Below are 71,629 nucleotides of genomic sequence, written 5' to 3' on the forward strand. Positions count from 1 at the left end.
AAGCCACAAACTGACCAGTTACCAGATTTATGGTGGATTTATGTTTAACTAACGGGTTTATTCTGACTGGAAACGACAAGAAGAAGAAACAAAACATGATGTGACTTCCTGTTACACATGATTATGATCAATATTTTTATTATTTTTACTAAAATAACGCCATTTTTACCCTCAAATTCTTTGAGAAAAGCAGCTTTTGTATCGTCCTAATAGCAACAAATCTCAGCTCGATCATGTTGGATTTGTCTGAAATTTCCACAGCATAAAATATGAATATTTATGAAGTTATTTAGGAAATTTTAGCTTCATATGTCAAATATTTTCTGAGATATGATTTTTAAAAATCTCCCATCGACCCACTTCCATCAGGTTTATTCTCTCATTAAGTCTGTTTGAACAGCAACATCTGAGGAACTATTAAAAAACCTGAAATCTTCTGTCTCACTTCTCATCATGTCATTGATCCAGAATCTGGAATATTGGACAGTAGATCAATAATCTCTGATTATGGCTGAGATTAAATATGAAAACACAGGTTTCATGGAATTATAGACACTTTGAGTCCTTCTGGACGAGTTTTGAGTCATTTAAGGTCCATTTTCTGCCGTTTTATTCACTAATTTAGTGTCATTTTGGATCATCCCAAAAAGATGCGCAACCACAAAAAACCACTACAAAAAGACACAAAAATACAACAAATCAAAAGCACCACAAAAATTCAACATCACCAAAAAAACCCACAAAATCACCGCAAAAAGAAGTGAAATGGGCCAAAAGAGGTAAGAAACCACAAAAAGATGCAAAATGAGCACCAAAAGAAGCCAACTAACCACAAAGACACAAAATCGACACAAAAACGTGCAAAATGAGCCAAAATGATGCACATTAACAACAAAGGGGTTCAAAATCACCACAAAGACACAAATCACAAAAAAACACTAAATCACCACAAAAAGAAGTGAAATGGGCCAAAAAAGAGGCAAGAAAACCAGAAAAAAATGTAAAATGAGGATGAAAAGAAGCCAACTAACCACAAAAAGAACTTTCCTCCCAACAAGCTCAGTGCGTCTCGTCTTCCTTCACTGTTCAACAAACTTTCTGTGGATCTTCTTCACAGCCGGCAAACAGACTTTAGGTTCATTAGCGCCCCCTACTGGACTGGAGGGTTCATCAGTGTTACCGGAAAATAGGGAACTCTCCATAAATAGTCAGATTTTAGACAAAATAGACTCAAAAAAAGCTTTTATCTCAGAAAGTCTTTGATACATTAATGTAAAATTTCACCAATATCTTTATAAATGTTTATATTTTATGCTATAAAAACTTCAGAAAAATTAGTCGCAGCTGACAGAAATGTTGATTTGAAACAAAATTTAAACTGAAAAGTTGTTCAAACAGCCTTAAAAAAACCCTCATATTCATATTTTATGCTACAAAAATTTCAGACAAATCAGAGAAAACAGCCTCAGATTCTAAGGTAAAAAAAACAGAAAAAAGTGGATGAAGTAGACATAATTTTAAAAGGAAAATCAGGAAGTATTTGATGCTTTAAGCTTTAAATATCCAGAGATATGAACTCTAGAAGTAAGTTCTCATCTCTTCTTCTCCAAATATAGTGTTCTAATGCATTATATTTGGATATATTTATTAGACATGTAAAAATAAAGTTAAAATCCATCATTAACACACTCATTTATTATGTTTAATTTCTTGTTTATGTCACTTCCAGCCAGAATAAACCTGTTGGTCAAATAAAAAGTCCCCATAAATCTCATTTCTGGCCTGATTTTGGATCATCTAGTTCATAAACTCTGTTGTAAATGTTTGAGTTCAACGTTCAATTCTTCTATATGCTGTAAAAATAAAAGTTTATTTAGTTTCCTGCAGGTTGAAGCGCTGCAAAGAAAATAAACGTGGATTTATTCTGGTGCAACGTGTCTCGTTTTAGTCTTTTTCTGTCACATTTTTGTCGTTTCATGTGTCATTTTTGTCGTTTTGTGTCTCGTTTGGTTCAATTCTTCTTCATGCTATAAAAGTTTAGTTTCCTGCAGGTCGAATTGCTTCAAAGACAATAAAACTAAACGTAGATTTCTTCTGGTGCAATGAAAAACAAAACCCACGTCCGTGTTTTTGTTTTATTTCATAAATTTCTTTAGATTTTTTTTTCCATTTTACTTTTCAAATGTGAATGTTCACAGTCAACACCACACAAAAGTCAACCTTACCCGATAAAAGATTTTTTTCTTCTTGTCGATATAAAATAAAGATATATTCATCAATCTAAATTAAAAGAACAGCGTGGAGCGTGTTGTCGAGTCCCTGGTGGGTTTTCTCTCCTCACTCGCTCAAATAATCGCTTCGTTTTTTGTTTCGTTTTATAGAGAAGCTTCAGTCGTCGCTCTGCGGAGGAGAGACGATGACAGACGAGGAGACGGAGGGACGATGTCCTCTGGTCACTGTTTCTGAGCCGAGATGCAGTTTTTTATTCATCCAGGGGCTTCGGTTCTCCTCTCAGGATCATTTTAGATCAAAAAACAGGTCATTTTCAACAGATTTCAGACAACTGTTCTTATAATTTCTGGTAATTTTATGTCATTCAGGACAAATTGAGTCATTTTGGACGCTTTTTTTTTCCAATAGTTTTTCTCATTTTAGACACATTTTAAGTTTTTATTGATCCAGTAGGTTTTTCTTTCCTCTCATGATCATTCTGGCTAAAAAAAAATTATTTTGAACAGGTAAATTTGGGCAAGTTTATGTCATTTGGGGAAAACTGAGTCATTTTGTACGCATTTTTTCAGCAGTTGTTCACTAGTTTTTGTCATTTTAGACACATTGAGTTAGATTCTGAGCATTCACATTTCTACAGCCTCCAAGAACTTTTTTTGATCCAGTCGGTTTTATTTTGCTCTTGTGATTATTTTGGCTAAAAAATGTCATTTTGAACAGGTTTTAGGTCATTTTGGACACATTTTTTGGATAAATTTGGCCACTTTTGTGTCATTTTGGACAAACTGAACCATTTTGAAGACTTTTTTTTGTCATTTTGGACAAATTTTGAGTCATTTCTACAGTCTCAGTTCTTCTTGTCGTCTCTGGAAACACTGCCTGCAGTTCATCTGAAAACTAGGTCGCTTACAGATTTTTAAAAAATATTTTTGGTGCACGCTGCAGGAGGACACTGTCCCACAGTAAGAAATGAGAAGAAAAATTGTCCAAAAGGAGCCAAAATCTGTTCAAAATGACATGTTTTTAACCAAAATGATCCTGAGAGGAGAATCAAAGCTACGGGGTGAATAAATAAAGTCAGCATCGATCAGAAACAGTGAACAGAGGAACGTTGTCCCTCCATGTCCTCATCTTTCATCTCTCCTCTGCAGAGCTACGACTACTGAAGCATCTGAAACGTGATTTAAGGAGGAAAATCTGTTTCCGATCAACAAAAAGAAGTGAAAGAAGTTTGGCAGAGAAGCAGGTGACCCTCGGCTGAGATCCCAACATCACATTTTATCAACACAATTTCCAAAAAAACTGAAAATAACGGATGATTTCTTCCTTTCCTAGTCACTGAAATGAGATGACGGACAGATACAGAAACACACAAACAGAAACTTCTCCTTCGCTTCCCTTCAGGGCTTCAGGAACGAAGAAAAATGAGCTTTTGATTTTGAAACGTCGTTGCATGATTTCTCCTTGTTTATTTGTTCCCAAGAACTGGAAAGAAATAAATTAGATTAAATTAAGCTGAAAGGATCCGACCACATCGAGCCTGAAATGTTGCCGCAGGTTTTTCATCCTTCATGCAGTTTGACGGTTCAGGAGGAGGAAGAAGCCCGGCTCAGAGTCTGTGGAGTTCATTAGTGGCTTCACGGCTTCTTCCTCCGCTGGAACCTCACAGACTTACCTTCATCACAACAGGACTGAAACACAACAGGAAGTACGACACCAACAGAAGTGGATTAAAACAAAATAAATAGAATCTCTATTTCCCCCCGAAAACAACCCGCCTTGAAATGAAAGGAACTAAAATCATCTGAAATGAAATAATGCTCTCCGAGGAAAAGGAAAAGAAAGAGTTTAATTCTTCTTTAAATATCGAGACGTTCGTCTTCTGGCTGAGGGGGTGGGGGGGGGGCAGCAGGTAGACCAGGCCGACAGGTGAGCGGAGCAGGGATGTCACTTCCTCAAAGAAGAAAGGGGTTGGTGCTGGCCCCCGCCGCCCCGCCGCCGCCCACCGACCCCCCGGCCCCCATCACGCCCCCCGGTCCAGACGGCCCACCCAAAATCAGCTGAGGAGGCGGAGCTCCGGGCCCCAGGAGGGCAGGGCCTGGCGGGGCCATGGGGGAGAGCCCGCTGTAGGGCATTCCCATGGGGCTGGCCTGCATCATGCCCAGGCCCATCCCAGGGGCCCCCACGCCCATGGGGCCCATGGGACCCAGCCCCGGCTGCACCAGGCCCAGCATGGGGTTGGGGGGCACCGGGCTGGTGCGGAGGCCGCTGAGGCCCAGCGAGGAGGGCTGGGGGGAGATAGAGGTCATGGGGGGGGCCACGCCGAATGGGTTGGAGGAGGCCGGCGTCGGAGAGACGCCCCGACTGGAGATGGTGCTGCCGGGAGTCACGGCCATGCCGGGGGCTGGAGATGAACCTGGAGGACAAAAGAAGACAAGATGGTCACAACGTTCAGTCAGGAGTTAGTAGATTTAATTTATTTAACTTTAACTCCAACTCTGGAAACTCAAAAAACTATCTAGCCATCCATCCATCCATCCATCCATCCATCATCTATCCATCCATCCATCTAGCCATCCGTCCATCCATCCATCCATCCATCATCTATCCATCCATCCATCTAGCCATCCGTCCATCCATCCATCATCTATCTATCCATCCATCCATCCATCCATCCATCCATCCAGCCACCAATCTATCTAGCCATCATCCATCCATCATCCATCCATCCATTCATCCATCCATCCATTCATCTATGCAGCCATCCATCTATCTAGCCATCCATCCATCATCTATCCATCCATCCATCCATCCATCCATCATCTATCATCCATCTAGCTATCCGTCCATCCATCCATCATCTATCCATACATCCATCCATCATCTATCCATCCATCCATCTAGCCATCCGTCCATCCATCCATCATCTATCCATCCATCCATCCATCCATCCATCCATCCATCCATCTATACAGCCACCCATCTATCTAGCCATCATCCATCCATCATCCATTCATCCATCTATACAGCCATCCATCTATCTAGCCATCCATCCATCATCTATCCATCCATCTATACAGCCACCCATCTATCTAGCCATCATCCATCCATCATCCATCCATCCATTCATCCATCCATCTATACAGCCATCCATCAATCTAGCCATCCATCCATCATCTATCCATCCATCCATCCATCCATCCATCCATCATCTATCCATCCATCTAGCCATCCGTCCATCCATCCATCATCTATCCATCCATCCATCTAGCCATCCGTCCATCCATCCAAACATCCATCCAAACATCCATCCATCCATCCATCTATACAGTCATCCATCTATCTAGCTAGCCATCCATCCATCCATCCATCATCATCTATCCATCCATCCATCTAGCCATCCATCCATCCATCCATCCATCATCATCTATCCATCCATCCATCCACACATCCATCCATCCATCTATACAGCCATCCATCTATCTAGCCATCCATCCATCCATCCATCCATCCATCCATCCATCCATCCATCATCTATCCATCCATCCATCCATCCATAAATCCATCCGTTTTTAGCTTTAGCAATTCCATTCTGTAAGTAATGATGTCGTTATATATTTTTAATATCTCTCTGTGTGCTCTGCTCTCATGTTTTATTTCTGTATGTTTAACATGCTGCTAGTTTCTTGAATTAAACCATCTTTCACGATCCTGTTTTCCCACAAAGCTCCAGTTCAGAGCAGATTCAGAAGGCTGCAGGCCACCACAGGGTTAGAAGATGCAGATCAGAGGTTCTGTTTGATCAGAACCTCTGGTTAAATCTGGGTCTCAGACCTTTAATTAGATCTGCTGAGAATGGATTTTAATCACATGGTGCTCTACTGCTGGCTGCATTCTACTGAATTGAACTCAGCAGTTTGTTTCTGCAGGACAAAAATGACAAAACGAGACACAAAACAACAGAAATGAGATGCAAAATGACAAAATGAGACCCAAAATGACAAAAACGAGACAGAAAACAACAAAAATGAGACAGAAAATGACAAAAATGAGACAGAAAATGACAAAAAGAGACACAAAACAACAAAACAAGACACAAAACGACAAAAACGCTATACAAAACGACAAAAATGAGACACAAAATGACAAAAACGAGACACGAAATGACAAAAAGAGACACAAAACGACAAAACAAGACAAAACGACAAAAACGAGACAAAATGACAAAAATGACACAAAATGACAAAACAACAAAACTACAAAAATGAGACACAAAATTAAAAAAAAGGAGACACAAAGTGACAAAAACTAGACAGAAATTGACAAAAACGAGACAGGAAATGACAAAATGAGACACAAAATGAGACACAAAATGAAAAAAACGAGAATGAAAACGAGACAAAATTACAAAAACAAGACAAAGTGACAAAAACGAGACACAAATTGACAAAAGCGAAACAGAAAACGACAAAACGAGACAGAAAACGACAGGAGACAGGAAATGACAAAAAGAGACACAAAATAAGACAAAACCACAAAAACAACAATCAAAATAGACAAAATTACAAAAACAAGACCCAAACTGACAAAAACGAGACACAAAACAACAAAAAAGAGACAGAAAACGACAAAAACGAGACAGGAAACGACAAAACAAGACCCAAAATGACAAAAACGACAAAAAATGACAAAAACAAGACACAAAATGGATACAATGAGAGACAGGGAGTAAAATCAAAGCTACTGAATGAATGAATAAATGCATTGAAACAGTGAACATCCAGACTGATCTCCTGCTGTAGCTCAGCTAACATCTGACCTGTGTTCTGGAGGAAGGGGTTGTGCGCTGACGAGGAGGAGATGGAAGGAGGCGGCGGCTGTTTGGGTTTGGGTTTAGAAGACACCAGGGAGTCCAGGTCCACCAGGGCGGCGTTGGGCCCCAGGAAGGACTCTGGAGTTTTACGGACCGGAAGCGACGAGCCGAGAGACGAGAGGTTGAATGGAACCGGAGATCCTGTGCTGTCGCAGCCGGCCGCCGAAGATCCTCGCCGCTCTGGATCTCCTGGGAGGCAAACAGGAGGAATTAGTACCCAGGAGAACAATAAAGGTCTGATGGTAAAACCAGTACAGAAGTGAAAACTCACACAGAGGAGGATGAAATGTGAGACAAGACAACTGTTGTGTTCATGCAGCTCGATCTAAACATGTTAAATATGTGGATCCTTTGAACCCTCTGAGCCTCAAAATCTGCCGGCGTGTTTAAAAGGTCAAAAATCGACATTTATTAGAACCAGAAACTGAAAAAACTGAATAAACAAAAAAAAACAGTCAGAGAGCGCAGTCCTCCTCCAAGGCTGCTCATTTCCTCATATGCCAGAAATGCAGCATTTGTTTATTAGTTGTTGATGAGCAGAGAATGTGTCCATTTAGTATAGATGTACCCACAAACAAAATGATTTTGAGCTGAGCACAGGTGTGTGTCATACATGTGTACGTTATGTACGGATACTGAATCACGTGACCTAAATATGTAGCGGGCGGCAGGAATTGATGGGACTCAGAAACACCCCCACAATTTAATCAGTTGTTCCTTGGATCATTTCTGACGGATAAGTCCTGATAAGTCCTCAGTGGTGGATTTGTAGTAGGATCACAATCATGTGATTGTCAGCAGGCAGCTGATGTAGTGTTCACTTGCTGTCATGGTTACAGTGACGCTGTGCTGCTATCTGGCAATGATACAGAAATCTTTAACAAATCCGTGGATCCAGACTATAAGCTGCATCACTGCCAGAATCTAATCACTAAGTCCTTGAGTCATTACTGACCTTCCCTGAAAACAGACAGACGGACAAATAAACCAACAGCAATCATCATATAACTCCGCCGCGTTCCTTAGTGGAGTAATAAAACAGATTTTCTACTTTCTGACGGTCTGCAAACACATCACGGGAGAAAACTAACCAAGTCTGAGCTTCAAATATCTCACCAAAATCACTTTATAGATATGTGATGATCGCCGTTGGTTTGTCTGTCTGTGTGCAACATTACTCAAAAACAGCGGATTTGGATGAAATTTTCAGGGAAGGTCAGAAATGACACAAGGACCAAGTGATTAGATTTTGGCAGTGATGCAGCTTATAGTCTGGATCCACGGATTTGTTAAACATTTCTGTATCATTGTGAGATAGCATCACGGCGTCACTGTAACCATGACAACGAGTGAACACTACATCAGCTGCCTGCTGATGATCACATGATTGAGATTCTACAAATCCACCACTGAGGACTTATCAGGACTTAGCCATCAGAAATGATACAAGGAACAACTGATTAAATTGTGGGGGTGTTTCTGAGTCCCATCAATTCCCGCCACCTGTTACATATTCAGGTCACGTGATTCAGTATCCGTACATAACGCACACATGCATAACACACACCTGTGCTCAACACAAGGTCATTTTGTTTGTGGGTATATCTAGATTAAATAGTGCCATGATTTCTGATCATCAGTAACTAATAAATAAATGCTGCATTCCTGACAATGCCATATAGGGAAATGAGCAGCCTTGGAGGAGGACTACAGTCTCTGAATGCTTCTCTAGTTAGACATGCATCCATGTAAAAGTTTAGTTTACTTATTACTTATTTAATTAATTTTCCAAACATAACAACAACAAAAGTTGTCTCTAATTGCTGTCAGGAGATGCAGTTTGAATGATGGAAATCAGAAGAAAATTAACATTTCTTGGATGATTTATTTCATAAAAATGTTTTAAAAAAACCTGGACCCAACATGTCCACAGGTGTAACTGTTCTGTTTTTTAAAATGATTTCCATGTTGTTCTGCCTTCATAGAGTTAAAGGACTTTAGATTGCAGAGAAAAATGAACCAACAGGGGTAAAAATGAACCAACAGGGGTAAAAATGAAACAACAGGGGGTAAAAATGAACCAACAGGGGGTAAAAATGAACCAACTGGGTAAAAATGATCCAATAGGGGGTAAAAATGAACCAACAGGGGGCAAAAATGAACCAACGGGGGGTAAAAACATCCAGACCCTGCGGGGCTCAGAGGGTTTCAGGTGTGGTCTGTACCTGCTGTGGGTGTGTCTTTTTGTGTGGGTGTGTCTTTTTGTGTGAGTGTGTCTTTTTGTGTGTGTGTCTTTTTGTGTGGGCGTGGCTTCATGTGTGGGCGTGTCTTCCTGTGTGGGCGTGGCTTCCCGTGTGAGTGTACCTGTGCCGTTTGTGTGTTTGGCGGTGGCGCTCCAGAGGTCGGAGCTGATTGGCTCGGGGACCGGCCCGTCGCTCGCCCAGGGGTCTACTGGTCCCCCCGAGGAGGAAGTGCTGGGCGGCACTGGGGGGCCCCAGGGGTCGGAGCTGGGGGGGGTCACAGCTACAGGGGAGGGGAGCAGACGAGGGGAGGGGAGGGGGGTTAACAGAACAGCGAACCACAGTCAGGAGGGAGGCTGGGCTGGCTCAACAGCAGCGTCTCTCCTTTACCTCCCACCAGAAAGCAGTAATACAGATATAGATATAAATACAGATATAGATATAAATATAAATCTAGATAAGGGGCTGTCTGGGTAACAGCAGCAGCTCGGTGAGGTGAAGGAGAGCTTAACCCTCGTGTCGTCCTGCGGGTCATAATCGACCCGTTTTAAAGTTTGAAAATGTAGAAAAAAAATATTTTCACAGTGAAACTTCTGATGTCCACATTTTGAACATTTTTGGGAAATCTTTGAACATTTTTTGATGGAAAAAAGAAATGTTAAAATGTTTCTTAAGAACATTCACAAAAAATCAACCAAAATCCAGTGAAATTCACTGAAAATAGAAAGAAAGAAAATATTAGAAGTTTTACTGATATATATGGAATCACTTCAGATATTTTTAGGATTTTCTTGGAAGATTTTTAATCATTTTTTCAAAATATCTAAAAGAATTTTCTTGCCAAATTCGGGGGATTTTTTGAAATAAAACTTTCAAGGGAAACTTTTACGGAATTATTGGAATTTTCTTCCTGAAGGTTTTGTAAATTTTCAGAAATTTGGGGAATTTTTTTGCTGAATTTTTGGATTTTTTTCAAACAAAGAATCAATATTTTTTGGTGCCTGTAAATGAAGACAACAGGAGGGTTAAAGAAGCAGCTTTAACGTTAGCGAGGAGGAAGAGGGTGAGAGCAGACGGCTCTGGTTGACACTCAGCCTCAGTCAGTCCTGATAGAAACGAGAGGATAACGGTTCAGACGGAGGGAGGACGACTCAGGATGAAGATCAGAAATGACAGCATGAAGACAAACCAACGGGACACTCATGAAGAAATGAAGCCGGGCTGAAGAGGAGCCGCCTGATTGGCTGCAGTGCTGACATGTGGCCACCGGTGGCTCACCTGAACTCCCCCAGGGGTCCACGTTGTTCACTCTGTTGGCCGTCTCCCCCCAGGGGTCTGGGGGAGGAGCTACGGTGGGCGGGGCTCCTCCCCCCCAGGGGTCCGTGCTGGTGGGGGACGTGGGCGATGCGACTCCCCATGGGTCTGTGGGGGCCGAGTCCCAGGGGCCCGAGGCGGCGGGAGCAGGGACGGTGGGTGGAGGTGAGGGGCCAGTGGAGCCCCCAGGGGCAGCAGCAGCAGCAGGAGGGGCCCCCCAGGGGTCGACGGCACTCAGCTCCATCAGGGTGCTCTGAAGGGGAAGATAATGGGTTCATGTTTACACTCAGTCTCATAACTCAACATGGTCTGAGCTGCATAAGATGCCAACATTTGCACAAAGAATTTATCTATTTTTAACAATTTTTATTTTATCTTATTTTTATTCTATTCTATTTTATTTCATTTTATTTGTTGTTTCAGTTGTGTGAAGGGAACTCGCGAGATAAGAATTTCATTACTTAGGGTAACCACTGTGTTTCTGCTGTGTGTATGACAAGTTCTTGAATCTTGAATTTTTAAACAAGAAAAGCACTCAGTCCTCCTCCAAGGCTGCTCAGTTGTTGTATGATTTCCAATGGATAAGTTCTAAAAAGTCCTCAGTGGTGGATTTACAGTAGGATCACAATCATGTGATTGTCAGCAGGCAGCTGATGTAGTGTTCACTTGTTGTCATGGTTACAGTGACGCTGTGCTGCTATCTGGCAATGATACAGAAATCTTTAACAAATCCATGGATCCAGACTATAAGCCGCATCACTGCCAAAATCTAATCACTTGGTCCTTGTGTCATTTCTGACCTTCCCTGAAAATTTCATCCAAAACTGTTAGTCTGTTTTAGAGTAATGTTGCTAACAGACAGACAGACAGACGGACAAAGATCGTCACATAACTCTGTCACATTCCTTGGCGGAGTAATGAACTGATTTTAAACTTTCTGATGGTCTCTGAGCACTTCATGGGTGAAAACTAACCAAGTCTGTGCTTCAAATATCTCACCAAAATCACTTTATTACTTCGCCAAGGAACGCGGCGGAGTTATGTGACGATCAGCGTCTGTGCGTCTGTCTGTCTGTCTGTCTGTCTGTCTGTCTGTCTGTCTGTCTGCAACATTACTCAAAATCGGACAAACGGATTTGGATGAAATTTTCAGGGAAGGTCAGAAATGACAACAGACAAACCAACGCAGACCGTCACATAACTCTGTCGCGTTCCTTCGTGGAGTAATAAAGTTTGAATGAAAACAGCTGCAGGAGCAGAGTTTGGATGAAAAACTGTTGTCAGGAAATTGGGTTCATTTTAAGGCGATTGGAATTTTTCTACATATATCGTTTGTGAAATTAACCAAATATGAGCATACAATTAAAATCTGTAAAATGTTGTGATAAAAAAATTCCCAAAAAACAAATCATTTTCAGAAAACGCATCTTGTGATCTTTGATTCCATTGATTCTTCAGGAGTTCCAGTTAAACTGCTAAATCCAGATATTTCAAACTTACTCCTAAAAATTCACCATTAAATGTTAAAAAGAAAAAATTCTGTGCTCCTTAATGCAACCAAATAGTCATTTGTGGCCAATAGTCACATAACAAGAATTCTGATAGTTTTCAGAGAGTTTTCTCAAAGGTTTCTGTTGGGAAAATTAGGCAAATCTAAGTTTAAAATCACATCTGATTGTTCATATTCGGCCTTCATAAGTCAACATACTCTGAGTTGAAATAAAACGTATTTCACCAGACATTAATACATCTCTACAGTGGTGTGTTCATGACTAATTCAGACCAGAGCGATGGGTGTGGACACAGCTGTTGATGGAAATTCAAGATTATATTTTTTATCAGCGATTATTCATCACACGGACAAACAATCAGTTTTAAAGGCCAAGTCGTGTAGTTTATTTGATGTCTGCTCCACCTCACTGACTAATACTTTCAGAGCAGCTCAACCAAGAAGAAGGGATGCTTTCATGACTACCACTGCTATCTTTTCATGATTAAATTCTAAAGTTGGTTAGGTAAAACCATGCAGTAAGATATGAATCTACGTTTGACAGACCTCCTCTGGTTTGGGTTTCTCCCTCTTGCTCTCCTCGATGGCCATCTGCAGTCGCAGGTCGTCTCCTCGGCGAAGTCGTTCCTCCTACAGATCAGAAACTAACGTCAGAAACACAACCTCCACAAGAACAACAACCTCCAGAAGAACAACATCCTCTAGAAGAAACACAACCTCCACAAGAACAACAACCTCCAGAAGAATAACAACCTCCAGAAGAACAACAACCTCCAGAAGAACAACAACCTCCAGAAGAACAACAACCTCCAGACGAAACAAAACCTCCAGAAGAAACACACACTCAGGGTTCAGGTCTTAGAGTGAAAATCTGAACCCTGACCTGTAATCTTCATCCTGAGCCTCTTAACAAACACCTAATCCCTAAAACACACCTGAAAGCTGTAAATCTGAGTAGAGCTGTTAAACAGAATAAACCTGAGAGTCTTAGATCTGGAAGCAGCTGCTGTTCTTCGACTTCCAGACATGTTGGTTTATTCCATCTGAAATCATCAGCAACCTTCTGCTCAACAATCTCTGATTTCTATGAAATGTTAATGTAAATATTTATTCAGTGAAATTTTAGATTAATACATAAAATATTTTCCAAGATTTGTGTTTGAAAAAATGCTTGTCGACTCACTGAACATAAAGTTCATTTCAGGTTTCATGTTTGACACCCCGGATCTAGAAGAAGGACTGAGGATCAAACAGCAGAACACTGAGTTCATAGAACAAACCAGACTGGTGGTAAAGCTGGACTGAAACCACCTGAACACTGCAGGTAAACACTCAACAACAGGAAGAAGAAGGTGAACAGGTGAGAAGAGAGAATATTTCAGATCAGACAGGTGCATGCTGTCAGAGAGGAAGGAATGATCGATACTTACATGACACTCAGAGCTGAATTTAATCGATTATGGGAAGTATTTGTCATGCAAATTCTGCTCTTAAATTACAGCCGATCGGTTCTTCGTGAGGATTTGAGAAGCATCTTTTGGCCCGTTTTGTACAGAAATTATCTGGATGCAGATTTATACGTTGAGGGAAACGACAAATACGAGCATGAATGAATTTAGTTTGAGAGATTCCAGAGACAGACAGCAGACTGGACACTCTCTGCCCTGACCTTTTGGTGCATCTCTTTGCTGAGTGTGAGAGCATAGCGGAACTCTGCGTCCTCCAGGGGGTCCTTGCTAGTCTGGGGGAGGTCAGGGGTTAATGACAGGTGAGAGGGGTGCTGCAGGTACAACACGGTCAGCTGGATGAAGCTGCGCTTTACCTGCTCCGCCTCTTCTTTGCTCATGGCCAGAGCCAGCTGGAGCTGCAGGTCTTCCTCTCCGGAGCTCTGAGGCCAGGCCTGCTCAGGATCCGCCCCTCCAGAGTGGGAGCCCAGGGACAGGCTGCCCCCCAGGCTGGGAGCTGAGGGGGCCGAGGAGGCTGCAGGACGAGAAACAAACATGGATTCAAACTTTAGTAGTCTTTCAATCTGTTCTAAAGAGGTCTGGCTGTTTTAACACTTCTGGTTCCACTTCTTCTGGAATATTAGCCCTCCTGTTGTCCTCATTTACAGGCATCAAAAATATTGTTTCCTCGTCTGAATAAAATCCAAAAAATCAGCAAAAGAATTCCCCAAATTTCTGAAAATTTGCAAAACCTTCTGGAAGAAAATTCCAATAATTCCTTAAAAGTTTCCCCAAATTTGGCAAGAAAATATTTTCAAAAAATTAGTAAAAATCTTCCAAAAAATCCTAAAAATATCTAAAGTGATTCCATATACATCAGTAAAACTTCTAATATTTTCTTTAAGAACATTCACATAAAAATCAACCAAAATCCAGTGAAATTTGCTGGATTTTGGTTGATTTTTCTGTGAATGTTCTTAAGAAACATTTTTAACATTTCTTTTTTTCCCACCAGAAAATGTTCAACGATTTCCCAAAAATGTTGAAAATGTGGACATCAGAAGTTTCACTGTGAAAATACATTTTTTTTCCATATTTTCAAACTTTAAAAAGGGTCAATTTTGACCCGCAGGACAACACGAGGCTTAAGCTCTGATCTACATGGATCAGAATATCCACCGATATTTCAGTTTGTTGTCCAATATTCCAGATTCTGAATCAATGACATGATGAGAAATTAGAGGAAAATCTCAGGTTTTAATCTTTAATAGTTCCTCACATGTTGCTGAAAGTATTTGATTTATTAAGCTTAAGTTACAGAAGTATCTTTATAAATATTCAGATATTATGCTATAAAAATTTCAGTTCTTCCTTGTTTTACTTAATTTACTTGAAAATCTTCCAAAACGTCTCAGTTTCTCTAAAATTACATATAAATTGTTCACATTGACTCAAATGTATCTAAAATTGGATCAATTTTTTGCAAAACTACTCAAAATTTCTCCAGAATCTGTTAAAATAGTCCAAAATAGGATTAAAATGGTCTACAATAAAGACTAAAGAATTGTCCAAAATTAGATGAAAAATGATCCAAATTAACTTACAAATGGACCGAAATGACTCAAATAATCTAAAATAGGTATAAATTGTTTTCAATTACTCAAAAGTTCCTATAATTACCGAAAAAGTGTCCAAAATGACACTAAAATTGTGAGTAAAATGACACAAAATTTGCCTTAAATGACTCAAAACTCGTCCACAAGGACTCAAAGTTGTCTATACTTACATAAAACCCGTTTTTTCATATTTCAACTCAACAATAATCAGAGATTATTGATCTGCTGTCTAATATTCCAGATTCTGAATCAATGACACGATGAGAAATAAGAAAGAAACTTTCCGGTTTTTGTCTTTAATAGTTCCTCAGATGTTGTTCAAACAGACTCAGATTTAACGTGAGAAATGTGGGTTTCATCTGTGTTTTACCAGTTCTGGTTCCACTTATTGATTCTGGTTATTAAAGTCTCCTGATTCTGACTCTCAAAGTTGCAGGAGGTTTGAGTTACTACAACAGTAAAAATCTACTTTTACATGGATCCATGCGTAATAATAATCTACAGAGATAATATACTGTATTTAAGTACATTAAGTAAATTTGTTGTTTGTGCATAAACTACTATTCTGTTCCATCAGAACAAATCAACAAATCCAAGCCTAAAATCATGATATTCACACAAACTCACTTTGTTGTAAATGTCTCATTTAAACATTTTTACTCTAACAAGATTCTGTAAAAAAGAAAAGAATTCTGCACTCCTCTGGACAACCATGAAGCCACGACTGACTCAGCTGTGACCAACAGTTCACTGATCTAAACTCAGGGAGTTTTTGGTTGAACTGCAAGCAGTGTTTCCACAGAGCCGGAAACGAGAACGGAAACATTCAAAAATGGATGTAGAGTTCATGTGTTTGTCTAGTGTCAGTAACACCCGTGGACATGCTGGGTCCCGGTATTTCTTACATTTTTAGGAAATAAATAATCCAAGAAATGTTTATTTTGTTCTGATTTCCATCACTCTAACTGTGTCATCCTGACAGAAATTTCAGACAACTTGTTGCTCTTTTTGGAAAATAAATCAAATCTAAATTTAAAATCAGACTTTTTTGTCTCACTTCCAGAAATGTGAAAAATCTGGGATAAACAAAAAAAAAATCTGCACTCAATTGGTGCAAACTCAGAAGCCATTAGTGACAACTTTTTGCTTTTTCTTTTTTAAATTTCTGTCATTTTTTATCTTTAGTATATGGGTATTTTTTGGGAAAAATGCTGGACATGTAGATTCCAAGTTTCTTCTGTTTTTTGAAAAGTAAACAAAACTTTGCTGTCTTTTCAAGATTCGTGAAGTAGCGTAAACAATTCTTCGTCAAAATCAGTTTATTCTACAAGTCTCATTTAAAAATATTCCAAAAATTCACCATTTATACCAACTAGACTCTATAAAAAAATAAAAATTCTGCACTTCTCTGTGCAACTGTGAAGCTTTTACTGACTCAGATGAGACCAACAGTCATGTGACTAAAATTCTGAAATATTTTGGCTGAACTGCAGGCAGAGAGGAGCCAAGTATCGAAAAAAATAAAACTAACAGTTAAAGTAGTGAATTATTTTAAGTATGTAAAATCATTTTTATACCCCGGTGTTGGGAAAACTGGTGGAAAAATGTTGGAAACAAATGTTGATTTTAAGTTTTTTTGATTTTTGATGACTCATCTCTGTTTTTTGTTTTTTTTTAAATCATTTCCATCATTCTACTGGGAGAAGACATTTCTGAGTTCTCTCTCCTTCACATTGTTCTGGTTCCACAGCTGCAGGACTTCAGATTGAGTAATGAGTAAAAGCTAAACTCTGTTCTGACTCTCACCACTGGAGGTCTGTGCCATCTTCTCTTTGGTTTTGAGGGCGTGGATTCTCTCCTCTCTTAGTCTCTCCTCGTCTTTCAGCAGCGTTACCAGCTGTTTGGCTTTCTCTCTCACATTCACACCCTGGAAAAATAAAGCTCCCAGTTACTGGAATCACCGGTTCCATCACTGCATAAACAAACATAGATTAAACTATGTGATTAATGAATTTCAGATGCAGCGAAGTTCCACTGAAAACCTTTCTGTTTGTGCAACAGCCTGGAAGTTCACACAGTTTGGCTATCAACGATCAATAAAGCTTTTATGGCTTTATAGAGCTGCACAAGAGGTCAGAGACGCTTTGTGGAACAACCTTGAGTGAACTACAGGCGTCATATTTGACAGAGTGAGTCCACGTAAACGCTTCAGCTTCCTGTCCAGCTCTGAGGACAGGTGTGAGCTCCTACCTGGTCTTTGCCGTCCCGGTCTATGTACTGGAAGTCCTTGAGGGTCTGGACTGCGTAGATGTTCTCTCGGCACTGCTGGGCGACACGTTCTGAACCCGTCTTGATCAGGTACTCCATGAGAGTCATAGCCTGGACGAAGGAAAGTCACAACCAATGAGCTGTTGTACAGAAATGCTAAGAAAAGCTAAAGCAGGAAACATGTCCTCTTATGGGAGACCACTTTTTTATTTTGCACTATTGCACTACACTTTGATTTCTCTCTTTCTTTCTATCGATTATCTAAAGATGACTTTGGGAAACCAGCTCACATAACTAGATTAATTATTGACAGTTTTATCCATTAAATTCTAGTTTCGTTTGTACAATCATATTTAAATCAGCATTATTGGATGGATGGATGGATGGATGGATGGATGGATGGATGGATGAAGGATGGATGGATGAATGACGGATGGATGGATGAATGGATAATGGATGATGGATGGATGATTGGAGGATGGTTGGTTGGATGGATGGATGGATGGGTGGTTGGTTGGATGGATGACAGATGGATGGATGGATGGATGGATGGATGGATGGATGGATGGATTGGAGGATGGTTGGTTGGTTGGTTGGTTGGTTGGTTGGTTGGTTGGTTGGTTGGTTGGATGGATGGATGGGTAGTTGGTTGGTTGGTTGGTTGGATGGATGACAGATGGATGGATGGATGGATGGATGGATGAAAGGATGGACGATGGATGGGTGGATGGATGGATGAATGATGGATGGATGAAAGGATGGACAATGGATGGGTGGATGCATGGTTGGATGGATAGACAGACAGATTTTATTTCTTGTGTGTTTATATTCTTTATTGTTACTCTTATTATTGTTTCATCTGGAACAGGTGCTCACTGCATTCCACTGTGCATAATCGTGTTTCTGACATATAAAGGTCTTGAAACTTGAAAAGTAAAAACAAATCTGGAACTTTAGATTGTGTAAAACCACTAATATTAGTGCTGTGAGTGAAATCTGTCCCTAGAATCCCTGATAAAGACACACCAGTCTGTTTACAGCTTTCAGTAAATCAGGATTTCATCACTGGTTGGTTACAACACAGTTATAAAACATGATGTGTTATAAAGAACCAACCTCAGACTGTAAACACTGAACACTACCCTCCTGTTCGACTGCATAAATATTTAATAGGAACATAAAGTGGTTAAATTTTATGCTCAGAATCGTGGTGTTCAAATAAACTGAAGGAACAGGAATGATGTGGAACAAACAGGAAGTCATTTGAACATCTGATAGCTGCTGATATCTAAAATTCAATCAGTCTGACAGATAATCTCAGGTCTCACATCTTTTTTCTTCAGGAGAAATGTCGTCTATTTGGCTTTCACATGTTTCTCATCACACAAACCCACATTCACTGTGTTTATCTGCGGCTGGTTGTAATTCCACTTTCACAGTTTTACAGTTTCATTCTGACTCCTCGTTATTCTAGTTCACGTCTTTGCAAAGAACGGCATGTTTGACATAATGTTTTAACTCATCTTAGAGCAACTTCAACTAATATAGAGCAACTTAAAGTAACATAAAGTAACTTTAATTAATATAGAGCAACTTAAAGTAACATAAAGCAACTTTAACTAATATAGAGCAACTCTAAATAATATGGAGCAATTTTAACTCATCTTAGAGCAACTTCAACTAATATAGAGCAACTTAAAGTAACATAAAGTAACTTTAATTAATATAGAGCAACTTAAAGTAACATAAAGCAACTTTAACTAATATAGAGCAACTTTGACTATGACTGATTATTTTCTACAAAAATCATTAGTTGCTTGGTCTAAATATAAAAGCAAATAAACAATATTATTGCTAATTGCATAGAAACATGAAACTCTTCTACTTCTTCTACTGCTGCAGGATATTGGAAAAAAAAGTGGCATTTAAGTATAAAAAAAAAATCAGGAATTTCCATCAAATGACTCAAAGAATTAATGCAGGCTTTAGTTTCAGGATGTTATATACCATCACCTTTTGAAAAATAAGATGCTGATATTTAAAAACACAAACAGTAAGACACGTCTTATTAAATTGTTCAGGAGTTCAGAGTTTTTACAAATGTGGTCGATGAGCAGCATGGGTAAAAGTAGCTCCATTAAAATCGCCCACCTTGTAGACGTGTCTCCAGTTCTTGCCATGGTCATTGAGGCGTTTCCACACCATGCTCATGATTTCCGAGAAGGCCACGACATTGTAGGTGAGATCAGCGATCTCCGACATGAGCGAGCTGCTGGGGCCCCACGGGTCATTGGACGTCGCCTCCCGAACCTGAACAACAGCACCACGTTAATCACAATGCTATGTTTGTTCCGCTCTACAGTTAAAGAAATCTAAAAGCTTAGAAGCTTCATCAGAACCAACCAAAACAATGTTTTAACCAGAAAATTATGTCTAAAAATAGTAAAAGGGCTACATCAAGACTACACTACTGTTCAAAAGTTTGAGGTCACTTAGAAATGTCCTTATTGTTGAAATAAAATCTGTTTTTTTTCAGTGAAGATAACATTAAATGAATGATAAATCCAGTGTACGGCTGGGCGATAAATCGATTCTATCGATTAATTCGAGTGTGTTCTTAATGTCGATTTGTTTTAATGAAAATCGATTTTCTCATCAACATCCGCCACCAACGCCTTCCCGCTGGGCTCCCGTAGTTCAGAGTGCCCCCCCCTCCCCCCCGCGCTTGATACACAAACAACATCGCGGCGAGCGGTACAGATCTAAAGGTACGTGTCCACTAGATGCTATTTTCCCGCACAGCAATGCACCACATCTGAAAATCACACGGACGGCGGGTGGTCACTAGGACCACAACATGGTCACATGACAGCGCTGAGCAACAGCAGGCCGCTACGTGGTCACATGACCGAGCTTTCAGCTGGACAGTCCTGCAGACAAGTCGGATAAACACAGCGGCTCGGCCACAAACTTTACCTTTTATTTCAAAAACATGTCACTGAAAAGTATTTCTGAAAGCATTTGAGGAGAGAAATAATCTGTGCAGCAGCTGAATCTGTCCTCGTTTTAGGTCACCGACGCCTAGTTTAGAAGTTTGAGGACAGTTTCACGATGCGTGGAATCTCCGCACCCACATCCAATTTGCATAAAGTATAACAGTGGTTCTCAACCTGGGGTCCGCTTTGTCTGCTCTGAGGCTGTGATGTTATAAAAAATAGATTTTTACATTCTGGATAAAATCAGAGTAACAGACTCGCTGTGTCATCACAAGTCTACTTATAAAACATTTTAAAAACACATTTATTTGGTCTTTCTTCAGGTTGGCTCTAGTTCATCCCGATTCATTAGTTTGTGTTACAGTTAGAAAATTACTGACGGAAACGGTGTCTGAAAAACGCAAAACGGGTGAAGATTCATCAGTACCTAAAAACTCCGGCTATACTTCGAGAGTTACCTTAAATTTGGTTTTATTAAAGGACAAAACAGAATTATGTTATTTGTAGTGAAATGCTCGTAAATGACAGCATGAAACCAGCGAATTACGGCGACGTCAGGAAATAAAACAGTTCGGTAAAGTCGGAAAGATATTCACAAATTTGGACTTCCGGCATCAATAACTCATTAAATATACGTTGTCTAAACATAAACAATGCCTCTTTTCCATCGTTGTAAGGTAGACAATGTGCTACAAGCCCAGTTTAATCAAAAGTAGCTGCAGAAATAACATTGGTGTCTATGAGCAGCAGGCTGTGTGACGAGTGAACAGGAACCGTCTGCAAAATGCAAAACTGCTGCAAACAGCGAAGAGACACAAATATTCAACAAATTTACTGCTCCTGCTGGCCATACTACAACTCTTGGTTTGATATTAAATATTTTTTCTCATAATTGTAAGGATTTTTTTAGTAAAAAAAAAAAAAAAAAATCAATAACTTAACTCTTATGCGTTGTAGTGTCAACAAATTTACTGCAGCCATAAACTCTCTCCTCCTCGTCATAGTACAACTCTTGAACTCTTGGTTTGATATAAAATATTTTTTTGTAATTTTAGGGAATTTTTTATTAGTAATACAATTCAATAACGTCCCTCTTATGTTTTGTAGTGTACTTATGTGGTGGTGGTGGGTGGGTGGGGCGCTGGGGCTGGGGTGCAGCTTATAGGAGGGGCTCCAAGCCACACAGGTTGGGAACCACTGAAGTAGAAGTCAGTCAACTTTATGCAAATGAGCTGCAGCCCTCTCCAGGTAAACACACCTGATCACAGCAGGAAACGCACCGCAACCGGACCAGCATGCCACATGCAGCGCATTTCCAGCTGCGATCCGGTGTGTTTACCTGGAGAGGGCTGCAGCTTATTTGCATAGAGTAGACTGGACTCCAGGATGCTGAGAATAGGTAGGGGGTAAAAAAAAAAAATCGGATAAATCGTGAATCGGGATTTTTTGTGAAAAAATCTGAGATTTTTTTTTAGGCCATATCACCCAGCCCTAATCCAGTGTAGACATTGTTAATGTGGTAAATGACTATTCTAGCTGGAAACAGCTGATTTTTAATGGAATATCTCCATAGGGGTACAGAGGAACATTTCCAGCAACCATCACTCCTGTGTTCTAATGCTACATTGTGTTAGCTAATGGTATTGAAAGGCTCATTGATGATTAGAAAACCCTTGTGCAGTTATGTTAGCACATGGATAAAAGTGGGAGTTTTCATGGAGAACATGGAATTCTCTGGATGACTCCAAACTTTAGAACGGTTGTGTAAGTCAACTTTAACTAATATAGAGCAACTTCAACTTATATAGAGCAACTTTAACTAATGTAGAGCAACTTTTACTCATTTTTGAACATTTTTAACTAATATAGAGCAACTTTAACTCATTTTAGAGCAACTTTACTTAATATAGAGCAACTTTAATTCATGCACACTACCATTCAAAAGTTTAGGGTCACTTAGAAATGTCCTGATTTTTGAAAGATAAATGAAAAAATGTTAACACATGAATAAAAGAGGGAGTTTTCACAGAAAACATGGAATTGCCAGGGTGACTCCAAACTTTTGACCAGTAGTGTACATCAATAAAAATTGCATAAAATTTGTGATTTCAGATTCTTCAACATGAATTTTAATGTGGATTTTTTTATGAATTATCCTCATTGAACCATGATCGGAGCACCACTGCACTAAATACTGACTGACATGGAGTTAATAATGACATATAAACCGTATTTGTTGGGATTTTTTGGTTTGCTGCTCCTGAGAAACGAACCTAACGAGACATTAATTGCCCTGCATCGGAGACGGTGGAGCTGGAATGTAATCACACGAAGACTCGGTGTGATTACATTAACCGGTGGAGGAAAGAAGTGAGGAAGTTCTCCTGAGAAATATTAGATTAACAGGAAATAATGTCATCAAAGAGACAGAGAAACATGAGACACACAACCTTGATTTCAGCCTCTGAATAGTTGTGGACGATGTTCTTTACTTGTCGCCGTAGCGATGAGGTCGACATGGCAACGGTCTGGCCGTCGAGTTCTGTTGAAATCTGAACGGCAGACAGAGGAGAATGGGTTTAAAGCAGAGTCAATAAAAACGGAAGGATTTTATTAATAAATGAGACACTAAAAGAAGCAATTCAGAAGATGAAGAGTTAAAACATGATGAAAGAAAGACCTTGAGAGGAACAATCAGAGCGTGAGAGCAGGAATCGGTTATAAATCGGTGAGGGAATGAAGGCGGCATCACCTGTTACACAAGAATGACGCAGAATAAGGGTCTCTCCTCTCAGTGTCTTCTAGCTTCTCGGTCTTCTCGCCCTCTCGTTCATGGACGTCTCAGTTCGTCCCGAGGCGACATCGGGTCCCAAAAAAACAGACGGCTGGGAGACGAAAACTGTGGAGGAAGACGGAGATTAATGTTAAACAAACGGGCCAATTTATAAAATAAGGACAAAGCAGATATTCAGCAGCAGCAATCACATGATCTGCTGCTGATCCACACACAGCTGACGGAGATAAAAAGTCGAATGTCTTCAGGAGAAATCAACTGGATTTATCCTCAAAGTTCTTGAAGACGTCTTCAAGAGCCTCCAAGATGTGTTTATTATGAGAAGAATCAACTGGAATCAACTGGATTTATCTTGGAGGTTCTTAAAGACATTCTTGAAGACGCTGAAGACATTTAAGACGCTAAAGACATTGAAGACATCTTCAAGAACCTCCAAGATAAATCCAGTTGATTCTTTTCATAATAAACAAATCAACAAATCTCATAATAAACAAATCAGCTGGATTTATCTCGGAGGTTCTTGAATACGTCCTCAATGTCTTTAGCATCTTAAATATCTTCGTCTTCAAGAATGTCTTAAAGAATGTCTTCAAGAACCTCAAAGATAAATCCAGTTGATTTGTTTATTATGAGAAGAATCAACTGGATTTATCTTGGAGGTTCTTGAAGATAGTGAAGATGTTCTTGAAGACTTTGAAGATCTCTTCAAGAACCTCCAAGATAAATCCAGTTGGTTTATTATGAGAATAATCAACTCTTGGAGGTTCTTGAAGATTTTGAAGACATCTTCAAGAACATCCTCAGCGTCTTCAAGAACGTCCAAGATAAATCTAGTTGATTCTTCTCATAATAAACAAATAATCTGGATTTGTCTTGGAGGTTCTTGAAGAAGTCTTCAGAGTCTTCAAGAACATCTTCACTGTCTCCAAGAACCTCCAAGATAAATCCAGTTGAAGACATTTTGAAGAACCACCAAAAGTTGATTATTCTCATTATAAACAAATCAACTGGATTCAAGAACCTCCAAGATAAATCCAGTTGATTCTTCTTATAATAAACACAGAAACTGAAATTAAAAAGTCAGACATGATGCACTTTAGAACCTAAAAGATCCTCATTTAACTTGCAAACTTCAACTGAATGAAAATTAGTTGGTTTTTTTTGAGGACTGTTTGACGTGTATTTGCAGGAGGACTGCAACCCACCATTATTTTAAATGTTTATTCATCCGAGGATTATTTTCAGGATAAATCATTAGTTGTTTGGTCTAAAAATAAATCCAAATACACGATATTATTCTGACTGATCTTCAGTTTACTGTCATAGAGGAAAGAAATGTACATGTGTGTGTGTTTAGGACATACTTCAATTTGGGCAATATGAGTAATTTAGGACACGTTTCAAGTTTCAAATTTTACATCATTTTAGAAAAATTTTGGACAAATTTTGAAAAACTTCGGACATTTTGAGTCAGTTTACTGAGTCATTATTGAAATTTTTAAGTCATTTAGGACATATTTCAAGTTAATTGAGTTTTTTGATATTTAAAAACACAAACAGAAAGATACGTCTCAGCAAATTGTTCACGAGTTTCACAATTTCTTGGCAAAAAGGCATTTTTCTTCGCTGTGAAACTGAAACACGGAACTGATTCTTCCATCAGTTTAACTTTTGCTTTTCTGACACCAATGATTATTTCCTGGATTAATTATTATTTGTTTGAGCTCTAAAATGTTAGAAAACTATAAAACATGTGAACCCCCAAGCCCAAGAAAACAACTAGTTTTATCCTAAACCCGATGATGGTTTACTGTCACAGAGGAGGAAAGAAACCAAAAAATATTCACATTTAAGAAGCTGAAATCACAGAATTTTAATCCTAGACCGATAATTGATGATCAAAATAGTTTGTAAAAACAACTAATCGATAAATCAATGCAGCTCAAATGTCCATGCTGTTGGTATTAAAGTGTTTTTTAATAAATTTATGATATTAGTAGACATCTGGGGACGTCACAACTAATAATAATATGAGATTAGGGTGAAGGTTGATGGTGTAGGAGATGAACAGATAAGGAATATTACTGGCTGAAGTTACATAAATGGATACGTGTTATTGGCAGCAGGCTGCAGAACTCAAAGTTCACTTAGTGTTCAGTATTTATTCAGCGTTGTAGAGCTTCACCCTGACAGAAAGCTGCAACGTGGAAGCAATTTCTGACTTTATTCAAGAACCAATCACAAGCTTGAGATGCTAAAAGGGGAACTTTTCGTATTTATGAGAAGTAAAACCTGCTGCTGCTGGTTAAATTTGTCAAATGAAGTTATTTTCTGAATTATCTGGAACAATGTGTCTGTTTCCTGCTGATTCTTAACAAATTAAACAACAGTTTTTTACATTATCTGGTTCTATACATTGAAATTGCACGCTGTTGGCACTCCACATAAAACACTTGGACATCTGTACATTCTCTACATAGAACATTTTGCATTTTATATTTTTCTTATCATATTTACTGCACATTATTGCTCAATTATGTGTATTTATAGTGGTGGGAAGTGGACTCTTTCTGCTGTAAAAACTACATTTCCCCTCAGGGATTAATGAAGTATTCATATTCTATTTATTATTTCACATAAGATAAAGCATTTAACCAATGCATCTGTGGAGATTCTCAGTCATCCAGGTCGTGGTAATCGTTCAGGAGAAATCAGCTGGACTTCTTTAGGACAAATCTATTTGTTATCTTGGGAATTTACATATTTTAGAATTTTCTGACATTTTAGAGCTCAAACAAGTGATCGATTAATCCAGGAAATAATCATTATTGGTGTCAGAAACCCAAAAAGCAAAAGTTAAACTGCCAAAAACTTGTGTGTTTTTAAATATCAGCATCTTATTTTTCAAAAAGTCATGATTAATAACATCCTACAACTAAAGCCTGCATTAATTCTTTGAGTCATTTGGTGAAAATTCCTGCATTTTTTTTTATACCTAAATGTCACTTTTTTCCAATATCCTGCAGCAGTAGAAGAATCAGTTTCATGTTTCTACAAAAATAGCAATAAAATTATGTATTTGCATTTATTTTTAGACCAAACAACTAATAATTTATCCAGAAAACTGCTAACACACAAGTATTCAGTTTTATTATCAGCCTAAAAATCAGTTTACATAAGGTGGAGGTGCAGCGATTAATGGATTAATTATCAACTACTAGTAGGGCTGGGCGATAAATCGATTCTATCGATTAATTCGAGTGTGTTCTTAATGTCGATTTGTTTTAATGAAAATCGATTTTCTCATCAACATCCGCCACCAACGCCTTCCCGCTGGGCTCCCGTAGTTCAGAGTGCCCCCCCCTCCTCCCCGCGCTTGATATACAAACAACATGGCGGCGAGCGGTGCAGATCTAAAGGTACGTGTCCACTAGATGATATTTTCCTGCACGGCAACGCACCGCATCTGAAAATCACACGGACGGCGGGTGGTCACTAGCGGACCACAACATGGTCACATGACAGCGCTGAGCAACAGCAGGCCGCTACGTGGTCACATGACCGAGCTTTCAGCTGGACAGTCCTGCAGACAAGTCGGATAAACACAGCGGCTCGGCCACAAACTTCCCCTTTTATTTCAAAAACATGTCACCGAAAAGTATTTCTGAAAGCATTTGAGGCAGAAATAATCTGCAGCAGCTGAAACTGTCCTCGTTTTAGGTCACCGACGCCTAGTTTAGAAGTTTGAGGACAGTTTTACGATGTGTGGAATCTCCGCACCCACATCCAATTTGCATAAAGTAGAAGTCAGTCTACTTTATGCAAATAAGCTGCAGCCCTCTCCAGGTAAACACACCTGATCACAGCTGGAAACGCACTGCAACCAGACCAGCATGCCACATGCAGCGCATTTCCAGCTGCGATCCGGTGTGTTTACCTGGAGAGGGCTGCAGCTCATTTGCATAAAGTAGACTGAACTCTGGCGAGGAGATTAGGTAGGGGGTAAAAAAAAATCGGATAAATCGTGAATCTGGATTTTTTTGTGAAAATTTGTGAATTTTTTTTTAGGCCATATCGCCCAGCCCTAACTACTAGTTTAATTTCTAACTAATTTCATAATCAGTTAATCTGTGTGAGTAAATATTTAACAAAAACTATGTAAATTCAGTGATAGCAGCTCATTCAATGTGAATATTTTCTGGTTTCTTATGTAATAAACTGAATATATTTGGAAAAAACAAGACAATGGAGGAAACTGATCCACATTTTTCAAAAACTGATTAATTAATGCAGAGAAAATAATTATCACTTGCAGACCTTTATGGCACAACTCTGCATTTCTAATTACAGCTGCCACAAGTCACCTGTTAACTGGTTAGTTTTTAATTAATAAATAAACCTCTTGCTATTTTAAGAATTCTAATCGACTAAATAATTCAAAAAACATCAAAATTACTCAAAAGAAGTTCAGTATCACTAAAAATGCCTACAACAAAATGACTCAGAAATGTCTAAAATGACACAAAAATGGGGAAAAATGACCCAAAAAATCAAAAAGGAATACAAATTTGGTCAAAACGATATAAGAATTGTCCAAAATGACTTAAAACCTGTTCTAAATGACTCAAAACATATTTTAAACATAAATTAAAAAGTCCAAAGTGATTAAAAGAATAAATAAAAACGGCCAAATGATTTAAAACTTGCCCTAAATAAATCAAGTTGTCAAAATGACTCAATAAAAACTCTTGAAATAACTTGAAATTTGTTCTAAATGACTTAAAAAATGACGTGATAAATATCAAAATTGACTCGAAATGTCCGTTTTCCAAAATTTGTCCAAAATGATGTAAAAATTGTCTAAAGTAACTTGAAGCATGCCATGTCCTAGATGACTCTACGATGTTAAAGATATTGTTGTGGGTAAATATTTAATAAAAACTGCAAATTCTGTGATTTCAGCTCCTTAGATGTGAATATTTTTCAGTTTTTTTCCCCTCTGTGACAGTAAACTGAAGATCTTTGGACTAAACAAAACATTTGAGGAAACTCTGATCCACATTTTTCATAATTTCTGACATTTTTTAGCCCAAACAGCTGATAGATTCATCCAGAAAACCATCAACAGGTGGCAGCAGGCAGATAAACCAGACTAAGCTGAACACTATCCTTGTCGTTTCTGAGTTTCCCGTCAACAGTGTGGATCAGAAGCTAAACCGAGGTTACTGTTTAGAGAGTCCACGGCCTCGGCTCTAACAGATGAGGAAAAATTATTTACTCGCAGACGTCCTGTACTCGGCCTTGGCTTATCTTATGTAAGGTCGTCGACGGACTCACGGCGGCACTTTGGCCGACGGTCCAAACACCAGAGACTAAAATTCCCTCAGAGGTCAGAGCTGTTTGAGCTAAAAGGAAAAAGGTGAAGATGAAGAACTACAGTTGAAGAATTAAACGATTTCAGATTGAAATTTGAAATAAACGAATTCAGAAAAACGCAAAAGCTGCAATCTGGGACATTCAATAAGGGTTTATTTTTATATTTATCTTAATCACAGAATATGAATCATTCAGCTGCTGCTCCTGAGACATAAATAACTGATTAAACATAAGATTCTGTTGACAGAAAGGTCCTATTATTAGTTTCTATTTCCTGGAATGATTTTAGTTTTATTACATTATTTATTTAACTTAAACCATTCACAGCTTTTAATCGAACTGTTCTCCAGCGACCAGTAAAACCACAGCATAATAACCTAGAAATAACCACAACTCCAAATATTTCCTTTGTTTTGTGCAAAAATGTTCACATTTAAGGAATTATCTTTGTACAAAACATTATGAACAACCTGAAATTTACATAGAAAAATAATTTCAAAGTCAACAACGACAAAAGTCGGACAAAAAAAAGACAAAAAGCAACAAAAACAAGACAAAATATTACAAAAATGAGACAAAACAATAAAAACGAGACAAAAAGTGACAAAAAGTGAGACAAACGACAAAAACGAGACAAAAAAATACAAGCGAGACAAAAAGGAAACAAAACGACAAAAACCAGAAACAAAACCATAAAAACATGAGGCGAACGACAAGTCAGACAAAAAAACGACAAAAAACAAAAACAAGACAAAATATTACAAAAATTAGACACAAAAGAACAATAAAGAATCTAGTATTTTACTTCTAGAAATAGTCTAGAAATGATTTTAAATTTATAGTTTTACTAATTTACAATCTGCAGTTAATGTCTTCTCTGGAATTTTTACACTTTGTGGGCCGGATTGGACCCTCTGGAGGGCCGCTTTTGGCCCGCGGGCCGCATGTTGGACATTTCTTTACACATTACTAAATAATAAACAATTGTTATTTTATTATTATTATTATTATTATTATTATTATTATTATTTACTTAAGTAGTACTTATTTACACTTTAGTAGATAATAAATATGTTATTATTATTATTATTATTATTACAAAAATTTTTATTATTTACTTAAATAGTATTTATTTACACATTATTAAATAATAAACATTTATTATTTTATTATTATTAGAATTATTATTTACTTAAGTAGTATTTAATTACACATTACTCATAGATATTTATTATTTTGTTATAATTATTAGGATTATTATTTACCTATGTAGTATTTATTTATACATTATTAAATAATAAATATTTGCTTCATTATTATTAGAATTTGTTATTTACTTAAGTAATATTTATTTACACATTACTAAATAATAAATATTTGTTATTTTATTATTATTATGAAAATTATTAGCATTTATTTAAGTAGTATTTAATCAAGCATTACTAAGTAAGAAATATTTGTTACTTTATTATTATTATTATTATTATTATTATTAGAATTACAGTCATTTACTTATGTAGTATTTATTTACACATTACTAAATAATACTTATATTATTATTATTATTTACTTAAGTAGTATTTATTTACACATTACTAAATAATAAATATTTATTATCTATATTTAAATAGCACTTGTGTATATATTTATTTAAATTAAATCTTCTAATTCTCATCTGGTTAATATGAAGATCTATCATGTTTTAAATTTATCACACGATAAATACTGAACTGGAACGTGAAAAAAAATCAAGTTGCATTTTACATGTTTTCCCCAAATCATTCCGTCAATTTCAGTTTAAACAACCGTCGAGCCCTGATTTAACTGGCTAAACGTAACGATATTAACAGGAAGTTGGGTGTGAAAAGAGCAGATTATTAGTGAAACTCTGATGACTGGCGGGTGGGGAAACCCTGCTGTGGTGAAATAACGCTGGTTTCCGTTTCTGCCACAAACACGATGACTGCTGGCGGCTGGTCGGCATGCAGAGGATGATTTAGTGCAACAACGCTGCAACAACGCTACAGCCGATCCCTCAGCACTTCCTGATTGTTTCTGTTTGATCACTTACACAGCAGGCTGGACGCTGCTGCTGACCAGTAGCATCCTTTCACTTCCACAATCTGCATTTTATCACCAAACAGATGCTGCATCAAACCTCCCAACGGGGAAGGAAAATCTAAACTTTCACCTGCAGACTGAACATTTACAAGTTATTCCTCAGAAACACTTTTAAAAGCTTCTGTCATTATTCTGCCTCCTAATAAAGCAAAGATTCACCACGTCAGATGTGAAAAAAATGAACTTTGGATCAAGTTCAACAAAGCTAAAAAACATCATCTTCAAACAAAGTGCTCAGCCTCTCCTTAACCCTGTAGAGCCCAGTGTAGCTACGATTGCATCTTCAGATTTGATTGGCGACAGATTTGAAACCAGATCAGACAGATCAATCGTTCTTTTTGCATATAAAATCTGGGGAGTTCCACGAACATTTCACACATCCATCAGGTCTCAGAGCACTTTTTGGTTGCAGTGATGGGTTTGTAAAAAAAACACAAAGCGTCAAAAACCTCTATAAACGAGACCATGGGATATTGTGCAATTTTTTTTTTGTTTTTTACAGATTTGAGGGATACAGCTAAGAAACTTCTGTATTTTGAAATACTTGTGGAAAAAACTAAAATAATTTTCATTCTTTTAGGTTTATTGCACTTTGAAGTAGAGCTGAAACAATTCCTAGAGTTATTCCAGGAATTCGATTACTAAAATTACTTGAGGCAAAAGACTTTCTAAAAACTAAACCCTATGTCAGAGTGAACAGGTATTTACGTGGTTTTCAACTTTCTTTATTAAGTCAGACCTTCTGCTTCAAACTCGTCACATAAAAGGTGCTTTTCCACTAGCACCTGCTCGGCTCGGCTCAGGTCGTTTTCCATTGCAATTGAGCACCACCTCATCGTAGGTGGAGTTGTCACAGCACGGCGGCCCGGAAGTCCCTTAACGTCATTTGGGTGCGACACAAACACAACACATAAAGGTTCGACCTCTTCATTCGCCCACGGTGCAGGTCTGGCTGCAATATTCAAATTTTGCCACTTTCTGGGAAAGGCAATGCACACCGTCACTGTTGTCAGTTTTTTTTTTTTTTAAAAAAGGGCAGGTTTGGTTTTCATGAAGGAGTCGCTCTTGTGTGTCGTCACTCCCTAAGCAGGAGCGTTTTTAGACACAGAAACAGACATCTACTCATTCCCACAGCTGGAGGGAATTCGGGTGGAAAAGTATCATGAGGTTCTTGATTACTCCTGCACAAAAGAGACATCAAGGTGTTGGTACATATTGCTGGAGGTTGTGTGGTTCAACTGCAGCCAATCATTACCACATATTCTGGGATTGCCCGAAACTCACATCTTTTTGGCAAGAAGTTCATAAATGTTTGGAAACTGTATTTCAAATAATTATCCCATTTGAGGTTTTCACGCTGTATTTGGGAGCTGCAGTACTGCACATTCAATCTGCAGCAGACAAATACCTAATGAGAGTATTACTTGTGGGAGGGAAGAAGGCCTTGACTAAGAAATGCTTATAACCAGATGCTCCAACATTAGATGATTGGTATAAAATTAAACATGACATTTACATTATGGAAAGACTGATAGATGGTGGACAAAATGGGTCGGATACATGGGTCCACAGCGACCAGACTTACTGTAACTACCCTTCTATAAGATACTGATTTTGCAGGATCACCAAAAGATTGTGTCGTGAGTATATCTTCATGAGTAGAAGAGTGAGAATGACAGCTTCTTTGTTCATTTGGTTTTTTTTGTTCAAGAATGTATACATTTGTCTAAAATGTAATTAGAAATGGTAGGGAGAGCAGCAGCTGAAAGGTTAATGTCATTGAAACGTGTCTTAGACTATTGATTGATATTATGCATGGCATATATATGGATATGTTTAACATTTGAATGACTTGAACTTGACATGAATGTTGGACTATGTATGATCTCCCCAATACAAAAAAGAAAAAAAAAAAGAAACAGACACTTTCACTAAAGTCAGCTGCCAGACGTAGCTGGAAGTTAAAGTTATATTCCTGATTAATCAGTCGGAGTCAATCTGCCTTCAAGTTGCATTTTTCTCTGTTTTCATAGAAACAAAGGTTAAAAAAAGGTGTAGCATCTTGTAGCTTATTACTGTTGTTTTACTGTTTATAACTTTGCTGTTTTTGTGAATTATCGCCACACTCGCCAACAGTATTTATTTTAAAAAGCTGACGGTTAAAGGAAAATAAACTTTGCAACTGATAATTATTTTCTCTATTAGTTGTTTGGTCTGTAAAATGTCAGAAAAAGGTGGTAAAATGCAAATCAGGGTTTCCCAACACCCTAAAACATGCCAAAATATTCAGTTTAATGTCACAGAGGAGGAAGACACACCTGTTGTGCACATTTAAAGCATTTATAGTCCATTTGACACATATATGAAGCTTAGACTTGTAGGTCAGACAAACCTGTTGCTTAACAGAACATCAGGCAATCATTGCAAAAGTCGAGCCTCCTGAAGCTCCGTACCAAAGTTCAGACACGCCAACTAATCTTTGATAAGGGGCAGAACATACCTGTAGTATGTCGGGTTCTTCCACGGTGAGAAAATCATCGGTTTTATTGCTGTGAAACAACAGCGCTCACGTAATCAGTCCATCATCTCCAAGACATAAAGACGCCTTAAAGAGACTAAAAACAAAAATGACACGTCGTAATGACTAAGCATCAGTAAATTTACACCTAGCTGCTCTATGCTAACGGACACTGAAATCAGGTTGAATCATAAAGAGAAACTTCATAGATGTTCTCACACTAAATGATCAGAAAATAACATGTCAGATTCTGGTGTCAGACGGAGCAGAGCAGCACCTCTCTGAGCTCAGGAGGGAAACAGACGGAAACTAAACGGAGACGTGGTGTGAAAACTTAGTAATGGTTTACAGTGAAGCGAGGAAAAGCAGAAACAAATCTGGGGTATGAGGTGAGTTTGTTCCTCAGTGAGAAACCTATGACCCCAATCAGCGATAACACATATCATGATGGTCATCGGCTGTTAAGCTTCTGCACAAAATGGACCTATCAGGTGCAGCCTACTTCAGATCAGGTTGTTATACTTGATCCTTGTGTCATTTCTGACCTTCCTTGAAAATTTCACCTAAATCTGTTAGTCTGTTTTTGAGTAATGTTGAGAACAGACAGACAGACGGACAAACCAGCGCCAAACATCACATAACTCTGCCATGTTCCTTAGCGGAGTAATAAAATGACCAAAACCAGACACACAACAACACAAAACTAGAAAAACGTGACACAAAACAACCAAAATGAGATACAAAGTGACACAAACAAGGTGGAAAACGACCAAAAAAAGAGACAAAACAGCCTCAAACACAAATAAAACAACCAGAATCAGACATGAAACGAGAAAAAAAGAGACCCAAAATGAGACAAACAAGATGTAAGACAACAAAAAAGAGACAAAACTGCCTCAAACACAAATGAAATGAGAACCAGGCAGAAAATGACGAAAACTAGAAAAACACAACACAAAACACAATAAAAGAGACCCAAAATGATCATGATGTGTTCAGACACCATTGGAAAGTTGAAAATCTGTTTATTTATTCTGTTTTTTTTTCAGGTTTTTTCAGTTTCTTGTTCTAATAAATGGGGACTTTTGACCTTTTAAACCTGTAATTACACCGCTGCGTTCCTTGGTGGAGAAGTAACAGATCATAATGGTAATCAGCTGCACCAAATGGACCAATCAGGTGCAGCCTATGAAAGATTGGGTCGTTATAACGCAAAGCTATTAAGAGACGGCAAAAGCATTGCTAATGCAAATGATGCAGTAGAGGAAGGTTGGTAAAATAACTAAGGCTACTAAACTTATTTCCCCACTCACTGACTCTCAATGCTTCTGATTATTTCTAACGTAGAGCTGTACAATCTAGATCTAAAACTTAATTCATTTAAATATGTTTAAAGTTGACTTCATGTGCAACAGCTGTGGGCATTAAGTGCCCTGATGCAGATGCTCTTACTATGTTCTTTTACTACGTTCTTAATCTACTTTCAGCTTATTCTCCATTTGTTTTTTACATAAGTATGAGTGCAGGTGTGTGTAGAGTTGCTTTAAGGTGTTGCATATGCAAACCTCATTGTACTAAATTAACAAAATGACAATAAAGATTTCTGATTCTTAATGGCACAAGTGCACTATTCATGGTCAAATGCAACATTTATGTTTAATTATAATATTTAGGGTGGTTTATTTTTCATATCTCTGGTCCATATTTGCTCTTTTGTATATATTTCAGTTGTATATATATTTTAATCTGTGTTTAATATATTGCTAATAATATTGCTTTATATAATTTGTCTTTTATTGCTGCTAATACAGTGTCAAATCGATTTTCATCTTTTTTTTTTTTACAATAAAAACCTATTCTATTCTGTCCTTAAATCTGACATGTTCCCATAATGAAAGATATGTACTTTAGATTTTACCCAAATTAAAGGCAAAATTAATTTTAATGACTGAATATTCTCTGGAATAAATGCCAATAAATAAACTGCTTTTCTAGTGTGTGTTCAGCTTCATTCAACATAAAGCTCAACAGTTTTGCAGATAAAACTTCGGCTGAGAATGTGTATCGATCAGAGAGAAAATAACCAATGAAACGAGCCAGAGCAGCATCAGTTACCATGGTAACCTGACAGGTGAAAGACCTTCATGACCGCTAAAACTCTGACTTAAGGCTCAACATACCTGTTAATTCATTAATCTGACTTCATATTACAGTCGGTAGCTTTGAAATGAGGTAAACCTGTCACATGTAGTCTGCAACCAGCTTCAGCTTTAAGGGAAACTCGTGGCTTTGTTGGTAACTGTGTAGCTAGCTAAAATTAGCTTATGACAGGCTCTAATTATCTATCAGCCCAACGGTCAGAGCAGAAGTAATGTGAGTAATGTGTGCCGGGCTTTGGTAATATCAAACATGGCTGATATTTACCAGTTAAAATCTTAACAATCGCCAGGCAACACTACACATTCCCCCCAATAGAAGCTAACATTAGCTACAAATATTAAACTTTATGGTTAAAATCTCACCTCCAGTTCTTACGAACCAACAGACAAACAGCCTCCCAACTATTTTCTCAGGCAGACATGTTTCTGCTTTTGTTCTTCACACTGCAAACTATTATTAAGCAAGTTGTTGCGCCAGAGTCTCCGTTTTGTTTCCATCCGTTTCCCCACGAAGTCGTGTCGCTTTGCTCCGTCCGACACCATAATATATATTAGACGTATTACCATATAACATAATATTATCCTCCAGTGTGAGATGCTAAATTAATTCCAGATCTTTAACTGTGAGCATGGGAAGAATATCTGAAGTTTCTGTTTACGCTACAACCTGATTTCAGAATCCGTCAGGGTGCTAAAACTCCTAAGCTAGCATGCTATCTCTGGGCTCCAGCTGAACACCCTCCCTGGAGAAGCTGCCTCCACCCAGCCAGCCTGCACCGAGATAAGGTGAACAACCAGGCGGATAAATGCAGCTTTTCCTCTTGTCACACCTCCCCAGTAGCGAGCAAACACTCAGTTAGCATCAAAGCTAGCCGAGCAGCAAACTCAGTCAGGTGTCACACAAGCAGCAGCGACAAAACGAGCCCCAAAAGTCTGTAAGTTTGAGTGCAATTAAAGACTAATTAGTCAATTGACGGTAGGTGTTAGCCACGGGGGCTCAGAAGTCTACCGTTCCGACCCCGAACTCAGCAAACAGTTGGCGAACAGTTTGGCAGCAGGGTCTAGGGTAAAGTCTGGTGAAGTATAAACAGGGAAGACAGGAGGGTTTAGCTGGCCGAGAACAAACGGTCAAACTGCCGCCAGACAGAGCGAGTAGGTCTGGTTCCGGCACCGAAACAGACCGGAGCGGAGCCGAAGGTGAAGGTTACCTACAGTTTGACTGATAAAACAAATCACTTGCTGCTGCTGCTAGGACACATTAGCGGCTAGCTCTGTTAGCTCCGTTAGCTGCTAGGACACATTAGCGGCTAGCTCTGTTAGCTCCGTTAGCTGCTAGGACACATTAGCCGCTAGCTGTGTTAGCTACCAGTGCTACTGCTAGGACACATTACATTAGCTGCTAGCTCCGTTAGCATGCTAGCTCCGTTAGCCTGCTAGCTGCGGCTAATTGAGGCAGCACCATGAGCTCCGGACCAGACACCTCCCGCCTCAGCACCGTGTTCTAAACACATATTCGCGTGTCAAAGTGTGGAGAAATGCGGCTCACACAGCGTGATAAAACAGCCATAATGAAGTGGTACTGACCTGCTGGAGCCTGGAGCCTGGCTGGACGAGGAGATGGCCGAGTTTCCGCTTCCGTCCTCGCCTACGGGACAGACCGCGCCCCCCTGGTACAGAGACCGCACCTCCCTGTAGACAGACCGCACCCCGGCCAGAAAGACCGCTCCTCCCGGTGGACAGACCGCGCCCCGGTTCGCTGTGTGTCCCTCCTGTGGTGGTAGTACATGCAGGGAGAATTAACTCAAGTTTTAAATGACAAAAATGACACGAAAAGACGCGCAAAATGACGGTTTATCACGAATCCGTGATTGGGTCCGTGTATTTATCTAGCAATTGTATTTTCCCTTCTGAAACGGTGTTGAAAATCAAAAAAGGAGTGGTTATTTGATTTTCGTTTTAAAATACAAAAATTAAAATTGAAATACAAGGCTTTTTTCCTTTTCATGATCAAAAAGGGATATACGATTTTTTAAAATGCGTTGATTTTCGTTTTATATTTAGGATAACAAGAAAGTAAAATCAGTAAGAGACAGAAACGAAAAAAGGTCCGTTTTTTCATTTTCTGAGACCGGAAGTGGTCATCAGCAAGTGTAGAGCCAAACAGAGTACGGTGCATAGACTGGATATATTTTTTTTCGTTAGTTTTCATGGTCAAAATGAGAGATCAGGTGGCCGATCTTAAAATAAATCAATAAGGACTTTTTTATAGAGCGTTAAAGTTTTGCGAAGCCAGGGGGCGGGACTACTTGACTGACAGTCTGGTCTGGAATGATTGACAGGTCCTATGGAGGAGGCAGCAGAGACTCTGCTCTCCTCGTTTGGATTAATTCTGATATAATAACTGTTGGTTTATTTATCGGTGGAGCAGCAGAACATTTTCCACAGATAGTTTTCCTGCCTGTTGGCTTGTTTTAACCAGTTTTCTGCCTTCAGCTGATTCTACCAGCAGACACTGAAAGGACTCTGATAGTTCGGTAAGTTAATGTTTATTTTCGTATTGGTGCCGCTTTTGATGCACTTTATATGCAGCTTTAGTGTCAGATATAATGTGTACCATGCACTCCAGATGTTGGTGGAGTTTGTTTCTGTGTGTGTTGACCAGAGAAGAGAGTTAGCATCCAGTGAATGTTATCTTTAATGTGAATTAGCGATGCTAACCGAGCTAGCTGAGCAGTCCTGATTAGCAGCTAAATGTAGCATCAAGCTAACGATGTTTGTGTTGTTTCATGTCAGCAGCTGAAATGTGTTGTGTTCCTGTAATGTGGTTCATTAAGTTCATAAAACTGGGGCTGGTTGACGTTAATGTAATGTTCAGGAAGCTTAAATGTGATTAAAACAGTAACGTTAATGTTCTAGTTGTCAGTAATCAGCTTTAATTTGACACTAAAACAGACTGATAGTTTTAAATGACATCAGTTTCATGAATTTGTTGAAAATTGTCTCATTTGTTGTTGTGATGTTGCTGCCTATTCATTAAAACCAGATGATCCGTGTTGAAGACACATTTAGTTCTATTATCAGAAGTACAAGAAGTAAAATTGAAGTTTAGTTCTGCTACGTCAAAGATTTCAGGAATAAAATAACTAAATGAGTCTTTATGCCTCAAACTGTATTTTACAATAATGAAATAATCACAGATACTAAAAATATAAATAGCAGAGAAAACCTGAGAGAATAATTTCCTGAAAAGTCTGTGAAGGAAAAGCAGGTTTTTATCCTGAAAGATCAGAATCAGCTCCAACATCTGCATCTGACAGCATCAAGTCAACCAGAAAGAAAAGAAAATGACTTCTTTCTGATCACATCTGTTCCGCTGCTCACAGGCTGCTGCTGCTCACATTCTTCACATTTATTGTCCACTTTTAAAAGTCCAGCAGACAGGTGCCCTGCTTTGGAGTGTGACGATGTCGTCAGTGATGTGGAGAGTGAAGTTTCTGTTTCACCCACAGCGTGCTTTAGGACAGCTGGGTCGGACTTGATGTTTGAAATACTGACCAACAGCTCAGATTTAACTGTCTGTAGTTCCGTTTTGATGGAAGTTAAATTTTCACTCAAAGCCGCCAGGAGCTGGGTCTTTAATATAACCGCCGTCTCGTTACAGAGTGAAAGTAGCAGTTCCTCCTGAAGGTCAGAGATTGCAGCATCTGAGGGCCTCTTCAAAAGAAGACGTAGTTGATGAAGGCGTTCTGGAGCAGGACCAGAAAGACCACGACCAAGCAGCCTTGAGATCTTAGGCAGCTTCTCCCTCAGGTGGGTGTCAACGGTGTTCACGGTCAGGTCTGTGGTAATCCCATCAAAAAACAAAACAGAAAATAATCTAGATTATAAATCAACATGTAACCAAAGCACTCTGTGTATAACGCCATAGTATAGGATGTAGTTCAGCAAATGTCAAAGTATAGTAAACTTTTCAAGAATAGCACAGTATGGCCTGTAGTTCATAGTATAGCATGTCGGCAAAAACCCCCCAACAATTCAAAGGTCCCTCTCCATCTCCCCACACATCCACCAACCACTGGAACACATCTCCAAAGTTCTGCTGGACCAGCTCAGCTTCCCCTCAGAAGAAGTGGCGCCACCTGCCAGATGAAGGAGCCTTTTGAGAGGCAGCTGGCATCGTGATTGGACTGTACTTTGGTCTGTTCCAATCCAGCTTCAGCTCCAGAGACGGCAGGCGGGATGAGTCAACGGAGGCCGGATGGACGAAGGCATGCAGCTGAGTACAATCCAGAAAACAATAGAGGAGGAGTGCAGCGGCCAGAACAACCAGAGTAGCATCGTATGTCTGTTAGAAAACATCGTAGTAGAGCCTTTGGTATGAAAAAACACCATCATATACATCATAGATTGTACAAATAACAAGTCAAAGGAAAGAGACATACATTGTAGAATTGTAGTAATTGTGGGCTGACTGATTTACTGATTATCAGTATTTTATTTTTGACTGATTTACAGTAATAAATACATTTAAAAATGGCGCTACTTTGGCTCTGAACCTTTGTCTACCTGTGGTCGCTCTGTCTTCTGGAGTGATTTGATTGGTTATACGTCACGAATAAAACTCCTTTCACTTAACATCTGTAAACAAAACAAAAAGGTATCAACAAAGTTTTCTGTTAGAGTTTGCGTTCTTCTAAGTTTGACTTCAAGATTTTAAATACTTTCATTTACTGCAAATAAATATCTACTCCAAATGTTTCACTAATAAACATTATCAGCCTTAAAAACCCACAAAACACCCCTCTATACTGGACCACACTTAGTACAGTCCGGTTCCCCCTTCTATAAATCTACTTGGAATCTTCCACTTCCTGTTTGTCAAAGTGGCCTTCTACCTGGACAGGTTTTGTTGGAGCTCATGCAACAAACATTTTGGGTAACTGCACTTTAATATGGATGAATGACACTGAATTAGAGTCTGTTTTAATGAGACTGAGTTAAGATGTGTAGTTCTGTCTGTCATTAAATAGGAAATTATTTCTCAGAATTCACAGAGAAAAGTCTGAAATGTTTGCTAGGTTAGCGTCCCACATGTTCTTTGGCTCAGCTAAAGCTAACTCTCTCCAACTTCTGGATCTCTTGAGTTGTTTGTTGTTAAAATATCTTGCTAGAGGTGCTGAAGCTCAGAAAGTCTGAGATGTTTGTTCAAAATCAGCTCATTCTCAAGTCTTATCTGAACTGTCCTCTTTTGTTTGAACTTTCCCTGAACTTAGGAGTTAATGACAGAGCAGCACATCCAGACTCAGTCTCATTTATGTAGAGATTAAACTTCAGTGTCATTCATTGATGTTAAAGTGCAGTTTTTCAAATGTTTGTTGCACATGCTCCCGACCAAACCAGTCCAGGTGGAAGACGATGTGAAGAGAAAGCTCCAGAGGATGAATATCACACATTTACGTTGGAAATAAATGTCCTTTAATTAGACATTATCATGCAAAAGTTGGATTTCCTTTTAATGATGTTCAAATCTTTGTTGAGTGTTTTGTTGATGTTGGTTTCTAAATGTTTTTTGACACTCGGCCCCAAAGATTAAAACCTTTTACTGCTCACAAGCTGCAACAATTCACACATTATCAACTATCTTTCTGACTAAACTAAGATAAAAAGTGAAAAACAGCCTGATTCCTGCATCATGAATGTAAATCTCTTTGGTTTTTCTGACAGTAAACTGAATATATTTGGGTTTGACATTTTATAAACCAAAACAAGAAATGAATTAGTGGAGAAAACAATCAACAGATTAATGGACAAAGAAAATGTTTTTTCCAACATAGATGGTTGAATTACTCCAACATTACAAGATACATCCAAATTTAATTCAATTTTATTTATATAACGTCAATTACAGGTCAAATTGTCTCAAGACGCTTTATTTTTAGATTTTTTTGTCATATTTAAAATATGACAAAGTAAGAAATTTAAAGCTCTTGACTAATCCAATTTATTATTTGGTTTTTAAGAGACTAATGGACAATTAAAATAAGTTTCTCCACTAAAACTAATAAACATGAGGTCAAATAGAAGGAAGAGTTATAAATACTGCAGTCTCACGATGACAAGAATAAAGTTTGTCAACAAAAACTAAATCTGCTGGTGGATTCCATTAAAGTCCTAATAAATGATAGTAAAGTGTGATACTAAAGGTTTGTGGTGCTAAAAATGTCCAAGTAAAGATATGAAGTTGAACATCTGGATGGAGGTTGATAAAAGTTGACCTCCCTTCATTTCTCTGGAGTGACTCCATGGATTTTATGGATGGTGGTTAAAGACCTGCTCTTCTAGTGGTCTTCCTTCTAGTTGCTGTAAAAAGTCAGTCCATCCTGGCCGACTTCAACACCTCTTCATGACAACTTGTTCTGCCTCGGACCTGGTGGAAACTCCAGAAACTGGGGAAAACCTGTGGAGACTCGAAGAACTCGTCGGGCGGGGGAAGGTGTGGTGGGTGGTGGGGGGAGGTGAGGGAGTAGAGGGGGGATGCCGCCACCCACCTCCCCGCCTACTCTCCGCCCTGACTCCACCCAGACTCCGCCTTGGCTCTGCCCATGTGGTCACTTCAGGAACTACGATGTCAAAGGGACGACGAAATTATCTTTTTTTATCTGATCTGTAGCTCAGTGAGTTAAGGATTTACCTGTGGAGCTGCAGGTCGCTGGTTCAAGACCAGACCCTTCTTAAATTTTATCAAAATCCTGACAAAGACAAAGAAAGAAAATTGCCGGAGGTGGGTCTTGAACCTGCGACCTTCCAGTTGGTAGTCTGTATTCTTATCCTCCTGAGCTACTCGCTCAGATACTAATTCTTCTTTTTTTTGCGCATTTATCATCTATTTTTTGTTGTTTTCGAGTTTTTTTTAACTCGAGTCTCAACTCAGCCGTTTTTCTCAGGAGGTTGGACTTCGGCCTTTGTGCTGGAGGGTGGAACCCTCAGTTCCAAGACTTTCCAAAGCCTCCACACCTCCCGAGTCCTCAGGACCTGAGCTTTCACACAGTCTGAGGGCTGAAATTTTCTAAGTCCCACAGTAGTTCTCTGTTAGATTGAACCTTCAGACAGTCTGAGGACTGATATCTTCTAAGTTCCTGAGTAGTTCTCTGTTAGTTTGAACCTTCAGACAGTCTGAGGGCTGAAATTTTCTAAGTCCCACAGTAGTTCTCTGTTAGATTGAACCTTCACACAATCCAAGGACTGATATCTTCTAAGTTCCTGAATAGTTCTCTGTTAGACTGAACTTTCAGACAGTCTGAGGGTTGAAATCGTAAAAGTTCTTGAGTAGTTCTCTGTTAGTTTGAACCTTCAGACAGTCTGAGGACTGAAATCCTAAAAGTTCTTGAGTAGTTCTCTTTTAGTTTGAACCTTTAGACAGTCTGAGGACTGAAAACCTAAAAGTTCGTGAGTAGTTCTCTGTTAGTTTGAAGCTTTAGACAGTCTGACGACTGAAATATTAAAAGTTTCTCAGTACTTCTCTGTTAGTTTGAACTTTCTGGTTAACAGGTTTTGCTCTTTTCTCACCTTTTATTCTTTTCTAATATCTGATTTGATTTCGAAATGTTTTGTCTTTTTAATGCTTAATTGTTTTTTCAAATGTTTTATCGGCTTGTTTGAATTTTTTTTCTTTCCCAATATTAAATTTTTCGATTAAATCTTTAAGGTTTTTCTTTTTAAATGTTTTACCACTTTTTAATGTTTAATTTTCTTTTTAAATGCTTCATTGTATTTTCTGTTTAATTCCTATTTAAAGTTTTATTGTCTTTAAGATGTAATTTTGTAATTAAACATTGAATTTTTTAATTAAATGTTTTGTCTTTTTACAGGTTTAATAATGTAATTTAATGTTTTGTATTTTTTTAAATGTTTAATATTATTCTTGTTTAAAAAGTATTTTTGTAAAAATGTTTAATATTATTCTTGTTTAAAAAGTATTTTTTGAATGTTTAATATTATTCTTGTTGAAAAAGTGTTTTTTTATGTTTAATATTATTCTTGTTGAAAAAGTGTTTTTTAAAAATGTTTAATTATCTGAAATATTTTCTCTGTAATTTGTAGTAATTGTATTTTAAAAATTTTGTTTAATTTCATACTTACATGTTTTGTATCGTGTTTAATTTTCTAATTCAATATTTTGGCAGTTTAATGAAATTAAACATTAAATACAATTAACTGACATTGAACTGCCAAAATATTGAATTAGAAAATTAAACATGATACAAAACATGTAAGTATGAAATTAAACAAAATTTTTAAAATACAATTACTTAATTTCATTAAACTGCCAAAGTATTGAATTAGAAAATTAAACACGATACAAAACATGTAAGTATGAAATTAAACAAAATTTTTAAAATACAATTACTACAAATTACAGAGAAAATATTTCAGATAATTAAACATTTAAAAAAAAAAACACTTTTTCAACAAGAATAATATTAAACATTCAAAAAAATACCTTTTAAACAAGAATAATATTAAACATTTAAAAAAAAACTTTTTAAACAAGAATAATATTAAACATTTAACAAAAAATACTTTTTAAACAAAAACTTTTTAAAAAAGTTTTATTGTATTAAATGCTTTTTTCCTTTGATTTAATTGCTTTTTGTTATGTAGTTTATTTCTTTCATCTTCTTTTTCTGTCAAGATTTTAACCCCAACCTTAAAAATGAAATAAACCCTTAAATCACAATGAAAATACTTCTGTTGTCACAATCATGAGTTAGTCAATTATTCAGTTTATCAATTCAACTTTATTTGTTTAGCACCTTTTACACAGATGACAAAACTAAATAAGCAAAGAGAAAAAACTATGCTAAAACTAGGATTAAAACTCAGAAACATTAAGAAAAATCAAAAGATTTAACATGGTAATAAAATGTGTTGTGTCCAGGGGATGGAGGGAGTTTATCGAAGTCTTCTTGGGCTCACATGGGAAATCATTTAAAATATAAACTTGATATTCAGTCTAAGGAAACTGGAAACTGCAGAGTGACAGAAGAACCAACAATATCTCCTGTTTTCTCCTTTAATGAGTCGACTCTTCTTGTGCTTTCAGACCAAAGAACTACAGACTCTTCACAACCTGCTCAAACTCTTGGTACAGGACCTCACCACACGGGTCAAGAAGGTTTCTGTCTCATTTCTACTCTCAAGCTCACCTTCTCCTGCTCAAACTGCTGACAAATGTTTCTGCTGCTCTAAAGTCTGGTCTCCAGAACTTCCTAAAAACTCTCAAAGTCTCTTCTGCTGCAGGTTGCTTTGTAGAACTGTTCCAGAAAACCTCACTAAACCACATGGAGGGGCCTCAAGATAGTCGTCCAAATGAAACCATACAAAAACCAAACTAGCACAACCCAAACGCTAAAGTCTCCTGCAGCCTACCAGAGAACCTCTGAGAACAGAGAATCAGGACAGGAACTCTTACCTTCTGGACAACCAACGCTGGTTCTCAAGCAAGAATACAGAATGTGTCTGACCAGAAACCTCTAAAGACTCACTACAGCCAAGATAAAGACACAACTCAGCTGCAGCAAATCCACTAATCACTGCACACATTAGCACCATGTGCTCACTGTGGCTGAAGAACCACATTTACCAAGACAACTATCCAGTACAAAGCCCTACAACACACCAAGAAACACATTAAAGACGATTTTACTGCTGGAAGCTGCAAGCCAACGCCTAAAGAACAAACTAAAGCAACGGAACCAAACCCGGTTCACTGGTGAAGAGAAACAGAGGAAATGTTTGTCTGCAGCTAAATAAAGCAGGAAGACACTGAGCTGCTCAGGTGTTCCTGATAACACCAAGCAGCCACCTGGACAGCCAATAGGAACACAGCTTCCTGGAAGTCCAGAGGGCTGGGTTAGTGAAGGAAATTTAGTTTAAATTTGAAGCAGAAAGTTAACAAAGAAAGATAAAAACCACCTTCTGATCCCTGAAATCTCTGAGTTTTCACACAAAGAACACCTGAACATGTCAAACTGGTTCCATAGTAGAACCATCATTGTAAAAACGTCATAGTATGGTGTGTTGCTCAAAAACATTACAACCCAGCTGTCTAGGGTCACCGAGGAGCAACACAAAAACAGGACAAACGCTGGTTTCCAGGGGGTTAGGAGGATATTTATTTGAAAGAGGAAGTTTACAACAACACATGTGAGCAGAAAAATCACAAAGTCTGTCTTTAGTTCAGCTGAAAATATTAGTTTTTGTCTTTTTTATTGACCAAACTTTTCAGGAAGTAGATGAAGAATAATTAAAGCTCTCATGTAGAAGTCCAACTTATTTTGGATCCTTGTGCAGAATTTAATCTTAGAGTTTGTAAAGCTGTTGAGTTTTTAGAGTCACATGGATTGTTTTGACATTTAATAACCGAGTCCTGAAATAAAATTACAGTTGTGGATTTCTGTCATTTAGTCTGGACTAAACAAATAACAACAGCATAAATCTCAAACGTCATTATGAGGAGTCTGGATTGAGGTTTCTCACTCGATAATGATCAAAACATGAAATTTAGGTTGATTTAAAGGAATATTCCACCTTAAATCTTTGAATGTTGACCTAAAAGGTTGGTTTCAGGAACTATTCCACCTACAAGGTCCTCACATATCCACCTTAAAGGAACATTCCACCAAAAATCCTTGGACATGCACCTAAAATGTTGGTTTAACCGAGTATTCCATCCAAAATCCTCAAAGAGACCTGAGGGGCTGATTAAAAGGAATATTCCACCTAAAACCTCAAATATAGACCCGAAAGGGTGGTTTAGAAAAAATCCTTCAATGTAGACCAAAAAAGTTAGTATGGAGGAATATTCCACCTGAAATGTAGACCTGAGAAGTTGGTTTGGAAGAATATACCATCCTAAACATCCTTAAATGTAGACTAAAAGACGGTTTGGAAGAAAATTCCATCTAAAATCCTCCAATGTAGACCTAAAAGGTGAGTTTAATGGTATATTCCACTTAAAATTCACTACTGTAGACCTTGGAGGTTGGTCTGATGGTATATTCCACCCAACATCCTTGAACATAAACTTAAAAAGTTCGTTCAAAGGAATATTTCACCTAAAATCCTTCAATGTAGACCAAAAAAATCTTTGTGTAAAGGAGTATTCCACCTTAAATGTAGACCTAAAGGGTGGTTTGGAGTAATATTCTACTCTAAAATCTTCCAATGTAGACCTGAAAGGTTGATCTGATGGTATATTCTACCCAACATCCTGGAACATTCACCTAAAAGGTTGGTTTAATGGTACATTCCCAGAAGAACCCTTGAACATCAGGCTTAATGGTATATTCCACCCTAAATACTTGTACATATACCAAGAAGTCAGTGTAAAGGAAATGTAGACCTAAAAGGATTGTTTAAAGGAATATTTAAACGATTATTTTCATTATTTAATAATCTGTTATCAGTCAGAACCCTGACAAACTTATTTTCATCAGTTTTTTTAGTGGAAGTCACAAATAAAGGAGCTCTTGGTTTTTCCCGGCGTTACTGAGTCCAAAGCTGCTGTTTCAACACAGAACGTTCACATGCATCCACAAACCTCTCAGCACTCAAACATCCACAGACAGGAGGCCGGCTGGACCGAGGCTCGGCGGCGTCCTCAGACCCACGAGTCGGGGAGTCGCTGAACTTGTTGGTCCGGTTTGAAGGCCTCCGTGTGGTCCAGTAGAAGTCCACGTAGTCGGTGTTGGCTTTGAACCGCAGCGACTGGCCGCCATCAGGTGGACCGGCTCGTCCTCGTAGGACTCCTCCTGTAGCCTTGAGGGAACCACAGGAACATTCAGTAGATGTTGGAGTTCTTCCTGTCAGGCTCATGGTAGAACGGCTCTGAAGTATCTTGTCTTATCTGGAACAATCTAACAGCCTAAACTGTTAACAGCAGTGTAAAGAAGCAAACCCTCAGGCAGAGATTAGGACTCAAACTAGATTTATTTTAGAAAACAAATCAGCTTAGAGGCATTTGTTCACACGTGGCTGAATAGGAGGCCGTCCAATCAGATTGGAGGTCTTCACTCTGTAGGTTGTTTGTTTGGTGAGACTCTTGGACCTCCATCAGCTGACGTGGATGTTTGATGGTCTTCTTCTCTAGTACCAGATGATTCATTCATGAATTCAGCAGCTACAGACTGAAATGAAGCTCATGCTGCCGTGACTGAATTCCTGTTCCAGATCAAATGTTCAGAGCTCATCTTGAATGCAGCCGTCTGCTGTCTGATAGTTTTTCTCATTGTAGTCTTCAATAAAGTCTTTTTCCTCATGTCAGGATGTGGTGAGACTCTTTCTCAGTCTCTGCAGACGTCCCTCATTGTGCATCTCCAGAGAAGAAACAGAAAAACTGCTCACTGCTTCAGCATCAAACGCTCTCCAGCATTGATTGTTTTGTCAGATATTCCAACATGATGCAGTATTATAAAAATAATAAATAAAAAAACAAATAAATAAAACTGATTATTTTGACAGATATTGCAGGATGCTGCAATAATATAGAATATGTTTGTTTTTTAGCAGGCATGGCAATTTCCTTTCCACTAAATACATAAACAAACAAATAAATAAAACTGATTATTTTACCTTTTCACCATATAAATAAATAAATAAATAAATAAATAAATAAAGACATCTATAAACATTTAAACTATCTTTTGGTCATTTGGCGGTGCAGATTTCACTAATGTGAATCCTTTTTGTTTCTGGATGGAAACTTAGATATAATATGAGATATATTATTTATATATAGAATATCATTGCTCAACACGTGTCTGATGATTTGAAACTTTAATCTACATCAGGTCAGACAATATCAGCTTAAACTTAGTTTTTTGACCTTGTCGAGTCAGTCTGTGGTTTCCTTTCAGACATGCAGTAGCCTCGTGTGTCCACAGAGGGCCGTCCCTGAGCTGCCTGTTGGTGACTCTGAGCTGCTCGGTTCAACTGGCTGTCAGTGGAAACTTTAAATAAAACACAGTAAGCCCATAGATCAGAACAACACAACAGCTGGCAGGCATTTGTGTTACTGTTTTATCCTTTTATCTCCAGAGACAAGGAGCCCCAGAAAGGTCTGACTGTGATGGAAACACTGATCTGATGAAGACAAACGAAAACAGGGGAGATTACAGCCAGCATAAAGGCTATTTTAACAGGTGCTGTTATGTCACACAGGAACTTTATACAGGATTCTGTTCACACCTCCACCTCAGGACGGTCAGGAGGAACATCAGTGGGTTTAAAAATCAGGACATTTCTAAATGACCCTAAACTTTTGAATGGTACTGTGCATGAATTAAAGTTGCTCTATATTAATTAAAGTTACTCTAAAATAAGTTAAAGTTGCTCTATATTAGTTAAAAGTGTTCAAAAATGAGTAAAGTTGCTCTGCATTAGTTAAAGTTGCTCTATATAAGTTAAAGTTGCTCTATATTAGTTACAGTTGACCTACACTACCGTTCTAAAGTTTGAGGATCCACATGGAAAAGAACTGAACAGAGGAAGACAAAAATGTGACTGAGAGACTCGACAAAGATGGAAAAAGATCCAGGAAGATCAGTGAGCAACTAAAAACCAGTGAAGCACAGAGTCAGCAGTAATCAGGAGGTCTAGAAGGAGTCATAGTACCACTAATCAGGAGATCTAGAAGGAGTCATAGTACCACTAATCAGGAGGTGTAGAAGGAGTCATAGTACCACTAATCAGGAGGTCTAGAAGGAGTCATAGTACCACTAATCAGGAAGTCTAGAAGGAGTCATAGTACCACTAATCAGGAGGTACAGAAGGAGTCATAGTACCACTAATCAGGAGGTCTAGAAGGAGTCATAGTACCACTAATCAGGAGGTCTAGAAGGAGTCATAGTACCACTAATCAGGAGGTACAGAAGGAGTCATAGTACCACTAATCAGGAGGTACAGAAGGAGTCATAGTACCACTAATCAGGAGGTCTAGAAGGAGTCATAGTACCACTAATCAGGAGGTACAGAAGGAGTCATAGTACCACTAATCAGAGCTCCTAAAATGGCTCCACAGACAGTGAACTACTTCCACAATCTAGCTGTAAAAACAGACAGCAGCTGCTTCAGACTTGGCTCAGGGGTTCTCCATGGAAACCAGAGTTAGTGTGAAGCTCAGACAGTGTGAAAGAACCATCAGAACATCAACCTCTATGGACGGAGGACAAGAACTAAACATGGTTGCTGTTCAGAACTAAACTTCCAGATGAAAGTTTGCTGAAGAACATGAGAAGAAGCCTGATGGATGTTGGAGAACATTCTTTGGTCAGATGAAGATTAATGAGTTCAGATGGAGTCCAGATGTTTGGTGTGAACCTGACCAGGACTACCACAGTGGATGCATAGTCCTGACAGTGAAGCACAGAGGTGGAAGTGTGATGATGTGGGGCTGAATGAGGTCAGAAGGTGTTGAAGACATTTCTAGATGCAGCATGAAGGTCTGAGGATGAACCAGAATACTGGCTGACCAGAAGAGTCCCAGTCTACCATATCATCCATGACCTGAGATATTTGAAATGATGCTTCAGTGTTTCTTGGTTGGGATGGCATTTTTATACTTCTGTTTTCTTTTTGTTTAAGGACAGACCAAGTTTTGTCTCTCTGTATTAATTATGGATACTATGGTTTGTAAGTTTTCTTCACTGTTCGCTATCAGCACGGCGTCATCTGCGTAATGTATGATATTTATGTTGTAACCTCTGATGGATCCTCCCAGTAAGCCTTGTTTTTCCTCATGATGTTTTCACTGTACAAGGAGAACAGGTCAGGTGACACATCCCTGTCTGAGTCCTCGTTACTCCGCCGAGGAGCGTGGTGGAGTTAAGTGACGATCGGCGTTGGTTTGTCTGTTTGTATGTCTGTTAGCAACATTACTGAACAACTGATTAAATTGTGGGGGTGTTTCTGAGTCCAATCAATTCCCGCCACCCGCTACATATTTAGGTCATGTGATTCGGTATCTGTACATAACGTACACATGCAGAACACACGCCTGTGCTCAGCATAAGGTCATTTAGTTTGTGGGTACATCTATATTAAATGGACACATTCTATGATCATCCATAACTAATAAACAAATGCTGCGTTTCTGACATATGGGGGAAGAACAGCCTTGGAGGAGGACTGCGCTCCATCAGTGCTTTTCTAGTTGCTTGATGTTTTACTATGTGGAAAGCTTTGATGCAATCGATGAAATAATATAGGGAAATACTTTTTACTTTGAAGTAATCTGATTACTCTGAGTGTACTCTATATGTTCCAAATGGAAGACGGTGTCAGAACATGTCTGGTGTAAGAGGAACCGTCTTCACACTCAGAAATAATGAGCGTAACCGAAGCCTTCCTTATATAATTGGACAGCGTCTGTCATTAACCCGTCCTGAGTCCTTCATGTGAACACGGCGTCTACATTGCATACATGTGAGCGTCTCACACTCTGGATGGAGGTGATGGACTCCTGGCAGCGAAGCGATGAAAGTTGGTGTTCCTGAAGCCGGTCGTCACAGCAGGGACGCCTTCAGCACAGACATGGCTGGTGTGAGAAACCCGAGCTCCGTTGTGATAGCAGCCGCTGTTTGTGTTACATAACGGTTCAATAGTGAGTCGTAGTAGAGGGTCTGGATGGAAAGAGGAAGCAGCACGTAGACAACAAGCTGCTCTGGAAGCCCTCAGCTGTTCTTCATGTCACTAATCACATGAAAACATCATCACAGTCTGATCCAGCATAGCAGGAATCTGACTCCGTTCACACAAGAACCAAACATTCTGTCACTCCTCGACGTTCTCAACATTTTTACTAGATTATGTTTTATTTTACCTTCACTTTACACCCTAATATTCTGTCTTGTCTTGTTGCTGTTTAACCCTTGTGTCGTCCTGCGAGTCAAATAGACCCGTTTTAAAGTTTGAAAATATGGGGAAAAAAATATACTTTCACGGTGAAACTTCTGATGTCCACATTTTCAACATTTTTGGGAAATCTTTGAACATTTTTTGGTGGAAAAAAAGAAATGTTAAAAATGTTTCTTAGGAACATTCACAAAAAAATCAACCAAAATCCAGCGAAATTCACTGGATTTTGGTTGATTTTTTGTGAATGTTCTTAAAGAAAATATTAGAAGTTTTACTGATATATATGGAATCACTTTAGATAGTTTTAGTATTTTTGGAACATTTTTACTCATTTTTTGAAAATATTTACAAGAATTTTCTTGCCAAATTTGGGGGATTTTTTAAAAATAAAACTTTTAAGGGAAACTTTTAAGGAATTACTGGAATTTTCTTCCTGAAGGTTTTGCAAATTTTCTGAAATTTGGGGAATTTTTGTCAGACAAGGAAACAATATTTTTTGGTAAATGAGGACAACAGGAGGGTTAAAGAATAATATTAATTAGTTAATTTGATCACAATAAACACTTTACTAAGAATAAAAAGATGCTTTAATTCCTTGATCAGAGTAAACACTCCTTTAAAGAATAAAAATGTTTTTATTTTTTTGAAAAAGAATAAAAACATCTTTTTGTTCTTTAACCACAATAAAACATTTATCAAAGAATAAAAACATGTTTTTATCCTTTGAAAAATAATTTTTTAAAAAACCCATGATTTTAATCTTTGGATAATGATTTTAAAAAAAATCTTTTTATTCTTTGAAAAAATGTTTTAAAGAAAAAAAGCTGTTTATATATTTTTTAAAAAGAATAAAATCCTCCTTTTATTTATCACAATGAACACTTTATCAAAGCATTAAAAGATGTTTTTATTATTTTTAAAAGAATAAAAAGATGTTTTTAAAACTATTTTATTTCATTTTATAATATTTTTCTGATGTTAATATAAAAATAGTTTTAAAAACTTAATTTGTTGCTCAAATCATGTAAAATAATAAATAATAAATTCTTTAAAAATACTGAAATTTGTGTTTCTGTATGAGTTTTTTCTTCACATAATAATTCAAATAATGGCGAATATACATTTTTGATAATGTAATTGGAGTAAAAAAAATAGTATAATTTTATGTTTTATGATGTGGAAATTATTTTCAGTTTTGACCTGTTTTTTTTTTTACAGTTAATTTTTACAGTATATTAATATTTCTTTCTGTGAATTTACAAGTTATTTTTTGCAATTTCACAAAACAAACAGGGAAAATCTGTAAAATAACAGTAAAATGTTTTTTAAAAATAAATTCAAAAGCTGTTATGTTATTTTTTACAGTGTGTGGAGAGAGCTGGTGCCACTGGAGGTAAATGTTGAAATAAAACAGAATTTTATATATATTATTATATAATATATATATAAAATTATATAATGTTTTTTAACTTAATTTTTCATTTAAATTTTTGTTTAATTTTTTCCACGGTATTTATTTAATTAGTTTCACTAACTTTTAAATCTTATTTTTATTATATTATATTGTATTTAATTTTATTTTATTCATTATTTCAGTTGTGTGATGGGAACTCACAAATTTATTATTTTTAATATTTTTATTCTTTTAACTTCTTTATTTTATTTTTTATTATGTTTTATTTTAATTCATTCATTATTTCAGTTGTTTGAAGGGAACTTGCAAAATAAGAGTTGTTGTATTTTATTTTCATTTTTTAAAACTATTTTTATTGCATTTTATGTTATTTTTCTTATTCTATTTTATTTCATATTATTTTATTTGTTATTTCAATTGTATGATGGGAACTTGCAAAATAATAATTTATTTTTGATATTTATTTTATTTATTCATTTTAAACTATTTTTATTTTATCTCATTTTTATTATATTCTATTTTATTTTTCATTTTCATTTTATTTTATTTCAGTGGTGTCACGGGAACTCGCAAAGTAAGAATATTTTTATTTTATTTTATTATATTTATTTTTAAACCGTTTTCATTTTATCTTATGTTTTTATTCTATTCAATTTTGTTTTATTTATGTATTTTTAAACAATTTTCTTATTTCATCATATTTTTATTCTATTCTATTTTATTTTTTAATTTCAGTTTCATTAGACTTTCACTACTCTGTGTTTCTGTTGTGTTTCTGTTGTGTTTCTGCTGCGTTTCTGCTGCATTTCTACATGACTATAAAGTTGTTGACTGTTGACTAAAGCGTCTCCAAACGTCACTGAAGGACTGCTGAGGAGGAAAAGGGCAGCGGAGCTGGACGATCAGAGCTGCAGCTCTAATCCCGTCCTGATTCAGGGATCAGGGCTGCAGCTCGTTGGACGATTCCTGACATTCCTGCATAGCTGCTGATTAAAGGAGGAATCCTGGAGCGAGGGGGGAGGAGGAGGAGAAGCCGGGCAGCGACGGGTTAACGTGGAGGGATGGAAACGCTGGGATGTGAGACCAGGAGGAGGGTTCAAATACCTCCTGGCTGGATCTGCCAGCAGAACAGTCGCAGGGAAAACATTCGGTCAGGAGCAGAGCAGATGAAGCTGCTGCAGGAAGAACAACTCAGATATAGATTATAGATTATTGATTATTAATTATCAGTTCAGAGCTGCAGAATCTGGACGGCAGATCCTCAGGAAGCAGGTTTGATTAGATGCTGAAGACAAACTGAGCAGAAATCATCCAGCAGAACACAACATGGCAGTAAGTAGCACACATTTAGAGCATTGTATCATGAAAAAAGAAAAAAAGACTGCACAAAATCTGCATTTTTACAGAATTAAAACTCTATTTCCTGCAAAAGTTAACTATTTTATATTGGACTATTTTCAGATTTATCAATAATATACTAAATTTATAACTAGAATTAAATAAATTACAGCATTTTCTTTATTTAAAATGCATGAACGCTGCTTAAAATTGCAGAACAATAACAATCCCAGGAAAATGGTGCATTCAGGGAACCTTTAGGGAACCTTTTAAAGAGTTTTAACACATTTGATTAGATGCTAAAGACAAACTGAACAGATAATGTCAGTAAGTTTTGCACATTTAGATGCAGAATCAGACTCAAACTCACAATATCATGAAAAAAAGACCAAAAAACTGCACAATTTGGCATTTTTAGTGTTAAAACTCAAAATTAACTATTTTATATTGGATTATGATCAGATTTGACATAAATATACTTTATAACCTGAATTAAATAAATCACAGCATTTTTTTCATTTAAAATGTATAAACACTGCTTTAAATTGCGGAAAAATACCATAAATAACAACAATCCCACGAAAAAGGTGCGTTCAGGGAACCTTTTAATGAGTTTTAACACCCTTATATTATGAGAAAAAGTAAACATTGACCAAAAAAAAACTGCAGTCTAACAAAGTTTCCTGCAAAAATTATAATTTTATAGTGTTAAAACAGTGTTTATTTAAATACTTAATAACTTTACAATGGATTTTGTTCAAATTCTGTTCAGATTTTCAAATAATTTACTGTATTTATAATCAAAATTACAGCTTTTTTTTTCTTGTAAAATGTATAAACACTGCTTTAAATTGCAGAAAAACATCACAAATAACAATCCCCGGAGTTTAAAGAGTCTTTGATTAGACTCTGAAGACAAACTGAGTAGAAACTGACAAAATATTGCACATTATTACAAACTGCACAAATTTAACTCATAATATCATCCAAAAAAGCAAGAATAGTTTAAAAAAAACACGTAGAACTATATTTATTAGTTAGTCTTTTTTACAAAAATTTCCATTTTTACAGTGATAAAACTGTTTTTACTCAAATTTTTTAATGGATACCATTCGGATTTACCAATAATAGACTGTATTTATAACCAGAATTACATAAAAATGTGGAAACACTGTTTTGAATTGCAGAAAAACACCACAGATGATGAACAGGAAAAGGAAGGATTGCATATGGCACTTGAAACTTTGAAACAACAATTTTATTTATATTTTTATGTGTTAGGAGCATTTTTTTCAAATGTACAACACATTATAAGTCTATTAAAATGTAGAAACCGAGGAAAAATGAACATAATATATAGAAATCTGTGTCAAACTAGTGCTAATATTTGCTGTAAACTGGAGTTTATGTGATTTTGCCCCCAAAACGTTGTCAGAATTGACAGTTTTAATCATATTTTGTGAACTGCTCTTAATAATTGATGACATTTATTACAGCGTGCTGTTGGTGCAGACAGTTTTATGTTTAAATATCGGATTTCACAGCTGTTTTTGTAGCTTTACGATGAGTCGACATGCAGGAATTAAATACATAAATGCAGGATTTTACTGGAGAAGTAGCGATGATTCTCAGCTGGTGGACTTTAATTAGTGTAATTAGTTCATTAGTGACCAGTTCTCCAAGAGGGTTTCATTAATAATCACCTCTGTTAGATGATTCTGTGATGATTAATGAAGCTACAGTTAAACAGTGAGCAGATAAAACTGCAGACAAACCTCAGATATAGGAGGTTTAATTTCTGTCGGCTTGTGAGCGACGAGGAGCAGCTGCAGGACGTAACAACGTGATAACTGCAGGCCGTTAACAGCTCGGATCACATTTAAATTCAGGAATCTAACTTTGTTTTCGCAGGTTACTGAGTTTAACAAGTGGCTTTAACAGATTTCTGTTTGGAAACTCTCTCTACTGCAGTTTTATAATTGGAATATTAATAGTGTTTAATTCCTATAGCAGCGTTCAGGAGGTCAAAACATGCAAACACAGACAATCGAGGCAGAGCAGTCTGAAAATAAATAGTAGAAATCATAATAATAAGTTAACATAATACAGAATAGAAGACTGAAACTAAATAAAGCTAAAAGTAAACTTCACATAAAAGCAAAAGTCTATAAAAGTGTGTTTTAAGGAGCGATTTAACCCTCGTGTCGTCCTGTGGGTCAAATTGACCCATTTTAAAGTTTGAAAATGTGGAAAAAAATATTTTCACAGTGAAACTTCGATATTTTCAACATTTTTGGGAAATTTTTGAACATTTTTTGGTGGAAAAAAGAAATGTTAAAAAAAATGTTTCTTTAAGAACATTCAGGAAAAAAATAAACCAAAATCCAGCGAATTTCACTGGATTTTGGTTGATTTTTGGTTGACTTCATTAAAAAGTGACTAGAAATGTCTCCAGATTTGTCCAAAGTGACTAAAAAATGGTTAAAAAGGTCAAAATTGACAACAGATTTCTCCAAAATGAACCCGAACCAACCAAAACAAGTCAAAACGTCCCAATTCCTCAAATTTTGCCTAAAATGACTTGAAGTTTGTGCAAAAGTGACCGGAAACGTCTCCAGATTTGTCCAGATTGACTCCAAACCAACCCAAACCAGTTGAGTCTGGTGCTCTTTAAAGATCTAGAACGTCCTCGCTGGATCCTTCCATCCATCAGGGATGAACTTCCAGCGGTGTGGAGCAGCTCAAACATTCGGGCTTATTTTTGGCTGCACATCTGATCTATTTGTTTCTTCAGCAGTAACTCATATCAGAGATCAGCTCATTTCTGATCTTCTGACGGGACGTTTCTCAGATGACATAAGACTGACATAAATCCAGACCGACAGACCGTCTCATCGCCATCGTCAGATTTATGGTCGATGGGAAACTTTCAGAGATCAGTCAGCTCTCTGAGATTAAAAACAACACGGCAGCTTCGCTGTTGTCTTAACGAGTTGTTTAATTAGCTCCAGCTGAAGCTCGGTGACGTAACGTGAAGGTCAGGAGAGAAACTGTGAGCTGGACATGTTAATCTGAGAGTCTTTGCTGCTCCGGTTTGACGCTTCGACTGACATGGAGACCCAATGTTCTGATGATTCTGATAAGAAGAAGATCATCAAAGATCAGGACCCAGTTTGTTCTGCTAACTTCTGCCAAGTGCATGTTGGGAAACGACAAAATTCCTCAAACCTCAGGAGTTAGTATAGACGTAGAGTAGGTCAACTTTAGCGATTACAGAGCAACTTTAACTAATTTGGAGCAACTTTAACTAATGTAGAGCAACTTGAATTCAGGCTAATTGATGATTAGAAAACCCTTGTGCAGTTATGTTAGCACATGGATAAAAGTGGGAGTTTTACTGGAAAACATGGAATTCTCTGGATGAACTCAAACTTTTGAACAGCGGTGTAGGTCTTTTTAAAACCATGGAAAGGTAATATTTATGTCTTTGTGTCTATGTCTTTCATTTTAAATAAAAGACAGACAATAACATACATCAAATATTAAAACTCAAAAATAAATAAATATATTAAATAATCACAAATGAATCAGCTAAAAGAAGCTGGAAGCATAATAAGATGAATTTTTTTAAAAATTACTTCAAGGATAAAAACAAGCCCAAATTAATTATAATATAATTACTATAATTAATTATATCCCAATTTACAGTATTTTGAATTAACTTAATTTACCGTTTTCATACGCATTCTACCCATTCTTTACGAGAACAGTTTGATGATGTAAACTACAGAAACAAGACACAAAACGACAAAAACTAGGCACAAAATGATGAAAACATGACACGAAACAACAAAACTAGATACAAAAAGACAAAAACTAGACACAAAACGCCAAAAATTAGACACAAAATGACAAAAAAATGACACAAAACAACAAAACTAGACACAAAAGACAAAAACTAGACACAAAATGACAAAAACGAGACACAAAATGATGAAAACATCATCAACAGGTTATGCTAGCATGTTGCTGGACGCATGTTCCATGCATAATAATTATTATTTAAAATATTTGTTCATTTTGTCTCATATTTCTTGTTTTCTGTCTAGTTTGTATATTTTCAAACATTCTTTTCTCCTATTTTTTTTTAGATTTGGTCTCAGGATGAGTAAATTTACACAACAGCTACATGTTTTACTGTTTCCTGCGTGGATTATTTGACGTTTAATGTGTGGAACAACCTGTTTTCTGTCTTCAGGCTGCTTCAGCGGCTCAGGACCTGGACGAGCGGTGCTTCCTGTCGGCCCAGTCGATGCCCAGCCTGAAGGTCTCCCAACACTTCCAGGTGCTGAAGCTGCTGGGCGAGGGCTCCTATGGGAAGGTGATGCTGGCGGTCCACAGGAAGCGAGGTGAGGCCGGGGCCCGCCTCTAATTGGGCGTCTTAAATGACACGTTTACATTCCCGCCGGCCCGATGTGAAATACCTGAGATGGTGAATCTCCTCGGCAGCACATTTAGGGAGCTCCGGTTTCCTCCTAACGAAGGACTACATGTTTTTATTGTGTAAGCTGCTTCTGTGGTGCAGCGTCTCAGACGTTCTCCAGGATCAAGTTCCTGCAGTGAAACTCAGCCGCCCCACAGGGGAAGTTATACTAGTTCACAGTGTCAGAGACGGACCACGCTCACATTCCTGCAGGCAGAACAGCATTAAGAAAACAAAGACAACAAGAAAAGCTGCTCTGTCAAATGAAACAAAAAGAAATTTTATATATGTTCAACAATTTACTGTTATTTTGCAGATTTTCCCTGTCTTTTAAAAGTACAGATAATAACTAGTAAAAATATTTTTAAAAAAATCAATAAAAAAATTATAAATTATGTATTTATTGATATTATTAATAAACAAATAAATAAAATATATTATTAATTATTAAATAAATGGATATGTTGAATGTAAAAAAAAAACAATTTGGTTGTATTTTAATAATCAGAATTTTTTTTTACAAATATTTGCCATTATTGAAAAAACTACATATAAAATAATAGTAAATAAATCAATAAATTTCACTGCAGATTTTCCCTGTTTATTTAAATTACAGACAATAAAAATAAAAAATGTATCAATAAAATAAATCACTTTTAAAATTGTTTATATTATTAATACATACTAAATAAATAAATATTATTAATTATTAAATTAATTTACATGTTGAATGTAAAAAAAAATACATTTCAATAATGTCCACATTAAATATTTATATTTTGTCTAAATAGTTATTCATCCTTTGGCAATGTGTGACAGCAAAACTACACAAATAATCTTTTTTTTTGTCTTTTACAAATATTTGCCATTATTTGAAAAAAAGAGCACATATATTACAAAATGATAGTAAGTAAATAAACAAATAAAATACAGTGTGGATTTTCCCTGTTTATTTAAATTACAAACAATAACTACTGAAATAAAATAATAAAAGTAAAATAAATCATAAATTATGTATTTATTTATATTAATGATAAATAAACATATAAATAAAATATATCATTAATGTAAAATTTAAAAAATATTTAATTAAAAATATATATTTTTAAATAATAGTAAATGAATAAATAATATTGCAGATTTAAATTACAGACAATAACTGGTAATATATTAATAGGTGAAATAATAAATTAGTTAATTATTTATATTATTAATACATTTAAATGTATTATTAATTAATAAATTAATAATACAAATTAATAATTTACATGTAATTTATATCTAAATGGGCAAAATTGTACATAATGTCACCATTAATTATCTATTAATTATTATTTAATTAGTTTTACAAAAGCAATTTGTGACCATAAAATGTCTCAGTTTTAGTCTATTTAAGTCATTTTAAAATATCATTATTTTACAGATATTTGCAGTTATGTTTTAGAATGTTATCGTATTGCAATGTGTCCTGAACTGATTTTTTATTTATTTATTTTTATTTATTTATTGATTTTTTTAACAGATTTTTGCTGTTATTTTTGCCATCTTAGAATGTTTTGGTATTGCGGTGTCTCCTGAACAGATTTTAACTTGTTTTCTTACTGATATTTTCCCACTATAACTACATTTTACAGTCTTCATTGCATTTCTCCTCCTCCAGGAACTCCGATGGCTCTGAAGTTCTTCCCTCGCCAGTCGACCTCTCTGACCTCCTTCCTCCGTGAATACAACCTCTCTCTGTCCTTCTGCACTCATCCTTCTCTAACCCGAGCTCTCGGCATCTTCTTCTCCACGCCGACCTACTACGTGTTCGCTCAGCAGGCCGGACTGTACGGAGACCTGTACAGCGTCGTCGTGTCCGAGGTCAGATCAGTTTCACATTAATAACAGAAGTTTATGATCCACAGATCAGAACTGTCCAAAATGACCCCAAACCAACCAAAACTAGTTTAAGTCTGTACCCAGTTCCACAAAGTCTGTCCAAAATAACTTAAAACTTGTGCAAGAATGACTGGAAATGTCTCCAGATTTGTCCAAATTGACTCAGATTGTCCAAAGTGACTGAAAAAGCACAGAAAGGGTCAAAGTTGATTGTAGATTTGTCCAAAATTGCTACAAACCAAAATGAGTGAAAATCAGTACACAGTTCCTTAAATCTTGCATGAAATGATTGAGCTTTTCCAAAATGACTAAAAGTAGAAAGAACTCACCTAAAATGCTGAATATTTGTCTAAAACAAGTTAAAATTTGTCTAAAATTCCTCAAACCTTGCCTAAAATGACAATGAACTTGTCCAAAGTGGCTCAAAAATAGTTAAAATGGTCAAAAATTACAACAAATTTGTACAAAATGACTCAGAATTCACATAAAACACCTCAATATTTGTCCAAAACAAGTTAAAATGGGTCCAAAATTCCTCAAATCTTACATAAAATGACTCAAAATTTGTCCAAAGTGACTCAAAATTTGTCCAAAAACAGTTAAAATGGTCAAAAATTTCTTCAGATTTGTCTAAAATTCCTCAAATCTTGCCTAAAGTGGCTCTGAATTGGTCCAAAGTGACTCAAACTGTGTACAAATTACCTTGGAACTCACCCAAAACACCTAAATATTTGTCCACAACCAGTTAAAACTGGTCCATAATTCCTCAAATCTTGCCTATAATTACTCAAAATTTGTCCACAGTGACTCAAAATTTGACCAAAAGGAATTAAAATGGTCAAAAATGTCTTCAAAATTGTCCAAAATTCCTCATATCTCGCCTAAAATGACTCTGAATTTGTCCAAAGTGACTCAAAAAGAGTTAAAATGGTCAAAAATGACTCAAAACTCACTTAAAATGTCTCAATATTTGTCCAAAATGAGTTAAAATTGGTCCAAAATTCATCAAATCTTTCCTAAAATCACTCAAAATTTGTCCAAAGTGACTCAGTATTTCCTCCAAGACAAATTCAAATTGGTCTAAAATTTGTCAAATCTTGCTTCAAATGATTCAAAATTTGTCCAAAAATAGTTAAAATGGTCGAAAATGTCTTTAAATGTGTTAATTGTTAAAACAGCATCATGCACAGTGTTGTCATCATTATATCTGAGACTTTTCCAGGATTACAGACAAACATTAAGATCTAAAAAGCTCGTCTAAGCGTCTGAACTTCCTCAGAGGGAATTTTCCTGCTGATCCAGACCTTTTTTTCAGCTCGTATTTCCAGAGACATTCTCAGCAGCAGCTTCCAGATCAGCTGCGTCGGTGTTTGTGATGCTGCCAGTAACATAATAGAGCGGCGATAAGAATAAGAGAACATGAAGTGAAGCAGCAGCTTCCAAACCGCTGATGCTCTGGAAACTGCTGCTTGTATTAAACACAATGTATTATAAATATTACACAGACTCAAGCAGCCTCAGCCCCACAGCTGTTTATATCATTATCATTTTGAAGGTTAAAAAGAATCAAGGAATATTTGTACATCTTTTTTCTTGTTTTCTGTCTGGTTTTGGTTGTTTAATTTGTGTTTGAGGCTGTTTTGTCTCTTTTTTCGGTCATTTTGCACCATATTCGTGTCTTTTTCCATCTCGTTTTGGTTGTTTTGTGTTACGTTTTTCTTGTCATTTTGTGCCTGATTTTAGGTGTTTTGTGTTTCTTTGGAACAGTTTTGTCTCTTTTCAGTCATTTTGTCTGGTCTTGTGTTCCTTCTGTCATTTTGTGTTTGTTTTATTTCTCCGCCAAGGAACACGGCGGAGTTACGTGATGATCGGTGTTGGTCTGTCTGTCTGTCTGTCTGTCCGTCCGTCCGTCCGTCCGTCCGTCCGTCCGTCCGTCCGTCAGCAACATTACTCAAAAACAGACCAATGGATTTGGATAAAATTTCCAGGGAAGGTCAGAAATGACACAAGGACCACGTGATTAGATTTTGGCAATGATGCGGCTTATAGTCTGGATTTGTTAAAGATTTCTGTATCATTGCCAGATAGCAGCATGGCGTCACTGTAACCATGACAACAAGTGAACACTACATCAGCTGCCTGCTGATGATCACGATTGTGATCCTACTACAAAATCCACCACTGAGGACTTATCAGGACTTATCCATCAGAAATGATCCAAGGAACAACTGATTAAATTGTGGGGGTGTTTCTGAGTCCCATCAATTCCTGCCACTTGCTACATATTTAGGTCAAGTGATTCGGTATCCGTACATAACGTACACATGTATAACACACACCTGTGCTCAGGTCATTGTGTTTGTGGGTACATCTATACTAAATGGACACATTCTCTGATCATCAATAACTAATAAACAAATGCTGCATTTCTGACATATGAGGGAATGAGCAGCCTTGGAGGAGGACTGCGCTCTCTGACTGCTTTTCATGTTTACTATGTTTCAAGAACAGATTTGTCATGTGTGATGGAAGAATCCAGGGGCATGTAAAAGGGTAGAAATGTGCTTTTTCCTATACAGTGAACTAAAACGGAATATAACTCACTAATCTGATCCCCAACCAAGACCTGGAATCCTTTGGATGTGTTTGTTCAGTTCATGGGATGGTATCTTTGTTATGTTGTGAAGACAATAAAAAGAATGTTGGTTTAAAATAAACATGTGTGTTCTGACCGTTCTGTGGTTCCGGTCCAGGTGGGGCTGGATGAGGACCGGGTCCAGAGGGTGATGTCTCAGCTCAGCGGTGCCGTCTCTCACCTCCACTCTCTGGGCTTCGTCCACCGGGACATCAAACCGGAGAACGTCTTCCTGTGCGACGCCTCCTGCCGCTGGGTGAAGCTGGGAGACTTCGGCCTGGCCCGGGCCGTCGGGACCACGGTCCGGGCCGTCTGGTACGAGTCGCCCTTCTGCACCCCGGAGGTGGAGCCGGCCAAGGACGAGGAGGCGGAGGACATCTGGATCACGGTGGAGACCAGCATGGACAGCTGGGCCCTCGGGGTTCTGGTCTACTGCCTGTTGACCGGATGCTTCCCCTGGGAGGAGAGCACCAGCAGTGACTCGATGTACCGGAGATACAGGGACTGGTTCTACCGGGAGCAGGACGTAGAGGAGGACCAGCAGCAGGAGGACGGACTCACCATCATGGAGAGGAACCAGAGGAACAACCCTCCTCCATCCCAGTTCGAAGGCCTCAGCCCTCTGGTCCTCACCCTGCTGAAGGAGCTCCTCCACCCAGAACCCAAACTCAGAGGGAGTCCTGAGGAGGTCCTGAGCTACCTGGGAGGTCCATGGCTGATGGAGACGGAGCTGGAGGAGAGGAGGAGGGCCGAGGAGGCCGAGAAGGAGGCCCAGAAGATGAGGGAGAGAGGAGGAGTGGAGGAGGAGCTGCTGAGGGAGGGCCGAGGAGAGAGATGATCTGGATCAGAGAGAAGTTTCTGTGAACGGAGACTTTAGAACCATGGATTCAAGGTGCTGAACTCTTATATTTCCAATATTTCCATCGTTGTATATATTTCTGTGTGAGCGTGTTTTAAAATATAAATAATAAAAGAGAAGAGTGATCAACCAGCTGTATTATAATGACGATATAAATCTGAATAAAATGTTGTGTTTACTTTAACGTCTGGGTTCTGTTTGCAGCAACGCGAGAACAAAAACAGGAAAACTAAAATAAAGAATCCATGTCTCCCAGCAACCATCTGTTTCTATTTCTACTGATGTTTAAAGCCCACATGCATTTTAAAGTTAGTCCAAAATCACTCAAAATGTTCTCAATGTTCTCTTTTGTGTGTGGACGGATCCTCAAAATTAGTCTAAAATGAGATAAAATATGTCAAGTTTCTTCAGAAATCATTTAGAATTTGTCCAAAATGACTCAGAATTTGTCCAAAATTAGTTAAAACATGTTCAAAATTCCTCTATTTTGGTCTAAAGTGACTGTTTTTTTTTTTGTTTTTTTTACAAAACAAGATTAAATCCTCAAATTTTGTCAGAAGTTGATCAAATCTTGTTGAGAATGATCGTAAATTTTTCCAAATTTTCATTTCATTTTTGAGTAACTTTGATCTTTTTTAAAGTGACTCAAAAATGAGACTCATCCGAAAATTTTACAGAAATTTTGAGTCATTTTGGACAAATTCTAAATGATTTAGGACCAAATTTGAAGAATCTTGGATCATTTTTACTCTTTTTGGACATATTTTATCTAATTTTGGACAAACTTTGAGTCAACCTGGACGAAATTTGATGAATTATGGATATACTTTAACTCACTTTGGACATTTCTAAGACATTTAGGATACATTTTGGACAATGCATATTAACTTTTGACCATTTTAACTCTTTAGATAAATTCTGAGTCACTTTGAGCGATTGTGGACATAATACGAGGAGTTGGGACATATTTTAAGTACTAATGGACAAATTCTGAGTCATTTTACACAAAGATTAAAGAATTTTAGACATTCTGAGTCACGTTGGGCAAATTTTTGAGTCATTTTCAACATAGTTTTAGTCATTTTGAATAGGTTTGGAGTCATTTTGGAGAAATTCTAAATGATTTCTGACTGAATTTGACCGATCTTTGATAAATTAAAATCATATTTGACAATTTTTTAGTCATTTTGGACAACATTTGAATCCTTTTTTATATGTTTAAGTCATTTTAGACCAAATTTGACAAGTTTCTGACATATTTTATCTAATTTTGGACTAATTTTGAGGAACTGTTGACGTATTGTAACTCACTTTGTCCAAAATGTAAGACATTTTGGACAAAATTTGAGGTGCTGTGGACATATTTTATCTCCTCTTGGACAAATTTTGAGTCATTTTGGACAAATTCTAGATGATTTCTGACTAAATATGAAGAATCTTAGATAATTTTAACTCATTTTGTACAAACTTTGAGTGACTTTGGACAAAATTGGATAAACTGGGGATATATTTGAATTCGCTTTGGACATTTCTAACAGATTTAGGATGAGTTTTGAATCATTTTGGACAAATTTTGAGTCCTTTTGTTTAAATTTAAATCATTTTAGACAAAATTTGACAAATTTCTGACATATTTTATCTAATTTTAGACACATTTTGAGGAACTGGCGACATGTAATAACTCATTTTGGATACATTTTAAGACATTTTGAACCAAATTGGCGATGTTGTGGACATATTTTATCTCATTTTGGAGAAACTTTGAGTCAATATGGACACAATTTGATGAACTATTGATATATTTTAATTTACTTTGGACATTTATAACACATTTAAGATGAGTTTGGAGTCATTTTGGACAAATTCTAAATGATTTATAACCAAATTTGAAGAATCTTTGATCATTTTACTCTTTTTGGACACATTTTGAGTAATTTTGTACCAGTTTAAGTAATTTTGGATCAAATGTGAGGTGCTTTGGACATATTTTATCTCATTTTGGACCAACTTTGAGCCAATTTGGACAAAATTTAATGAATTATGGATATATTTTAACTTGCTTTGGATATTTCTAAGACAATAAAAGATGCATTTTGAATCATTTTAGACCATGTATAACAACTTTGAACTCTTTAGAAAAATTTGAGTCATTTTGGATAAATTCACACAAACTTTGAGTGAACTTAGACATAATATGGGGAGCTGGGGACATATTTCAAGACATTTTGTATATTCTGGTTTCCACCTTGTTCTAGTGGAGAAGCTCTTGTGTGATGATGCTCTTTGGACTTTCTCCTGCTGGAATATTCCTCTGCAGACTGGTCAGACAATATTCTGGTTTATCATCACATATTCACAGAAGAAAGAAGTGATTTATATTGCAGCGTCCTGAGAATTAAAGCAGATGGGAGGAAAGCTGCGGTAGAAGAGAGGCCAGTAATGTGCAGCTAGCAGCAGTAAAAGGATCTATTGGTCTATCGTGGGTCACCGTGTTCCAGCTGCAGCCGGACTTTTCCTTCTGGAGGCCTGCTGAGTGCAGCCGGTGGCAGCGAGGTGATGATGTGCTCGCTGTGTAAATAGATGAGCCTGGACTCTATTTATAAAGGCATGTGGAGTGGCCCTCGGCAGGGGTTAGCGCTGCACATTAGCGGCTCGCTACCAACAGGGACCCTCTCCAGACTGAAACCCTGATATGGTGCACATGGAAGCTGGAAGTAAAGAGCAGCTCTAACCTTCTGGTGCTGACTAAATAAAGCTCCTCCACGGTTTGCTTGTTTTTGCTGCAGCACACTGGATTTTACAGTCCAACTACACTGTTACATGCAGTGTTTTCCAGTGCAACTACACTGTTAGAAGCTGTATTTTCCAGTGCAACTACACTGTTACATGCAGTGTTTTCCAGTGCAACTACACTGTTAGAAGCTGTATTTTCCAGTGCAACTACACTGTTACATGCAGTGTTTTCCAGTGCAACTACACTGTTAGAAGCTGTATTTTCCAGTGCAACTACACTGTTAAATGCAGTGTTTTCCAGTGCAATTATGCTGTTAAATGCAGTATTTTCCACCTGGATTTTCCAGTGCAACTACATTGTTAACTGCAATATTTTCCAGTCCAGCTACACTGTAAAATGCAGTATTTTCCAGTGCAACTACACTGTAAAATTCAGTATTTTCCAGTGCAGCTGCACTATTATGTGCAGTATTTTCCAGTGCAATGATGCTGTTAAATGCAGTATTTTCCAGTACAACTACACTGTTAAACATTGATTTCCAGTGCAACTATATTGTTAAATGCAGTATTTTCCCAGTATAACCACACTGTAAAACGCTGTATTTTCCGGTATAACTATACGGTAAACGCTGTATTTTCCAGTATAACTACACTGGTAAACGCTATATTTTCCAGTAAACTACACTATTAAACGCTGTATTTTCCAGTATAACTACACTATTAAACGATGTATTTTCCAGTATAACTACACTATTAAATGCTGTATTTTCCAGTATAACCACACTGTAAAATGCTGTATTTTCCAGTATAACTATACTATTAAATGCTGTATTTTGCAGTATAACCACACTGTAAAATGCTGTATTTTCCAGTATAACTACATTATTAAACACTGTATTTTCCAGTATAACTACATTATTAAACAGTGTAATTTCCAGTAAAACTACATTATTAAACACTGTATTTTCCAGTATAACTACATTATTAAACACTGTATTTTCCCAGTATAACTGCACTGTTAAGCGCTGTATTTTCCATTATAACTACACTGTTAAACGCTGTATTTTCCAGTATAACTATACGGTAAATGCTGTATTTTCCAGTATAACTACACTGGTAAACGCTATATTTTCCAGTATAACTACACTATTAAATGCTGTATTTTCCAGTATAACTACACTATTAAACGCTGTATTTTCCAGTATAACCACACTATTAAATGCTGTATTTTCCAGTATAACCACACTGTAAAATGCTGTATTTTCCAGTATAACTATACTATTAAATGCTGTATTTTGCAGTATAACCACACTGTAAAATGCTGTATTTTCCAGTATAACTACATTATTAAACACTGTATTTTCCAGTATAACTACATTATTAAACAGTGTAATTTCCAGTAAAACTACATTATTAAACACTGTATTTTCCAGTATAACTACATTATTAAACACTGTATTTTCCCAGTATAACTGCACTGTTAAGCGCTGTATTTTCCATTATAACTACACTGTTAAACGCTGTATTTTCCAGTATAACTACATTATTTTCCAGTCCTATGAGCTGCCGGGTTCTGTATCTGCAGCAGACGGTTAAAGGTTGTTTAGATGAAGTTTGAAGCTCCAGCGTTTGGTTTGACTGTCAGCAGCTTCGTTAATCTACATCAAGGTCGCTGTAAAACCAGTAAATCAGAGTGAATATGTGTGTGCAGGTTGAGAAGGATTTACATCTCTCTGACTTGGAAGGAGTTCATGCCGGTGTCACTATCAGCTTGTATTGTTTGGTCCAATTTTAGATGCAGTTCTGCAGCAGCTGTCGCCTCCCCACGTCAAAGATGTCCCTGATTTCCATGCGCTGTTCTTATGAAACCTTCTGATACAGTAGAGGAGACCCGAGCTCTCCCCAGAGCAACATCAGCTAAATGTCAGACTGTACAGTAATCAGATTACTTCTAACAGGAGAGGATTTGCTCCTGATGTTACAAACTAACAGTTTAGGTTTCCTATATCATAAATTCAGACCACAGCAGGAACTTAATGCCACAAAAGTCCTTCAAATTTTGTCCAAATTGAGATCAAATATGTCCAAAGCACCTCAAATTTAGTCTAAAATGACTCAAAATTTGTTCAAAATGAGTTAAAATTGTTTATTAATTTTGTCAGAAATCATTTAGAATTTGTCCAAAAGGAGCTAAAATATGTCGCCAGTTCCCCCAGTTCTTAGACTAATTTTGAGTTATTTTGAACCTAGTTTATGTAGTTATGAATAAGTTTGGAGTCATTTTGGACAAATTTGAATTGATTTCTGACTAAATTTGAAGAATCTTGGATCATTCTAACTTGTTTTGGAAAAAATTTAAGTCATTTTATGCAAAATTTAAGGATTTTAGACATATTTTGAGAAATTTTGGAAATTTTTTTTCTCATTTTGGACAAATGTTGAATCATGTTGGACATACAGTAGTTTAAGTGATTTTAGACAAAATTTGTTAAATTTTGGACAAATTTCAAAGGGCTTTAGATTAATTTTGCATTATTTGGGACTAACTTTCAGTCCTTTTATATAAGTTTAAGTAATTTTAGATCAAATCTGAGGAGTTTCTGACATATTTTAGCTAATTTTGGACACATTTCGAGGAAGTGTCGACATATTATACCTGGCTTTGGACAAAGTGTAAGACATTTTGGACCAAATTTGAGGTGCTTTTGACATATTATATCTCCTTCTGGACAAATTGTGAGTCATTCTGGATAAATTTTAACTGATTTCTGACTAAATTTGAAGAATCTTGGATATTTTTAACTTATTTTGGACAAATCGAGTCATTTTATACAAAATTTAAAGGATATTAGACTAATTCTGAGTCATTTTGGACCTTTTCTTGCATCCTAACGAGGTGGAGCAGCAGATATACTTTGCTCAGACTGAATAAACGGAGTGGGATGCTACAGGCGGTAACTAACAACGTGCAGATCCTCCAGAGTGTGAAGCTTTGTGCTAAACTGTGCTTCGTTTAACACGTGAACTCCGGTTTCATCCTCACTAACGTTTCACTGACTTTCTGCCGTGACTTGGACCAGAAGTGGGAGCAGTAAACGGAGCCGGAGGAGGATTTCATAACTCCATGACTGATCCAACAGTCCTGTAGCTTATCGCTCCACCGGCATCTCCTGCTGGAACTCTGTTGTCTCATCTGTCAGGACGAGTTCCTCCTGAAAGCTGCTGCACTGATTCCCTTTAGAAAAGCTGTCGGCAGCGACGACAATAAAAGGATAAAAGGAAAGCAGAGTGACTGATTTCTGCTCCATGTTCTCACCTCAGACACGTTCTGACGAGTTCAAGTCAGGACAAACTCAGTGCAGCTCAAATCTGAGTCAGTTCAGACCAAATTTAAAGGATTTTAGACTCATTTTGGACATGTTTTTTTCTCTTTTTGGACAAATTTTTATCATGTTGGACAGATTTTAAGTGATTTTACATGAAGTTTGACTCATTGTGGACAAATTTTAATTGATTTCTGACTACATTTGAAGAATCTTGGATAATTTTAGCTCCATTTGGGCAAATTTTGTTTCATTTTACACAAAATTTAAGCAATTTTAGACCAATTTTCAGCAATTTTGGACTTTTTTCTCTCATTTTGAATGATGTTTGTATCATGTTGGACATAGTTTAAGTAATTTCAGATAAATGTTTAGTCATTTTGGACAAATTTTGAGCAATGCTGAAATTTTAAACAAGGTTTGAGTTATTTTAAACAAATTTAAATTGCTTTCTGACTAAATTTGAAGAATCTTGGATCATTTTAGCTTATTTTGGATAAATTTTAAGTCATATTTTACCAAATTTAAAGGATTTTAGACCAATTTTGGACATTTTTTCTTATTTTAGATGAATTTTGTATCATGTTGGACATATTTTAAGTAGTTTCAATCCTTTAGTCATCACAAATTTTGAGTAATGTTGGACATATTTGGGTAATTTTAAACAAGGTTTGAGTCATTTTGAACATAGTTTATGTAATTAAGAATAAGTTTGGCGTCATTTTGGACAAATTTAAATAGATTTCTGACCAATTTTAAAGACTCTTGGATCATTTTAGCTTCCCTTGGACAAATTTTGAGTCACTTTTTTCTCATTTTGTACAAATTCAGGATCATGTTGGACATATTTTAAGTGATTTTAAATAAGGTTTGAGTGAATTTTTTTGAGTGAGTTTTATGAATAAGTTTGAGTCATTTTGGACAAATTTTTACTGATTTCTGACTAAATTTGAAGAATCTTGGATACTTTTAGCTCCATTTGGGCAAATTTTGTATTATTTTATACAAAATTTAAGCTATTTTAGACCAATTTTGAGCAATTTTGGACTTTTTTCTCATGTTGGATGAATTTCGTATCATGTTGAACATGTTTTAAGTACTTTTGCACAAATTTTGAGCAATGTTGGACATATTTGGGCAATTTTATACAAATTTTGAGTCATTTTGGACCAATTCTAAATGATTTCTGGCCATATTTGAAGAATTTTGGATAATTTTAACTCCCTTTGGACAAATTTTGAGTCATTTTATACAAAATCTAAAGGATTTTAGACCAATTTTGAGCAACTTTGTTAATTTTTTTGTCAAATTTTGGGCAAATATTTATCACGCTGGACATATTTTAAGTGATTTTAGACAAATTTTGAGTCATTTTGAACATAGTTTATGTAATTATGAATAAATCTGGAGTCATTTTGGACAAATTTGAACTGATTTCCAAATAAATTTGAAGAATTTTGGATAATTTTAACTTGTTTTTGAAAAACTTGAGTCATTTTGTTTTTTTCTTCTCATTTTGGATACATTTTGTATCACGTTGGACATGTTTTAATTAATTTTACACAAAGTTTGACTCATTATGGACAAAT

General features: G+C 37.1%; 2 protein-coding genes and 2 long non-coding RNA genes across 8 annotated transcripts; 2 read left to right on the forward strand and 2 right to left on the reverse strand.

Moving 5' to 3' along the window:
• Positions 1 to 2,121: 2,121 nt before the first annotated feature.
• epn1a (epsin 1a) lies at positions 2,122 to 37,183 on the reverse strand. 5 transcript variants are annotated; one of them, XM_023262055.3, is made up of 14 exons: positions 37,044 to 37,159; positions 33,283 to 33,397; positions 23,244 to 23,390; positions 22,942 to 23,043; positions 19,647 to 19,805; positions 17,478 to 17,606; positions 17,034 to 17,154; positions 13,989 to 14,146; positions 13,836 to 13,907; positions 12,713 to 12,796; positions 10,621 to 10,909; positions 9,467 to 9,625; positions 7,049 to 7,291; positions 2,122 to 4,645 (listed from the first exon to the last, which is right to left on the reverse strand). In XM_023262055.3, the coding sequence occupies exons 4-14, from the start codon at positions 23,008 to 23,010 to the stop codon at positions 4,185 to 4,187; spliced, it is 1,944 nt and encodes a 647-aa protein (XP_023117823.1). In that variant the 5' UTR covers positions 23,011 to 23,043; positions 23,244 to 23,390; positions 33,283 to 33,397; positions 37,044 to 37,159; the 3' UTR covers positions 2,122 to 4,184. The 5 variants fall into 5 exon arrangements, with proteins under 5 accessions (XP_023117823.1, XP_023117824.1, XP_023117822.1 ...); XM_023262056.3 differs by having other exon boundaries at positions 33,283 to 33,331; positions 37,044 to 37,108; XM_023262054.3 differs by lacking the exon at positions 33,283 to 33,397 and having other exon boundaries at positions 37,044 to 37,183.
• A 41-nt stretch (positions 37,184 to 37,224) lies between these two features.
• On the forward strand, positions 37,225 to 40,032 carry LOC129349652 (uncharacterized). Its single transcript, XR_008602735.1, has 3 exons — positions 37,225 to 37,993; positions 39,121 to 39,269; positions 39,501 to 40,032. It is a non-coding gene; the product is annotated as an uncharacterized LOC129349652 (long non-coding RNA).
• A 13,860-nt stretch (positions 40,033 to 53,892) lies between these two features.
• Positions 53,893 to 64,168, forward strand: sbk3 (SH3 domain binding kinase family, member 3). The gene is made up of 4 exons (XM_023296064.3): positions 53,893 to 54,120; positions 58,385 to 58,535; positions 60,270 to 60,472; positions 63,244 to 64,168. Exons 1-4 carry the CDS (start codon positions 54,115 to 54,117, stop codon positions 63,961 to 63,963), a joined length of 1,080 nt encoding a protein of 359 aa, XP_023151832.1. The 5' UTR covers positions 53,893 to 54,114; the 3' UTR covers positions 63,964 to 64,168.
• On the reverse strand, positions 55,367 to 58,495 carry LOC129349656 (uncharacterized). Its single transcript, XR_008602739.1, has 2 exons — positions 58,368 to 58,495; positions 55,367 to 57,262 (listed from the first exon to the last, which is right to left on the reverse strand). It is a non-coding gene; the product is annotated as an uncharacterized LOC129349656 (long non-coding RNA).
• Positions 64,169 to 71,629: the final 7,461 nt, after the last annotated feature.

Source organism: Amphiprion ocellaris, chromosome 9 (genome assembly GCF_022539595.1).
Source record: "Amphiprion ocellaris isolate individual 3 ecotype Okinawa chromosome 9, ASM2253959v1, whole genome shotgun sequence".
Taxonomy (NCBI): Eukaryota; Metazoa; Chordata; class Actinopteri; family Pomacentridae; genus Amphiprion; species Amphiprion ocellaris.

Coding starts and splice junctions, on each gene's coding strand:
- epn1a (XM_023262054.3), bottom strand. CDS start 23,010: ATGTCGACCTCATCGCTACGGCGACAAGTAAAGAACATCGTCCACAAC. Junction 13,908..13,988: donor GCAAAGAAGAGGCGGAGCAG/GTAAAGCGCAGC, acceptor GACCTCCCCCAG/ACTAGCAAGGACCCCCTGGA. Junction 4,646..7,048: donor CCCCTTCCTCCAGAACACAG/GTCAGATGTTAG, acceptor TTTGTCCTCCAG/GTTCATCTCCAGCCCCCGGC.
- sbk3 (XM_023296064.3), top strand. Junction 58,536..60,269: donor GGCGGTCCACAGGAAGCGAG/GTGAGGCCGGGG, acceptor CTCCTCCTCCAG/GAACTCCGATGGCTCTGAAG. Junction 60,473..63,243: donor ACAGCGTCGTCGTGTCCGAG/GTCAGATCAGTT, acceptor GTTCCGGTCCAG/GTGGGGCTGGATGAGGACCG.